At 37.2% G+C, this 54,297-nt stretch overlaps 4 protein-coding genes across 7 annotated transcripts in view; 3 read left to right on the forward strand and 1 right to left on the reverse strand.

Moving 5' to 3' along the window:
* Nucleotides 1-6,115, forward strand: part of LOC103718779 — an 8,137-nt gene extending 2,022 nt beyond the window's left edge. The window contains exons 2-6 of one of the 2 annotated variants that reach the window (XM_039114279.1): nucleotides 2,666-2,822; nucleotides 3,226-3,402; nucleotides 3,498-3,581; nucleotides 4,960-5,041; nucleotides 5,310-5,691. In XM_039114279.1, the coding sequence (XP_038970207.1) occupies nucleotides 2,666-2,822; nucleotides 3,226-3,402; nucleotides 3,498-3,581; nucleotides 4,960-5,041; nucleotides 5,310-5,332 (523 nt within the window). In that variant the 3' untranslated portion in view covers nucleotides 5,333-5,691. Of the gene's footprint in view, nucleotides 1-2,665; nucleotides 2,823-3,225; nucleotides 3,403-3,497; nucleotides 3,582-4,959; nucleotides 5,042-5,309 lie in introns of both variants that reach the window. The other variant, XM_008807747.4, reaches the window with a different exon arrangement.
* Nucleotides 6,116-6,257: 142 nt separating this feature from the next.
* Nucleotides 6,258-10,502, reverse strand: LOC103718799 (indole-3-acetate beta-glucosyltransferase-like). The gene is made up of 2 exons (XM_008807775.3): nucleotides 9,867-10,502; nucleotides 6,258-7,820 (listed from the first exon to the last, which is right to left on the reverse strand). The coding sequence occupies exons 1-2, from the start codon at nucleotides 10,485-10,487 to the stop codon at nucleotides 7,074-7,076; spliced, it is 1,368 nt and encodes a 455-aa protein (XP_008805997.2). The 5' UTR covers nucleotides 10,488-10,502; the 3' UTR covers nucleotides 6,258-7,073.
* A 17,822-nt stretch (nucleotides 10,503-28,324) lies between these two features.
* Nucleotides 28,325-40,268, forward strand: LOC103718778 (serine-rich adhesin for platelets). Its single transcript, XM_039114659.1, is given in 8 exon segments — nucleotides 28,325-33,226; nucleotides 33,376-33,556; nucleotides 33,683-33,865; nucleotides 33,938-36,017; nucleotides 36,020-36,469; nucleotides 38,176-38,291; nucleotides 38,493-38,563; nucleotides 39,763-40,268. Coding segments are annotated over 8 exon segments (3,297 nt in total). The 5' UTR covers nucleotides 28,325-33,118; the 3' UTR covers nucleotides 39,871-40,268.
* Nucleotides 40,269-47,329: 7,061 nt separating this feature from the next.
* Nucleotides 47,330-53,968, forward strand: LOC103718776. Of its 3 annotated transcripts, XM_008807737.4 has the most exons (9): nucleotides 47,330-47,489; nucleotides 47,684-47,866; nucleotides 48,334-48,557; nucleotides 48,659-48,720; nucleotides 49,660-49,884; nucleotides 50,884-51,007; nucleotides 52,554-52,885; nucleotides 53,008-53,149; nucleotides 53,424-53,968. In XM_008807737.4, exons 1-9 carry the CDS (start codon nucleotides 47,480-47,482, stop codon nucleotides 53,661-53,663), a joined length of 1,542 nt encoding a protein of 513 aa, XP_008805959.1. In that variant the 5' UTR covers nucleotides 47,330-47,479; the 3' UTR covers nucleotides 53,664-53,968. The 3 variants fall into 3 exon arrangements, with proteins under 3 accessions (XP_008805959.1, XP_026664955.1, XP_026664954.1); XM_026809154.2 differs by lacking the exon at nucleotides 47,330-47,489 and having other exon boundaries at nucleotides 47,511-47,866; nucleotides 53,029-53,149; XM_026809153.2 differs by lacking the exon at nucleotides 47,330-47,489 and having other exon boundaries at nucleotides 47,514-47,866.
* Nucleotides 53,969-54,297: the final 329 nt, after the last annotated feature.

Here is a 54,297-nt window from a genome sequence, read left to right on the forward strand (position 1 = left end):
TCTATATGTTGGTCGACCACTTTGCAAGAGCCTCCGTGGCCAGCCTAAGCATAAGCAACCCAAGGGCAACTAGGTTGCACAATATTGTGGAGTTGGCAAGGTATTAGGCATGGTTGTTAGGTGGATTAATAACTAATATCATTAATGTTTAACAATGCATCGACTCATTTGAAGTATTTAACATGTTTCTGTTAAGATCAATTATCATTGTTACATAACAGGAAACATATCATTGTTACACTAAAATAAGTCCTTAAATAAATGTTAAAAATTCTATAATTTAGCTACTTCCTTTGATTTGTTGACTTAATTTAATTTTATATTATATTTACTATTGTGAATTTTTAATTCATGTTTTTTAGTACAATAAGTTTAAGTGATTGGCTTGGTGCTAAGCTATTTCTAGAGAACCTGCATATCTCAACCTCCATAAAAAATGTTTAGTTGAAGATATCCATATTCTAAATGTAATTTTTTGTCTAACTGCAGGAAATGTGTTTTTATATAATCCAAGGATGTTGTCACGAACCATCAATCTGACTTCAACACAATTAGTGTTGGACAGAATGCATTGTTTACGTTAGCTTTTTGATTCCTTCTAAGAAGATGTCTATGCATATTCTTTCCAACACCTGATGCCTTTTGGTTAGTTTAACATTGAATTGACTTAAGAATTCTGTCTCCATAGTTATGAATCGTGCTTGATGTATAGTTATGTTGATGAGCTTTATGTTTGAACTGGTCATTCTCTGATGGAACCCATGTGTATTTCATTCGATGTTAACCAATGATCGATGGTTTAAGATGACTGAATCCCAGAGCTTTCAGTTTCGACACTCTTGGCCTTCAAGATTGATATCTCTAATGGTAATGTCCAGATCCTTCATGTTATATTCTGACCACCGTCATTGATTTAGTCTGGAAAGGGGATAAACCGTAGTTATACCTGGAATGTCTGCCAAACAGCCAAAACAAAGGGCTGGATTGTTGTACTTGATTGTTCTTGTCAGTGGTCTTTATCATGGGATAATGTGTTCCTTAGATATAGTGGAACAGAGCTATCCAGCTTCCAACTAACTTTTGAAATGACCAAAAGCTCCCTCCCTTAGCAAGAAGAGAAAAAGCAGTGGTGTACTTCTCTTTTTTAACCAAAATGTAACTAAACAACTTTACTGTGTTACTATGTAACTCATGGAATGCCGTACCGGCCCATACCGGCCGGTACGGGCCGGTACGTACCGGTCCGGCCGTGGACCGGTACCGGAACGGATAAAAAACCGGTATTTCCCGGTTTTTTATCCGTACCGGCCGGTACGGGTGCGTACCGGCCGGTTCGGGCCCGTACCGGCCGGTTCGGAGCCCGTACCGGCCTCGTACCGGTGCGAACCGGCCGGTTCGCACCGGTACGATTTTTTTTTTTTTAGAACCACAACGCCGCGCGCTGTGGTTTTTGAAACCACCGCGTACCGGCCGGTACGGGACCGGTACCAGCCGGTACGTACCGGACCGGACCGGTACCGTACCGGTCCGGCCGGCCACCGGTACGCCGACCGGTACCGGTACGGCGGACCTTGATGTAACTGTTAAAAGAATTATTCCCTTTAATCCTGAAATCAACTATTGTTTTGTGAATAAAAAAGTTTTCCTAGAAATACATATCCAATTTCTAATTTAGGCCTCTGAATTTGCCTAGAACTATTGTTCAATGTTTTTGCAGGTCATAAAAGTGCTTTCAATGCTGTCTGCCTTCATCATAATGGTTCACTTATCCATGAATTGCAGATTTCCACTTAAGACATCAACATGTATAAGACATCAACATGTACCTTTGTAGCAAGAATCTTCTATTTAAGGTGGCGTGTCTACCTTTGAATCTCCTTGAAAACTCATCCCTGCACTCGCATCATAAAGTGTTCTCTTATTAAAAATTTTAGGAGACCCACTTCCCCGTACCTGGACTTGAGACTGGGATGTCATAAAAAAATAATTCACCATTTTCAGTGTGATTGGTGCAGAATTCAGTAGGATTAAACTAAGAATCCCTGTTTTAAATCATGAGAATGCTAGATCACAGCTATATGAAAGGAGTAAAAATTGATCTTACGTAGATCAGAATGATTATGAACTCAATGCATATCTGTGTGGTCACTTAAACCATAAGTGTGCAGAACCATTACCGGCATAAGAAAAGTACGACCGAGATGGTGTTGCCATGAGAATTAGCTCTTGATGAGGTCACTTGATGGCGAAGATATGAATTAGTTGCATTGCTGGACTAAGTCATATGTGTCATGTGATATTCTTAAATCTTGGTATAAGGTTACATTAAGAGTTCTGCAACATAATGTTCCCTTATGTGTCATAAAATTTTCCTTGTTGCTACTTTCACAATGCTTTTTTTTTTGGTTGGGGGGGGGGGGGGGGGTAGGAATATGTTGTCAATTAGAATAAGCTGTGACTCTCTCTAGGACCATTTCGCATCAGAAAAGGCTTGACTAGTATGCAACTTCAAAATTTTTTTGGCAAAAATTGAGGATTTATATGGCACTTCATAGCACCTTCATTTCTATTTATTTGTTTTCTTATTTTTGAGTGAACTAGTGCATGTATTTGAAGTTCAGAATGCCCTAACTTTCTTTACACAATCTTTCTCTGGATCTACCAGTGGAGCTTTCAAGGGTGGGCATGATGTTGTTATTGAGAAAGATTTGGAGCATCTATTGCATCTTTTGGATGGTAAGGCGGGAGATGCAGTATGGCAAAATCAGATGGAACGCACCACACCAAACATGATATACCAAGCTTGGCGCCATGAACCTGAGGTAAAATATGAAGTTTTAATGCTTTGAACAATTACTGCAACAGAATGGTTTCAATAACTATATTGCTTCTGAGAACATACTGTGTCTCTAATATTTTTGTGTTTCCTAGGATTTGTTTCAAATGCATGCATGCATGTGTGCTTTTGTCTTTCCTGCATTATGTTGCTGATGTATCTTTTCCTTTACTATTTTGAAATGTTTTCTTCATTAGTCTATTTTATTTTCCTCGTTTGGACAGAATTTTTGGAGTTTATTGTTTCTTCCTCCACTCATTTAAAAAAATGCTATGAAGTTCCTTTGCTTCATTTCTTTCTCACATAGTTTTGTGCTTTTGACCACATCTTAACCACTGGTATAATTCATCAATAAATTCAAGATTCTGATGTTCTTTTTTGTTCATCAGGTGGGCCCCATAATTTATCGCAGCAGAACTGTATTTGAGGATGCAACTCCTGAATTGGTCAGAGATTTCTTCTGGGATGATGATTTTCGACTTAAATGGGATCCCATGCTCGTGTACTTTAAAACTTTGGAGGAATTCCCTGAGAGTGGAACAATGATTGTTCACTGGATAAAAAAGGTTTTCAACAAGCATCACTCATGCAAATGTTGATTCTCAAACTTATAATTGCTCATAATAAAAGTTTGACTTGATTGCTTATCTGTCACCTCCAGTTCCCATTCTTCTGCAGTGATCGAGAATACATAATTGGTCGACGCATATGGGAGTCTGAAAAGACTTATTATTGTTTGACAAAGGTATTGTATGACAAGTTTCTAGATTAGTTGTGGTCATATCTTCTGTTTAATGATTATTTTGCTATCAAACTAGACCATGCTCAATCCTCTTTGTATATTTATCCATTTTTTAATTTGTGTTGCTTGTATGCTACTATATCTATGTTTTCTTCTTTAAAAAGATTTTGTAAGGGATAGGGTTTTCTTGGTAGAAAATAATGGATCCGTATTTCATTTTCATCAATGTTCTAGCATTAAGGGCATCTCTTTCCATGTATCTGGGTAGAATAGCTGCACATCACAGATTACAAAATTCAAGACTCTCCAGCTCGGCTCTTTTTCCATTTTATTTAACTTTGTCTGTAAAGTAATATTTTTGTACTACATGGACTGAATTGTGCCAATCATGCACGCTTCATGTTTTGCACAACATTGGGCAAACATTGTTTGAAAAATGTCCAATATCTGCCAAATAAAATCACATTAAATCTTTCTCTACACTGCAATGAAGAAGGAAATACTAACAAGATGGAATGGCCAAATGGACCATCAGACCTTTCTGATTATTTGTCATCTTGGCCTTAGTTATAAGACTGTAGTATAGCATTAGGGGTATAAACAAGTTCAACAAGCTGGGCTCTGCTCAAGCTCGGCGCGACATTATAAACGGTCTGCTCGATAGCGGCTTAAGTCTAGTTGAGAAAGCCCAACTCAAGCTCGGTTAGTGTATACTCAAGTCAGCTTAAGCTCGAAAAGCAAATCGAGCAAAGCTTGAGCTGACTCAGCTCATTTAAGCTTCAGGAAAAAGTGGTAGGGTGAGAAGGTTCTACCTGACTAGGTGTTGCTTTCATGGTGGCAGTTGCTGTTAAAGCCTTTGGAGTGTGTGATGCTTTTCATGCTCAATGAGGTTGTGGATCTCCAGGCAACCGAATCAATGGTTGTTGTGAGGATGCAGCAGCAGAGAAAAGAGGAGGGAGATCTGGAGGAGACTTTAGATCAATAGTGAAGGAATTTAGATCAACAGTGAAGGAATTTAGTCCACTGAGGTTTTGTTCGGCGCATATGTTATATGACAGATGCATTTGTAGTTTTAGAAAGGTCTGCGAGAGCTGCCACTAACTTGTCTTACTGGCATCTGAAATCCAGCAGTTATAATCATCCTTACACCTTAATGTTGATGTGAATAGCAGCCCATCCATGCATACTTTTTACCATCTTTCGAACTTGGCATGGTAAATTTAGGATGAGGATGATTGTCGTTTATTGCATTCATCATCTTTAGTTTGAGATATATATTGTTGCTGTTATCTGGCAGTGTTTACACCATCTGGTATTTGTACGTTGTATCCTAATCGCCGGTGTTGTTTCTCTAATTAATTTATCACATTTTATTCTACAGAATGTTCCTTACCCAGCTTTACGCAAGAACGAAAAACCAAGGCGTGTGGAACTGTATTTCTCAAGTTGGCGCATCAGAGCAGGTACATATCATATATACTTTATCGAAGTATTTCAAGAATCCTGACCAACCTAAATTAATTTTGTGTTTCCTATTGAATCAAATATTTCCATGGGATGCTACTAGGACTATATTGTAGACCAACAAATAAGATTTAACTGAACTCTTCACCATTATCCCGTGCTAGTTATGTTTGAAATTTACTTCCCAAATAGTGAGCTATTATAGACTTTTGTTGGAAACCGTGACTTGAAATGAGTTATGCCAAAAGCCTTTTGTACTGATCACAGATTTCCAATCATCCAGCAGCTGAAATCTCATGTCATCATTTGGATGGATAATTCTGATCACCACGGGTTTCTTTCCATTTCATGTTTGGATTCTATAATCAACTATTTTATTGCAAGTATCACGGTGGATCTTATAATATTCTTAATATATCTTTTTTATTTTCATTCACATGGATGCAGTGGAGTCGCGAAGACAAGACGCGCAACTTTCTGCATGTGAAGTAACTCTTATTCATTACGAGGACATGGGCATTCCGAAGGATGTAGCTAAGGTTGGTGTTCGTCATGGAATGTGGGGAGCTGTTAAGAAACTTCAATCTGGTATGAGAGCGTATCAAGTAATGAGAAAAACAGATGTAACCCTGTCCAGGAGTGCACTAATGGCACGCGTCACCACGAAGATTCCAGTTGATGGAAGCATCGGACTCTTGGACTCAGAACCGTCCCATGAATCAGAAACAGGTAACAATGATGATGTTATTGAGGTACATCACGGAATTGACTGGAAATGGGTTGTTATTGGTGGAACGGTGGCCGTTGTCTGTGGGCTTCAGACCGGTCTTATTGGTAAGGCTCTGTTATTTGGAGCTGCAAGGAGGCTTGCAAGGAAGTGAGAGTGACCTTCCGTCCGGAATGTGTTTTGAGGGACCAATCTCTGATTCCTATTTAAATACGGGAATGTTATAAATGACGGTAAAGCTGCTTAAATATGATATTTTATATTCAGGATTATAGCTTTGTGTTGCACTGGTTTGTATGATATTCTCATCTTAATTTATGATAGTATATACCTAATAGTCTGCTAAGTCTGCTTGATATGCATACTGAAACTGACCCATGTCTGTGGTAGTGTCATGGCTGGTTATAAGCTTTAACTGAACCAGGAATAAGGTACGTAATTGAGGAAAAAGGTATGTAGTTTATGTTGGTGAGGTTTATCTTTAGGTCTTATCATTTTGAAGAGCTAAAAAGTTATTCTAGATTGAAGCAAAAATTTCAGTATATCTTAGAGAATATTAACAATCATTGGGAAAATGTAAATTACTGCAGGAAAGGTAATTTAGAAAATCTACCAATTGCGGCACGTCTCTATGAAGACTTCACATCTTTTACTTCTCATATGCATGCTTTAAAACACTTGTTTCAACTCAAAATATGACACCTATGAAGCTTTTGGTCCTGGAGGAATCACTTGCAGATATCAAATTGTAACCACGCCCTACCATGCAGAAAACATAGAAAATTAATTAGAGCAGCTCAAGCGAGTATCATGTTGGACTGCAATACCTGCTGCCAAGTTTCATCAAAACATTGATGGGGAGACATACCTTCATGCTTGGGGCTTACATGATGATATGTAAATAAATTATGCTGATAAATTCAGGTTTTCAGTTCATATGAATCTTCATGAGAGTGAGAAATGCAGCAAATTAAGTTCCAAAGTCTAACGGCAAGAGCTCATCCCTCTAAATAAAATAAAGGGCTGCTTTGCCTCCTTTTTCACCCAAAAAACAAAAAACAATTTGCAAGAGTATGCGTTGCATTTGATCCATCATCGGCTTTTAAAGCATTGTCTGACATATTCAATGACACTGGTTTAATTTGATAACAGCTCCTGATAAACTGTTCTTAATTAATTGCAACTAATCATTCGATAACATTGTTCTTCCACCAACGAGACCAAACTAGAGAAACAATTAATTAGGCGCATACTCCAAGGTGGTTTAGTTCTAACTCCAATTTAGACTCTTCTCCTCCCCCCAGTCAAAACTGCGAGGCACTACGATCCTTGGCCTTTGCATTCAGATACCCCACAAGCTCATTTAGGCTCTGATCAGAACTCCCACCCTCACGCAATGCCTTCTTGGCCAAATCCCTCAATCTCCTCGAATTCCTTCTAATCTCCTCACTCTTTTCCCCATGCATCACCTCCCTTATGCACCTCTCGACCTCATCCCTAAGAAAGATCCTCTTCTCCCCTGCTCTCACCCTCCTGCCAACCCTCCACATATCCTCCACGTACTTGGCATTCGTCGGCTGGTCGGTCCAAAGCGGCATCGCAACCACCGGCACCCCGAAGCTCAGCGTTTCCAGCGTCGAGTTCCAGCCGCAGTGCGTCGCAAAGCATCCCACGGCCTCATGGCCCAAGACAGCAAGCTGCGGGCTCCACTTCACGAGGAGTCCCTTCTCCGGTGGCTCTTCAATGAATTCGCGAGGGAGGTTCTTCCTGTCAGGGCCCTTCACCACCCACAGGAAGTACTCGTCGCTCGCCTTGAGGCCAGATGCCAATTCCTCCATCTGCTCGACTCCTAAGGATGCAAAGCTGCCGAAGGAGACGTAGACCACGGAGCCAGGTGGCTTCGCATCGAGCCACTTCATGCAGCTATCCTTCTCAGCTTCAAAGGTGCTCATGCCGTAGGTGTCGCTTCCGTCGTGCTTGTCCACGTCCATCAACGGCACGCATGGCCCGATGGTCCTCGCATGCATATATTTCTTCAAGCATCGTACCACCTTTCCAATTGAACCGGAAATAAAGCAAAAGATTATTGGAAAACGGAAGGAGCGTCCGAATTAAAACGCGGTTTATTTACTAAAGGACCATGTTAGTGTGCAGGAACAAGTCTTTCCTGACTGCAGTTGTTAAAGAAAAAAAAGGATTAAATTGCAGGATTTGTGAATGGTTCTATGGTTGTTGTTCAGTAATTTAATATGAAATGTACAACTCCATCAGTGATGGAGATTTTTTTCTTTGATTTATAGAGTATCGAATAATTCTTTAATTTAGAATACTAAATCAACTCCATACTTATTAATAATAAGCACATATAATGTTAAAGGTCACATTTATAAATTTGCAACCGATTTACATATGATCATCTCTAAAATAGCCAATGACTTGGATAATCTTGTGCTGCTTTGACATGCTATGCACTTGCCAGAACTTCTCTTGCAACATATTTTAAAGACGGCATCGGTCAAATATGTCAGGAACAACTATCTAGTACTGTTCCGTTCTCTAATTTTCAAAGCCATTACTGCTGGATCTCTAAAGCCGGCCAACATAGTGTAAAGTAAAAAGAAATTGTTAATTACTGCATTTCAACATGAACCTACTTAAACTAAATTTCTTTTCCAAGAAGTGAATGACCCTTTATGTTGTATCAGAAAGACAACATAGAAAACAAAAGGATAACATCCAAAGTTGCAAGAAATCTTGAAGATTCAGTAAAACCTCTAATTTAGCATAATCACATTAGCTTGTCAGGATATATTTTTCTTAATAAGAAAACATCAACTATCTATTTTACAATACTATAAATTCTGCAACCATGGAATAGTCAGTATGAATTGAAAAACCATTGACTACTATTGTTTCACTTGGAAAATGTTTGAGGCTTTCATTGCTTCAAGAAATAGCATCCTACGTACTACATGTGACTCCTAAAAGATGCCATCTTATAGGATTTTGCATTAACTATTTTATAGTTTAATTCAGACTCAATCTATAGATATAATGGTGACTGTATATGGCATGAAAAAGATCTGAATTGTGATATGAAATTGCCTCATTTTCATATACTTTGCTTATTTTTTATTCCTACATATTTATGTCTATATGCAGGCCAACTTTTTACCAATGTACTTCTTAGTAGATCAAGTGAAATATATGTTTAGTCTTACATCAATTATATATTGGATAGATCTTGTATATTTATACAGAATCAAGAAATCCAAATGATACGTTCTTCCAACAAGTTTTTTTAGATGAGGTTCTGGATTGTTAATATTTCATGAATCATCTAATAGATAAATTTAAAGACCTAGTGGTGCCACAGAGAAATGTTGCTCAAAAGGTGAATCAGATGATGTGCAGCTTTTTTTTCTTATTGCTCCATTGCTTGGCGGACTACAAGATGCCAAATCAAAAGGAACAATTGGAAAGTTGCACGCCAATTGAGTTGACTTATTAACTTCTGATTTTAGAACTACTTTTGTCCTCACTCTTTAAGCAGCATTTAACACCGGACACGACACCGTCGTACAGTTGGGATGCATGATATCACTCTCCAGTTGAAAATCCCTGCTGTATATATCGACCATTGTAGTTTAGTCTACCATAATTTTGAAACAAATGCATTCAAGATAACAGATGCATTTGCACAAGATGCATGCCCCAAGGTGGAAGAACGGGTATTTAATGGTTTTATAGATACATTTGCATTATATATAGGTCAGAATTACTTTTTTCGTTGAGCTAGATGAGGAGATCAGACCTCCTATTTAGGTCTTTGCAAACAATACTTCTTCATTTCCCTTTTTCTCTTCAGAAAACAATCAGATTTTAAGTATGACAGCTGATAGCTTAGATCTAGGTCGTGTGTGGTTTTTGTTAGAATACACTGAATCAAGGGTATGGGTCTAGTAAATTAAAACTCATGACAAGGAACCATGAGTCATCAACAGCTTCCAAAAATATAGCATGCGGTGCAGTGCATGTGTTCATACATATCAATGCAAGCGTGAGAAAAGAAGATAGCTATTTAAAACACATCTCACCTCGCTCTCCAACTCATCGAATGAATTGAATAGGACCCAGTCATCCTTCTCCGTCTTGAACTGATTCAGAGCGTATGCGGTGAGGGTCGGGTATGATCCATCCCTGAAAGCAAATGAAGGGAAATCCGATCTCTCCATCGGCGGCAAACCCTCGAAGGACTCAATAGCTTGCACCCTGGGGACATCAAGCTTCCCTTCACGGACATAGTAGTAAATAGCACTTACAGCGCATGACTGCGTCGAGAAAGCAATCACCGGCAGGCCGAACTTCTTGGCCACCGCGAGGCCCCACGGCACATAGCTGTCGTAAATCATGCAGGTGAAGGGAGTGTTAGACTTCTCATGGGCCAGGATCAGCTCCTCGAGGGTCTTGGAGCCGAACTCGTCGAGCTTTTGGAAGTAGTCTTCGAGGCTGACGGCGGACTGCATGCCGCCTTCGTCATGGCCGTCGGAGATGGGCTCGACGGAGACCGGGCCAGCGTCGACGTCGATGGTGTTGATGATGAAGCGGGTGACGACGATGGTGGTCCGGGGGCCCTTGACGGCCAGCCGCTTCGCAAACTGGAGCATGGGGTTGATGTGGCTCTGCATGGGATATGGGAGGACCAAGACATGGGCCATGGCGGTGTGTGCGGCTTTGGGATTCTTTCTCCTTTAGTGGGATGAAAGGGCGTTGGTGTTTATATAAAGAGAGAGGAAGGGTGGAGCGAATGCACTCTTGCTAGGGTTGGTGTGAGGACAGAATTGAAATAAATACGGCATAGCTGGCAGACAAAGGTTTATGGTAACCAAAGCCACTGGTGCCAGATTCTCGTTTCGAGATTCGATTCATATTAGTATAATATAGTTCGATACGAATTTTTTTTAGCGTACCTAATATCGGTATGCCATCCTTATCAAACATCTATATTAAATCAGTACACTACGCACTGCAAAAAAATTAAACATTACCGATGATTTTTATTTTCTATATCGATGCTTATAAGTGTTGTTGGTTTTATTAGCAATGCTTCATAAAACGTTACAAAAGTGTCAGCAATACGAGCGTATGGTACATTTCATACTGTCTGATTCAGATTGATATGGCATAATGTTGTCTTATTGTACGAAGAATTGTCTACCTGTTAATATGTGAAATGGACCGGTAGTCATTATTTTCTTTTTTTCCTAAGTTTATCATTTTATTTTCTGCAGCGAATTGAAGGGTAGAAATGGTGGAATGACACGGATCAGTAGTTGCTTTCTCTTGGTGTTCATGTCTGGATCCACTGTGTATGGGAGATCAGGGTAGTTGCTCTCCGTTTTCCTTCATGTTTGTATCAACTTTAATTAAATGATATTTTTATTGCCTTCCCTAAATACCCCGTCCGTGTTCATGATGATAAGTGATATAAATTTTTCTTTATATATATATAAACAGGAAGGGGTTAATTTTCTTCTTCTTTTTGCTTGCTTTCTGCTTATTCCATCATCTTCAGAATTGATCCCAACCAGCATCGAACCCCTAATCTCTTGCCGATTTTTTAAGCGGAGCAAATGCTGGGTGGTAGGATGGTTTATTGCTTAAAATGATAAATTTCAAGTTTGAATACTCATGCACAATTTAGAAATAAGATATTATCTTATGGAAAGTAACATAATTAAATAATCTCATTTTTCACTATTAAAAAATGAAGGTTGTTATAAAATTAGCAGCTAGCTTTTTTCTTTAATATTATCTTAGAGTGGATAACGATGGTTGTTGGGATGGATTATTTTACTTCCTAAAAATCCAGCGCAATGCTTTTCTAGGTAAATTGCCTGCTATTTTCTCATTTTAACAGTAAATAATAGTTTTAGAGAAAACTACATTATATGAGGAGACTTTCTTAAAATAATAGTTTTAAAAAATGACTTTCTTTTGCTTTTCCCCTCTCTCTCTCTCTCTTCGGGTCCATTCGGGCCGAGTTGGGTCCATTCGGTAAATCCAAACCCGATCCAGAAAATGATTCGGGCCCAATTTTAGGATCCAATCCGGACCCGTGGGTCCTAAAATTCGGATCGGGTCGGGTCGGGTCGGGTCACGGGTTGACCCAACCCATTTGCAGTTTAGAAATCATAGTATTGCCGAAACTCTGATCCCAGGAGATTTGTTAAGAATGCCCAATTTTCACTACAGGTCAGACAACAGCTGCTGGACCATATTTAGTAGTATAATGAAACCTATCTATGCATGCGTGAGTCCTAGATGGTCTTTAATTTCTTAGTTTCAATTACACATCTAAAGCATATACGACTCGTATCTTGAGGAGGCAGGATGTAGCTCAAGTCATGATATTTGGACACTCCTCACCTTCAGATAATTATATATCGAATAGGCTTTAGAAGGGGAAAATGGCTTGGAGATTCAAGATGTAGCTAAAAGATTATATTTAATTTTTTGTAAATTTCATATTACATTGTGGCCCTATCTAGATAGTCGTGTGGCATCGTTTCTCAGATAATTAGAGAATCTTGATCATGTAATCCAAAACCCTCATGATGCTAAAGATCATCTTTTGGTCCACTCAAACAATCGTCTGCATGCACTTGCATTGATGTGGCTGCTCCCGTGCAATTGGCCATGCACACAATAGTAGCACAAGACTTGTAAGGAAGTTATTGCTTAGGTGTTCCCTTCTGCATTTGTAGAAATCTACTTAGAAAATCCTGTTCATGAGTTCATCTTTTTAACATGTTTAAATGGAATATAATACCCCAATTTATTAGAGATTATGTGATGTAGGGTTTTTTCGATCAGGACAATTTCTATAAGACCCAGGCGAGCTAGGCCTGACCTGGATTAAAGTCAGCAGGCCCAGCCGGCTTTGCTCCATCAAAACAGGGGATCACAATTTCCTGACCGAAACGCTCGAACAACTGTTAGAGATAGTTGTAACCGCCGAACAACTGTAACCGCCGAACGACCGTAACCGCCCAATAGCTGTAACCTTCGAACGACTGGTTGATACAACCGTCCGAGCTTATCCTCTTCCTCTGGGGGTTAAAAAACCCCCACTCCACCTGAACCTCCACCCATCATTCTTCTCCTTCCTCTTTTCTCCCTCCTCCATCTTCCTCCCTTTCTTATCTCCCTCCCTTCCTTTCCTCTTCCCTTCTTCCTTCCTCTGTTGTGTCACTCATATACCTCTATTTTATTTTTCTCTCTAAGTAAATAAGATTAGTAGGGGCGAAGGTTGGCTTGGAGGTCGTACTAGCAAGCTTGATAATTTTGTAGAAAAATTTTAATATTTTAAATTGACTATTAATTTGCAATTAATGATTTTCTGAATTTTGAGAATTATGGGTTTGGTATATATATTTTGATTTAGAAGCTCTAAACCAATATTGATTTTATTTAATAAATAATGAAACTGGATTCCTATTTAATTTATTATTTTTATGTTGGATTTGAAAGTTAAATGTAATGTTGCCTTCGTTTTATCGTGGGTTGTACCCCTCGGTAGCACAGTTGTTTCGTGCTGTGGATCTGGGGCACGATAAATCAAGCTCTGAATCTGGGGCATGACAAAAATGGTATCAGAGCAATAGGTTTAATCATGGATAAAACTTAAAGTTTAGCAATGAATAGTTAGGTCTCATTTAGTTAGGTTCCATATAGTTGAATAAGAAAAAATAGATTTTCTTAACTATAGAAATCGATTAATGTTAGTATTTTGATAGGTGACAATGAGCAACAAAAAGAGAAGGTTAGGGTTAATACAAACCATTCTAGAGTTTTGGGCCTCAGAAGAGTTTGTTTAGATCAGAGTTGCGCAATAAAAGTTTGGTGGAGTAGAAAATACTAAGTATTTTTATTTATTAATGAGCGAAGGTATGTTAAGTTTTGAAGATGGAACTTTTTTAAAGAGAGAAGAGTGTAAGATCCAGGCTAGCTGGGCCTGACCTGAAACAAAGTCTGCAGGCCCAGCTGGGCTTTGCTCCATCAGAACAAGGGATTGCGGTCCCCTACCCAAGCAGCTCCACGACGGCCATTAGAGGCCGTTATAATCGCCGAACAGCCGTAACCTCCGAACAACCGGCTTGTGCAACCGTCTGAGCTTATCATCTTCCAATGGAGGTTATAAAAAACCCCACTCCACCCGAACCTCCACCCATCGTTCTTCTCCTTCCTCCTTCCTTCTCCCTCCTCCATCTTCCTCCCTTTCTCCTCTCCTCCCTTCCTTTCTCTCTTCCCTTCTTCCTTCTTTTGCTTGGGTTCACCGTGCCCTAGCTTGTGTCGCTGGAGGTTGGGATTGCAGCGCCTCACCAAAGCGAGGTAAGGTCTTCCATGTTGGGAATTGTATCCTAATAGTCAACCCTCAGCATATTGATGATTGAATTTTGTAAATAAATTGATAAATTAATAAAGTGTTATTTGGCATTATTCATCATTTTACATCTTCAAATGAACTCTTATATGATGAAGTCCTTAGGACTTATTAATGATAAAGGAGGATTTATCTTCAAGTCCTTAAATCAGTTCGCGACCAAATGAGATATGTTGTTACTAGGATGACAGTCTTATCGAGATTAGGTCATTGTGTGACATATACGTTGGTTGTCCTCCTAACCAAGGAGTGTAGAGACACTGGTATGCCACACAGGTAAAGTGTAGGAGTACATTTCACTGAACGTGACCAATTTCGGAACGCTCTACTGTCAAGAGATGTTCCGAGTGGATATGGGTATAAGTTTGGCCCTCTGACCTGAGACCGCAACCTGTGACTAGCAAGCAACTCATTGTACTTTGGTACTGGACTATCTGGATTTCTAATTCAGTGACGGAAGGTCACTGGGTGCAGTCAAGTACTTGCATAGTCAGTTGTGAGTCGAGATGGAATTGACCCCTCTTGGAAACAGGAGATAATGTCTTGTGATTAATTTAGCAAAACCTTGGCCAGGGTAACCCAGTGAGGAGTCACGAGATATCTAAAGTTAATCACATAATGGATATACTAATTATAGGGTTGACAGTGAGCTCTAAGTCATCCTGGCATTAGGAGTCAAAGGGATTGAATTATACAGTAACCATAGTTCAGGGTTCCAGAATATTTGCTTCGCATATATTCGGCCTATCCGAACGTCGGGTACCATTGCTAGATGGTCACATCGATTAGTGTAGGAAGTCGTTCCTATACTACCGGCTTAGGTTCGAACCCATGAGGTCACACGCATAGAAGATTCCTGATTGATCAAGAAGGCTGATGAATGATTAAGAATCATTCAGGAGTAATTTGGTCAATTCGATTGATAAATTATCTTATAAAATAATTAAAGTAATTATCGAAGGATTAATTAGTAATTAGTTTGCTAATGAACTCAATTGGATTGAATAATTAGACTAAGGATGAGCCAAATTGAATTAGATTCAATTCTGGGCTCAATCAGGATTTTTGACCTAATTGGATTAGGTCTGAATCAAGAGGACTTAGGTTGACCAAATTAAATTAGATTAAATTTGTGCTTAATTAGGGATTGACCTAATTGGATTAGGTTCAACCCATGGTAATTGGATCATTCTAATTGTTAGGATTTAATTAAATTAAATAGGTTTGATCTAAAACTGTTCGGATCTTGAAATCCACTTGTCACATATCCATGCATGGCGCCATAAATTAATTTTTAATATGATTAAAAATTAATTTAATTTATTTAATGGTGCCATGGGATACTTGGCAACATCATGGACCTCTTTCATCATCAGATGGGGTGACATGGAGAGATAAATTCATGAAAAGAATTGGATAAGATCAAATTTTCTCTCTTCATGGCATATGTCATCCTTATCTTTATCTTACTTCTAATTAAGGTTGAATTTCGAATTTAATCACCACAAAATCACCACGTGACTCTCTAATCTGATTGGAGGCATGGAAATTTCGAAATTGAAAGAGGAAAGTGGCAACATGGTGAATGGTTTAGATTAGATCAAGCTTCATCATGTAATGGCGCATGAACTTGAATTTTGAATTCAAAATTCAAAACCCCACAAAATCCTCCTCAAATATGGGATGGTTGGCATGAAGTTAGAGAGGATAGCAACATTAAAAGGACCTCCATCAGCTGGTGGTCGAATTAAAGAAAAAAAGAGAGAAAAAGAAGAAAACAAAGGGAAAAGAAAAGAGAGGAACCCTAGTTCATGCATGGAAAAATTCTGCATTCAATCTAGCCGACTTCTTCCTCCTCTAAGTCCATCAAGCCATTAGTGTTAGGGGTCCCTGATCATAAGAGTCTTTAGATCAGATCTAAGTCCTCTTCAATCCCTCTAAACCTTTCCTCCAAGTTCTTCCAAGAAGGCGGATCAAAAGTTGATAGCGTTGGGAAGATCAAATTTCAGCCTCAAGAAATTCTGCGCAAGCTAGCACTTCCGCAGAATTGGATCTCTTCAGGAACTTCGCGTGTACTTCTCATAGAGACCATTCATGTGCGTGACTGCGAAGTCAAGGATCATATCCACAACTTTCATCCATCATAAAAGGTATTAATCTAGCATTAATCATTTATTATGGTGTCAAGATGTAGGTCCGATTCTCCGAGGTTTTACCCTCTTTTGGGGCTCCTCACGGAGATATCTCCAGAATCCATTCGATGGATATTCGAAGATTAATCAGAATAGAGTGTTTACCTTTCAGATCTGATAGTTAATCATGCATGAAAGTTTTAGCATAATTGTTTAAACGATTTCGGCATAATCTTATGTATTCTTAAGGTACTGATTTCTAGATTTGATCTTGTAAGCATACATGAATTAAATTGTTTGATTCGGTTTTTCCGCTGCATTTTAAAACTTAAAAAGTACTACGTATGGCTTAATCCCCCTTATGAAGGGGTACGTAGGCAACCCGATCAGGTTCAGCCATGGTTTTCAAAAAAAAAAAAAAAAAATTCAGCATGCTTAACACCAAAGAACCTAGGATTCACTTTCATCCCATTCCCTTTCCGTCTCCTCTACTTCCTCTCCCTCCTTTCGGTCGACCGACAATGGCCGGAATCCAGCAAAGGGCCACCGGGACAAGGAAAAGAAGAAGAAGAAGAAGAAGAAGAAGAAGAAAAGGGAGAACACTTACCTAGTGGTCATTCCCACGGTCCTTGGCCTCGCCGCAGCCGGCCCTTAGCTGTGCCACTGCCGGGACGGAGGCCTCTTCCCTCCTCTGTTCCTACCCTGCTTCCTTTGGTGGCTGCTCCAACCTGCCGCGATCCTCGACCGCAACCGTCACCGGCTTTCGGCCGCAGCCGCAGCCGCCGCCAGGCCGGAGGCCCTTCCTCCCCTTCCCCTACTTCTCAGTGGCGTGGGTTTAGAAAAGAGGGAGAAAGAGATAAAAGGGCAATGAAGAAAAGAAGAGAATAAAAGAAGAAAAAGAGAAGAAGAAGAAGAAACGATAAAAAAATGAAATAAATAAATAAATAAAAATTAGGAGAGAGAAAGAGATCCCATCTTTGGTACAACCATTCTCTCTCTACTAGATTTATAGATCCACTACAAACTTACCCAGTCGAGATCTGAAGTCTGCTCAAATCTATTTCAGATTGCTTAAAGATTTTAAATAGAGAATAGCAACTAATTTATTTTAAAATAATTTTGATAGGTGCAGCAGAGTTGCTCAACTGAATCTAGAGATCTTTGGTCGAACAGAGTAAGTAAATCTTATACTCTTGACTAGTTTTTAAATTTCTATTTATTTTTTTGGTATTATAAAAATATAAAAATAGTGTTAAACGTTGATGATATCATGTCTTCTTAAAATTAAGGATCAAGCATACGATATTATGAAACTCATGATTTAGTGCGAATTAATGAATCCATAAGGACATTTAATATTTTATTCATGTATGATACAAAAAAATATAATTTGAGAAATAGGATTTAAGAAAGTTATCTTAATAACTATGGCGAAAAGGGTCTCAGATAACTATGTATAACCCCTAAAAGTGGGGTAAATCGACATTCAATTTTTACAACTCTGTCAATGGATAATAGTAGTTGGCATACGATCCTGCCAGTAGATAATAGTAGTTAGCATACAACTCTAACAACGGATAATAGTAGTTGGCATATGACCCTCCCAACGGGTAATATTAGTTGATGTTTATTGATTACGGCCCTGTCATAGATATAATAGTGATCTTAGCATTTAGTCTGAGAGTAGTAATTTGATCAATGATAAATGATTTATAATTTTATGCTATACACGAGGAACCATATTTTATAAATGATTTATGCATATATTATTGGTTTTATGACTTGTTTTTATATAATATACTATGAAACGATTTATTTTGTAATATTTGTTATTTTCTTTAAATGATGTATTGACAAAGAAAAACTTATGCTTGATCCGATAAGGTAGTAAAAGGTTTACTTACGGAGATGTGTGGCTCATATACCTCTATTTTATTTTTCTCCTTGGGCAAATAAGATCAGTAGGACGAAGGTTAGCTTGGAGGTTGTAATAACAAACTTGATAATTTTGTGAAAGAATCTTAGTATTTTAAATTAACTATTAATTTGTAGTTAATATTTTTTTGAATTTTGAGGATTATGGGTTTGAAATATATGTTGCGATTTAGAAGCTCTGAACTAATATTGATTTTATTTAATAAATAATCAAATTGGATTCCTATTTATTTTATTATTTTTGTGTTGGATCTGAAAGTTAAATATAATATTAGCTTCATATTATCATAGGTTGTACCCCTCGCTAGTATGGCTGTGTCATGCTATGGATCTGAGGCACGACAAATCATGCTCTAAATATGAGGCGTGACAATTTCCTTTTGTTTCTATTCATCCTTTCTTTACCTCTAGCTTGTGTTATAATTTATCAATAGAATCTAGTCTCCTAGTAAACTGAAGATTGTGTAACCTAAGATTTCTTAGGGTGCACTAGTTTCTTCTTTCTCTCCCTACTCTTTTTCCTCCTCCAGCACATATTGTAATAAATAAATATAATAATAGTATATAACCCATGCGATGCATGAGGTACATTTTTTTCTTTTTCTCTAACTGTTCTTGAAATATAATATGTAACAAATGATAATAAATAGGAGGCTTCAATAGCAACATAATAAGCAATAAACTTTAATATGATGGTGACACAAAATCTCCAACTCCTATCATTAGTACCAGTATTATTAATTTTAAAACTTCAGTCATTAATTCAGCATCATTAATTTTGAAACTTCTATCATGAATATCAACATCATTAATTTTAAAACTTTTGTCATTAATATCAGTATCTTTAATTTTGAAACTTCTGTCATTATTATCGGCATTATTAATTTTGAAACTTCCACATCATTAGTTTTAAAAATTTTGTCATTAATATTAGCATCATTAATTTCAAAACTTCTATTATTAATATCAGCATCATTAATTTTGAAACTTCTGTCATTAATATCCACATGATTAATTTTGAAATTTCTATCATTAATATTGGCATCATTAATTGGCCTGCACCACATGGGGGTATCATTCTTTTCTCTTTTTTTAATTATTTTTGAAATACAATATTACAATGTAACAAATTATAATAAATAGAAAACTTCAATAACCAAATATTTATTACGCATTAAGAAATTAACTATAATAATGGCCGACCATATTGATATTGATATCATTAATGTAAATTACACATTAAGCAATTAAATGTAATGATGCTAACCTTATTGATTTTGATGTCCTCATGGTCGATAGAGAGCTCCATGCAAGCTAAGCCTCAATTTTGTAAATAGTCATGTAATAGATAATAGATAATAGATAAGGTATATAAGCATTCAAAAAGGCCCTATATTGTTAAATCACCCCATGAGTTCCTTGCAATGGCATGTTTTGGCCTAGCATGTCGTGACTTCATCATCCATTATGAATTGAATCCATCCATATGAACCACTAGAATACCCACATCCATGTTAACATGAGAAATTGTTTTAATTGAAAAAATTCGAGCCCCATAAATTACTTATATTTCTAAAATATCCCTAATAATACTTATAATCTTTATTTCTTATGTTAATAATTTCAAGTTTGTCACCAATATAAATTTTAACTACTCTTGTGGTGGCAAAAATAAAAACAACTAATACAAATGCTCTATTGATGGAGAAGGATTGTCATGCTCCGAATCCGGATCATGACATGGCCATTCTATTGCAAACTTAAGTGTTGCCGAGATATGTAGCCCAAGAAGGGAGGTGTATTGGGTTATAAAATTTTTTTAACTAAATGCAGCAGATAAATGATAATTTCAATTTGAAAGATACAAATGCTGAACAAATGAATGAATGAGGGCAGAATTTAAAAGATAAGTATAAAAAGACAAGCACATACAAACACAAAAAATTTATAGTGGTTTGGTGTAACTCACACCTACATCCACTCCCCATGACTCTTGAAAATTTTACTATAACCTCCTTCATTACAGCGTGGTTGTTTTTCGAGTTCACAACCCAACTTGTTATTTTTTTTTGGAGGATCACAACGAACCTAGTCGGTTTTCACAGGATCACCAACCAAAATCTTTATCTATTTGTTTTTGGAGATCACAAATAACCCAATCAATTTTTAATGGATCACCAACCAAAATCTTTACCCGTTTGTTTTTCGGGATCACAGACAATCCAGTCAGTTTTCACCAGATCACCAACCAAAACATTTACCCTTGTTGAATTCTCAAATTCAACAACTTTCAATTCAAGTTTGGAAGAACCTTTATCAGTTTTAGAATAAATGAAACTATTACAGTAGAGTTAAAGCTAAGTAATAAATGCGGTAACAAAGTAAACAAAGCTTAAAAATAAATGAAACAATAAACATGCATGTGAAGCTTTGAAGATGGTTATTGGCTGCAGCTGAATATCTTGATTGTACAGCAGCAACTCTTGTTGAATATCCCCAACGGATTTTTTCATAAAATGGTTTTTCTCTTTGAAAGCTTTCTTGTGAGGATTTGATTTTTGGAAGCTTGAATTTTGAATTTTGAATTTTCTCTCTTGTTCCTCTCTTGTCTTTCTTTAGCGCTCCTTTAAATTTATAGGCTTCATGCTATTTGGGAAGCACCAACTAGCCGTTAGACCAAAAAACTAGCCGTTGAGACCTAAGGAGATCCCGTCGAAAGTAGCCGTTGGAATAGTCAGGATAACAGGGGTTGTCCCTCCAAATTCAGGGATTGTCCCATGTACTGATGGGGATGACTCACTAAGCACAAGGGTCGGCTCATTCTTTTAGTTCATACAAAATTTCTGTGCTGGCCTCAAAGGGTCGACTCTTCAATATCGGGGGTCGACTCATATAGATAATGGGTCGACTCTTTAAGCACAAAGGTCGGCTCATTCCTTCAGTTCATATAAAATTTTTACGCTGGCCTCAAAGGGTCGACTTTTCAATATCGGGGGTCGACCCATGTAGATGATGGGTCGATTCTTTAAGTACAAGGGTTGGCTCATCTAATTTGTCTCAGGCAGTGATTCTTCTCTGTCTTCTTTGAACTGCATAGGGGTCGACTCATTTTCTACATGAGTCAACTCGTTCAGATAATGGGTTGACTCTTTAAACATAAAGGTCGGCTCATCTAACTTGTCTCAGGTGGCGATTCTTCTCTGTCTTTCTTGAACTACACAGGGGTTGACTCATTCAGATAATGGGTCGACTCTTTAAACATAAGGGTCAGCTCATCTAACTTGTCTCAAGCAATGATTCTTCTCTGTCTTTCTTGAACTACACAGGGGTCGACTCATTTACTACATCAGTCGACTCATTCAGATAACAGACAGAACTTCAGAGACCTTTGATTTTTCTTAATTCTTTGGAGGTTGTAAGTGCTCTTTTCTTCTTGAAATTTAAACCTTCACACTTAAGACAAAAACATTAGAGTACACATTTAATCAATTTTTTGTGACCATCAAAATTCATCCTTTAGCGTTAACAATCTCTCCCTTTTTGTTGATGACAAAACTATTAAGTCTAAAAGAATTTTGCAATAATATTCAGAGCATTTTTTGCAATAAAGTTCAGAGCAAAACAAAAAGACATTCAAAAAATTCAGAACATGTGCATTATTGAATCTAAAAAACTTCAATATGTAAATTTAATATGAGAAAATCTCCTCCTTTATATTATGATCAAATAAATTATGCTTCTCCCCCTTTTTATTATAAGAGTTTAAGTTAAGCAGGGGTCTTAGTTTCTTTTCTTTTCAGTTCTCTCCCTATCTTTTGTCATTTGATTCCAATGATTTTGATCAATTTTCTCCAATAAAATTCTTGATACCACTATTTCTCCAAGACAATTCTTTTTCTTCTCTCCCTTTTCGAAATTCTCTTACTTCTCCCCCTTTTTGAAATTTTTTTACTTCTCCCATTTTTGGTCATCAACAAAAGGGTGAGGTGCTAGAAAATGTTCTACTTTCAGATCATTAAGTATTAAGAGTTAAAGGGAATAACTGAATAGAATGTTCAGATTTGTCATCACAGAATTAGAGTATCAGTGCAAGTATTAGTGCAGCAATTAGAGCGAGTATCAGTGCCAAGATTTCAGAGCATTATTATTTTAGAATTGGTAATGCATCAAAGTATTTTGATTTGTAAATGTATCAGAGCTTTGGAGACAAACAAAACATACAAGCTTGAACATAAAGATTGCAGTGAAGATATAGTTCTGTGAAAATAAACAGTCATTTCATTGATAACCAAGCAATTTACAAAAGATGTTTACATATTAAGTGAAGGTAATTGTGAAAAATGAAAGACAAAAGGACGTGAAAAACATTTGAACAGAGGTTTCAAGTTTTGATAGGAGAAGGTATCAGCCTAGATGAAAAGATCTAGGCTAAGAAAATGGTCCAAGCTGATTGGCCTCCTTGTTCCCCAAGAACTTTTTGATTTTGGAATCCGGAGCAGAGAGGCATGCAGTCAACTGCGAGTTTTTCTTCTTTTATCTACTGCAGTGACTCGAGGAATTCATTTTCTTGTTGCCTAAAATTTTCTTCAATAACTCTAAGTATTCTTTGTTGGATGGCAGCAAGTGATCTTAAACTCTCCATCTCAGTTTTTACTTCTTTTACCATCTCAATCAGGTCAAAAACTAAATTCCAACAAACTCCTGAATGAAAAAGTTCTTGCAGTATATGATCTCCAATAAACTTTAACTGGTCTCTTTCAAGCCTGAGAGACTTTACAGGTGGCCTTTCTTTTTGTGAACTAGTGCTAGGTGTCTTCTAAGAAGATCCTGCACTAGCTTGCTCAGCTTCAACTGGCCTTTCTACCTCTTCTCTAGCTTCTCCTTGCCTTTCTTCTCCTTTATGAATCCACTGGTTATTTACTTTAATGAATCCCATTCTTTTCAATGATTTTTCACTGTAGATATCAGTGTGCTTGAGTTCCATTTTAGTTTCTCCTTGAAGACTGATATCATAGCGAATAAAGATAAGGGTTAGGACCATACCATTAGGGAGTGATGCTCCCTTTCTCCGTCCAAGATTAGCCATATGTCTTATCATCATGGAAGGAAGGTTCAATGAGTAGCCTTGAAGTAGGTGGTGCATCACTAGAATATTCCTTTCAGACACATGATCAAATCAGCATGTTTTTGGAAATAGCATCCGATTGATGATATGATGAAGGAGTCTCATTTCAGCATTCAGTTGATTTGCCTTTATTTCTTCTGGTTTACCAACAACATTAGAATCAACCTAACTCCTTCATTTCTATCTTCCACATGTCGATGTCCTCTCCATCAATGGGAGCCCTAATTATATTCCCTAAGATTTCATCCGTGATGAGAATGGGAATATCCTTGACCTTGGATGAGATCTGTCCATTCCCATACCAAACATTGCAGTAGAATTCTCTCACAAGGTCTGTGTAGGTAGGCAGGTCTCGAGAGCACACATATTTCCAACCCATCTCTTTCAGATTTACCCCAATGTGAAACTCTTTTCTTTTCAGAAATTAAAAGTCTACCTTTCTTCCGGTCGACACTGTTCGGGTTGAAAGTGGAATGAATCTTGGAATGGGGGAAGAAGGTGACGAAACAGGTGAGGATGGAACGGATTGTTGCTGAGATGGTGGAGGATTTGTGGGTTCATTGTTCTGTCTATTCGTGCCTTGGATCTTCTTTCTGGATGCACGATGGGTTCCTTTCTCTTTGGTCCAGATGCCACTTGCTTTCTAGGAGCCATGAGGGATCGGCCGGGACCACACGAGAGTTTTAGAATTTTGTTTTTAGGAGAGGAGGAAGGCGGAATATTTTTGAAAGAGAACTTTCGAAACGACTGAAACGTTTTGAGGAAACATTTTTGAAAGAGAGTATCATTTTGGGAGAAAACAATTCCAGAGCAGCATGGGTCGATTCATTTGTTTCATGGGTCGACTCAAGTAGAGTAGGGGTCGACTCCTGACTGAGTGAGCTGTCCCTTCTAATTGAGAAAGAGTCGAGTTAGATTTCTTTATGATTCAAAACTCTCCCCTTCACTCCATGAGTCGACTCCTCATTATCATGAATCGTCTCTTCATAAATCAAAGAATAAATTTGTAAATAAAATCTTCAATTTAAAACCACTGAAAATGATTTAAAGACGAGAATAAAAAGAATCAATCATACCAAATATGCATTCAAACAATATTTACACTTAGATTTAATTAAAAAGGGTCGCAAATACATAATTCTCCTCTTATTTCATTAAATCTTTCTTTACTATGGCTTTAACATTTGTGACTTCGATAAATGTCTATATTGGAGAATATTTGATAGGTCTATTATTATCCTATATTTATATGTAGATGATATTTTAATTTTTAGTAGTGACCATGTCACAATTGTAGAAGTAAAGAAATACTTAAGTGACAATTTTGAGATGAAAGATCTAGGGTTAGCTAAAGTAATCTTAGGAATCGGAATTATAAGGACACAAAATGAGATTGTTTAGAGTCAATCTCACTATGTTGAAAAGGTGTGAAAGAAATATAGGTATGAAAATTGCAAGCCAGTTAGCACCCCATATGATCCTAGCATAAAATTAAAGAAAAATGGTGGGGATAGTGTTTCCCAATTAAAGTATTTTCAATTAATTGGAAATCTTATGTATTTATCTAACTGTATAAGACTAGATATCTTCTATGCTATAGGAAGACTGAGTGGATACACCAGTAACCCCAATAAAACACATTGGGATGCAATAGAAAGGCTTCTTAAATATTTGAAGGGTACTAACAACTATGGAATATATTATTCTAGTTTTTCCACTGTACTAAAAGGGTATAGTGATGCTAACTGGATCTCTGATTTTGAAGATACTAAAGCCACTAGTTGATTTATTTTTACATTAGATGGTGGTGTTGATACTTAGAAATCTTTCAAGCAGACCTTGATTACTAGATCCATCATAGAAGCTGAGATAGTAGCCTTAGAATTAGCTGGTGGAAAAGCAGATTGGCTTAGGGATATGTTATCAGATATTTCCATGATGGATAAGCCTATTCCTACTATTCTAATTAACTGTGATAATCAGATGACTATAGCAAAAGTAAAAAGTAAAAATCACAACTCAAAGTCATCTAGGCACATTAAGCTTCGATATAAATTTTTAAGGAAGCTCACCTTTACTGGAATTATAACTTTAAGTTATATTAAATCAGTAGAGAACTCGGCAGATCATCTGACCAAGAGCTTGTCGAGAGGACAAGTTCAATATGCTTCAAGGGGGATAGGTTTAAGGCCCATTTTTGAGTTACCTTCAGCGGCAACCCAACCTATCTGACTGAAGATCCCAAGATGTAGGTTCAATGAAATAAACAAGCTGACTGAGTAACTGGTAGGAGCACCAAATTTAAAGTAAACTTTGTTCACTATCCATCTCTATGGAGTAGGTGCTCAACTGCACTAGATAGGAGGATGGCGTAATGCTTTAATGATATCAAAGCTATTATAGTAGGGTATAGAGATGCAGTATACCCTTGAAGATATCACCGATGTGAGTGTGACTGTGGGGCTGCAGTCAAATAGAGAATTAAAGCTTGTTCTCTAAGAGACACTTACAAAAAAAGATACATGCGCACGGTCGTAATACACTACTCTGATAGAACTCACATGCAGGGTCAACTCTTAGTTGTTCGGTATTTTCAAAATTTATACATAAAATCTAAGTTCAAGACTCTATTCACTTCAGACCGGTGTAGATGGCGAAATACCAACTAGATGAAGGTTCAAGTCCGGAAGACACCTTTCATCGAAAACTAAGTGTACTGATTGCTCGTACATTGAATTTTCAAAAAAAAAATTCATTTTCAAAATTATCTTCAAAAAAAATTGAAACTTCAAAAATGGTGGGGAATGTAAGAGGTTTCTTTTTAAAATTTGAAACGCCTCTCTCTCATCAGAATGGTTTGAAACCGTCCCTCCATTTAAACTCATTAATGTAGAGTTGCCCGTGGGAGAACTCAACGGACAGCTCAATTAAAATGTAAACATTGGAGGGGTGAACCAGATAGAAGGCTACACCGAGGGAGAAAAAAAAAAAGAAGAAGAAAAAGAAGAGTTCTCTCATTTTTCTCATTTTTCATTTTAAAGTTTTGTTTCTTCATTCTATGAGTACGAGTATACATAAAAGTCTCTGTCGAGTTCAAGAAAATTTGTAGTACTGTGCATGTCTATAAATTCAACGGTCCGTTATATCTTGCAGAGGAATCGCCAGAATCTGGTGCACGTAAGGAAGCGAATCTCTTTTAAAGACAGTAATGCCATGCCTCGGACCAATCTACAGGAATTATTTATTTTATTTTGGATCGAAAGAAAATAAAAACAAAGAGGAACGCATCAGAACCGGTTGTTTGAGTGAAATTAAATTATTTGTAGATTATTTGAGTTCTTTTGAGGTGATATTTTCCATCATAAAATACTTTGTTTTGGAAGTTTAAATTTTCTAATTTTACCAATGCTTGTGCATAAATTATTTTGATCAAATTATGTTATAGTTTTTTACAGGTTCCAAGCCTTGCACATATAGGACTAATGCTGGTGAACATGTGGTAGTTGCTATGCCCTCCACTTCTAACTTTGGATTGGGGGCATGACAGTGTTGTTTGATAATACCCAAAAAACTGCATGACATCTCAAGAGTAGAACTTCAAGAAAAATTTACTTACCCAAGTGAGTTAAAATCCTGATAATCATAGCCACTTTATTCCCAGAAACTAGGATATTGTGTGCAGGCAGGTAGTACTTCAACTCTAACATAGTTAGACCCTTCAACCGCATATGAATGAAGCCAAGAAATGGAAAATCATTATTAAACACAAGTATTAATTAGTATCTTTTCCCAAATATATATAGCCATGTTCAGTTGTCCTGCCCTCTACACCATGACTTATTAAAGTATCCTTAAAGTTATAAAAAATAAGGATATTTTTTGTCCAATGAAAAATGGATAGATTGATAACCTATCATAACAGAAAGTAGGTTATCAATTCCTATATATATATATATATATATATATATATATGAGAGAGAGAAAGTATTAATTAGGAGGTTGAGAGAGTGAGTTAATGTGGAATTGTAAAAAGACATAAAATACCCTTAAGAGTTATAAAAAGTAAGGATACTTTTTGTCCCAAAAAAATGGGTAGATTGATAACCTACCATAATAGAGAGTAGGTTATCAATCCCCATATTTATATTCTACATGCTATGGATTTTTTTTCCAAAATTGTCAGCAGCATAACTATTAACTATTATCTTTTTTTTTACAAATGACGTGCCAGTTTCCAACTTATGGCTCATGCTTGACAAGCATAGTGGATGCATGCTGCTCATGTATAAAAATAAATAAAGATTTTACTGTGGATTAGCAGAGTTTACTGTGGATTAGCAGAGTTACTGTGGATTAGACAAATTCTTCAGTAGAGAATTTTATGATAATCATTATTGTATTTAAAAAAATTCAGATATCACAAATAACAAAAAGTATTTCTGTTATGATGGAAAATAACGGAGTCTGGACAAAAAATCCAACTCAGGGACGGCAACGAGAGAAGGCGGCGTTACCGGAGTCTTGGAGGAAAAAATCCAACTCAGGGACCGCAGCGAGAGAAAGCTTGAGGCCCCTGGCCTTCCACCTGGCAGCATTCTGACCTCCAAAAATAGAATGGTACAAAGTGGTCCGACAGATGACCCTCTCCTTATCTCTCCATTCTTTTTAAAACTCCTTCTTCGATCTTTTCCTCGCTTGTCTCCATTTTTTTTTTTAATAATCCCAGTCACTCCTCTCTCAGATTTCTTCCTCTTTACTTTTGTCAATATCGCGGATTTTTTCTTTCTGTTCATAGAAGGCCCTCCAAAAGTTGGTGGAACCGCAAACCCTGTACCAGAGCCTGAAAGAAAAATAAGAAAGAGGGCCCTGGAGTCCAGCACTCAGAATAGAGTAAGTATATAAGGGTTCCATTCATCTTCTCGATACTTTAGGCTTTGTGTTACCAACTAATATTTGTTTTCTTTTTTGGATATTTTTCTGCCTGTATTGAGTTTATTTATTTTTCTCATGGCTTGCTGGATTTGTGGCTTATCATTGCACTCTTACTCCTGTGTTATATTTGCTTTAACCAAAAGAATTGGTGGTGGTTCTTTGCTTTATTATTCCTTTATCTCATATTGATGCTCTGTATGAAAAGTTTGGAAGCTTTGTGTCTTTAATTTCTATTTTTTCCAAGATGCTTCGTAGTGTCCTGTTTCTTATATGCGGTGTTTGTTCTGTCGTATCGATTTGCGGGGTCTTGATGACTGGTTTTTTGCACCTGTTCTGAGATTTTTTTTTGTGTGTTTGAAAAAAAACCCCGAAAGGATCGATAATTATAGTGATGACCGCAGCCAATAAGTCTTGTTCAGACTATCTGAATCGGCTTTGTGAATGTTTCTTGGTGATTGATTTCATCATTCAATGAAGAACAAGCCGTCGTCCTTAAAGTCTTATCAGATCTTTTCCTGTTTTTTCAGAATACCTCATCGGATCTTTGTTGCACTTTGCCATGCAATTTACTCATTACTCCATCAGTTAAGTTAAATCTCAATTGATGGAAATTTTCTGTGTACTTTAGCCTAGTTTACTCGTGCATAATCCGGATAGATATAGTTCAGTGGATCCTCGTCTTTGTGATATGGCTATAAGAAAAGAGGCGAGCTAACACTGGTTGGGAATATTACTGAGCGTTAGAGCATATGGAATGGCAGAGAGAACGAAATTGGATGACTGGCAACTCACACTTGAACAGCACGGGCCCTTTCTGTGGATTTTGACACTTTTTTTATTTTCAGCTATTCGATGATCATTTAGATATGCCATGCTTTATCCTTTTATTCTTCTATATAATGGAATTAAAATAGCTAACATCTTGACAACGAGGTGCCTCTTAGTCATCAATTTCACATGCAATCTCCTGTTCACTTCCATTTATAATCTCCAATTAAATTGCTACCTACTTACTTTATGTTAGTTCTATTAATCTATAAATTTTTGATTCTTTAAAGCATTCCCTGATAGAAGATTTTTCGATTCCTGCCCTCTGGCTCTGCAGTTTGCTACGTGAAAATGAACATTCTCTGTGAAGATGTCAGAACATAATTCGGGCATGTATGTTGAGAAATTCTAACTATAAATTCTAGATCCTAATGTGTTGGATTTTGATTCGGTTTCAGGAAAATGTGTCTAATTATGTTCTGTTCTTATGCTGAATAATATGGATGTCTTAATTCTAGAGTTCATTGATTGATAAATTATAGGTTATTTTTTCTCGTAATTGTATATTGGGTACCCTTTGATATTTTGCTCCTAATTTTTATTTCTGTGTTATCTGAGGAACCCGAGTTAATAGAACCATACAAACTCCATTGTGCCAGGTAACTTTCCTCAAAAAATATAGCAAAACACTCCTATAATTTTTTTAACAATATAACTTTTACCACTGCCATTTCTTTCTTTGTTTATTTTTCTCCTTTTTTTTCTCTTCTGGTATGACTGACATGCTTTCCTACAACATAGATTAATGTTAAAAAGATTGGAATTCCGTATAAAGTATAAACCGTCTTTTATTTTTGTTCAAAGCTCAACTTGACTAGTGTGACTCTTTGTTGTGAGTCTTGTGACTATCATGAATGCAGTCACAACCAAGATTCCTTATCCACCATGCCATGTATGTTGCCTACTTCATGCTTTATCTAAATCCATGCAGGATTAATGTGCTTGGTTTGAGTATTTTGCTTTCTTCATGTCAGCCATACAGTTTGCCTGAACCGAGCACAAGCATCTATGGTGTATCATGATCCCCATTGATAGTGTACTCCAATGGATTTATAAGCTACAGGATCAATTCTTTTGATGCTTTGAGGTGAAGGATTCTGTCCACCTTTCTTGTTTTCTTGGGCTTGCTTCCCTGATGGTTGCCGAATGTTTCAAGAATAACATCGCTTCCATGATCTCTCTAATGCATTCTTAGTGATCTGCACACTGCAGGACTTATTTGGAGCTTCATTAGAATGCCATTCATTGATTGTCTAAGTTCTTCTTCGACTTACTTTTCCTTTTTTCTCTAAACAATTGTCTAAGTTCTTCGATTGGTTCATGCTGTGGATCTTCACATTCTTTGATATCTTCTGTAGGTTCTAATACCCCTTCCCCAGGGTTTGTGCTGTGAGTTCTATGGTTTTGCTATCATATGGTGACAAAGAGTGCACAAACTAACATACCTACATCTTATCTTGGCCTTATATTCCAATGCACTCCACATTATTCTCACAAACTCCTGTACTTTGGTGAGATTTTACTGTTCTTAACAATAAGCAAATGACCGTACTTATTTTTTGGGTTACTGCTATTTAGAAAAAATATCCTTCAAAATCCTACTAGTGTCATCATACCATTGGTACTTCAATTTGCATTATTTTAACATGGCTTGATGCAGCACACTTTTCACATAATTAACTTATCTTAGTTCATTGGTTGGTTCTTCACGTGCATCTTCTTTGCGTGAATTACTAATCAATTTCTTCAGAGCTCTATCACTTGTGTTTTATATATTCCATCTACTTCAACCTCCACTTACAATGCCCAATCTGATACAATTGATGTAGCTGATATCACAGACTGCTATCTAACTTCAGAATTTTGTCCTTGTTGGGGCTTTCTTTACCACAAATAGTCAGCATGGTCACTTCAAGTACTATGATTCCACATTATGGCGATAAGCAACTTTATAACACTTGTCCCCTCATTCAAAAGATTACATATTATGCTATTTTTGTTTTACATTTCCATTATATATACTTCTTATTGCTACTTTACAAAGATTTGTACATTTGTGAGATTTTGTGCTCTTGTTAAGTAACTCTCAATGCTCTTTGTTGATCCACCACGAAAACCAGGATGCATCTGTGAAGGCATTTATATATATGTGATGTACATATGCATGTCAGACTCTGATTCATCCTTATCTATGTGACTCATGCAGAGTGGTCTTTGTATTTGTGTACTTTTGCATAAAAGATATTATTTGATCTATGAGCCATTTGTTCTAAGCCATCCAGTTCTTTTGTTGGTTTAGGAGTCTGCTGACTTGCAATGGGTAATATTTCTAGCTTTCTGCTCAGCCTAGAAGCAACATTTATAGAGAACTGTCTTGTGAAGAAGAATGTAGTCTATAATGCATTAATATAACCATAGATTTATATATATAAATATATAATCGGGGAATGGTGTATTTGTACATGCCAACATCAGTATTCGTTTCCTAGTCTGACCCCTAGTTTGCATTTGGAGGTACTTGGTCTATCAGTCTTCCTCTTCCATATTCTTTGAAACCAACATTCTGTTGTTGGTTTTTGTTCAAAGACATGATATAGGACTCATTGCTTGTGGTACTGCAGAGATGGAATCGCTGCATGTTTTGATTTCAGGCTGGGTTGGCTGTACTTTTTCTGTTACAAAGTCATGCTACTCATGAAAATTTCGCATCATTGAGGTCGCATTAGTTGTTTATTACTGAGAAATAATTAGAAACAATTAGCATTATTTTGTCAGCATTTTATTAAAATATGGTCTAAGCATTCTTGAGACCTTTGTATAATGATGAAGAACAATAAATTTTCTCAAACACAAGATTTTAGCGCACATGACTGCAGTAGGTTTTCAGGCTTCTGCAGAACATTATTGTATTACTAAAAGCAAACTCCCAAGTAGTGTGTGAGCTCTTTTTAGGAGGTCATCCATCTCCATACCATGTGCACCACATTTAGCACATTCTAGTAAAGGTAAAATAAAAGAAGAGAAAGAGGGTCTATGCCTCCAATAGAACCAGAAAGATCTAATTCATTATGTTGGGCTTCCCTTTCTCTTATAGAGTTGTAATTACCTGTATGACACCTGATGATATTAGTCTGTCCAAAGACATACACGAACGTGCACGCATAAAGCTTTATACCATAAGGACAATCATACAGTGCTGATTATCAAATAAGCAACCCATCCCTCCAAGTTGGGGCACATAGATCAAGCTTACCCAACTTTAGGCAAGTAGGTCAAAGGTCTTTACAACATAGAGCATCTATAAAAATGTCAGCAGGTTGATTTTCTAATCTAATATGACTAGCTCCCTAGTTGTGTATCCTTGCAAACCACTATCAGAGGATGGCAGCTTATCTCATTATGATCAGTTCTCAAATGATGAACAGAAACTAATTTAATGCATCATAGCTATGCTAGCATTCGACAACACCACTTGATCTGCCCTTTTTATTGTATTTGTTTTTACCATATTTGTGTTGATTGAAGTTGCTTAAACCATATAAGCTGCAGAGACTATGGGATGACGACTGAAATATACTTCGAAAACTACTCTGCATGCTTCCAACTGTAAACTGAATTCTTGTAATGCATCTAGATATTTGTTTTCCTGCACGCATTTTGGTAAAGTTGGTCTTCTTTGCATTTGAGTAGATTATACATTTCTAGATAGCGTTCACATTTTTGTGCTTGTTCCCTCCATGTAAGGACACTGGCTAGTGCATCTGCTCAAGTTCCTGCTTTGCTTTATAGGTGTATTTGTTCTTTTTTTTCAATTTTCTTCTTATATTAGCATAGTTTACATATATAGAGGCATGGAATAAACTGTCCTGGATTTGATTTATATTTTTGGAAAAAAAAATCCTGCTAAAGTATTTGCTGTGAGCAGATCTTGAAAATTTCTTTGAGGAATCAATGGCAGATATACATGTCTTGGACTCTGCCGAAAGGTGTAATGAAAGCATAATAAATAAAGATTCAGGTGCAGGTGCAGGTGCAAATGCAGCTTCAAGGGCAGATATGGTATTCATTTCCACCACTCCTCTCTCAGAACTCGTGTGGTCTCCACACGAGGGACTGAGTCTTAAATATGCTGGTTCCAGTTTAGCTGAAAAGAAAGCCTCTCTTTGTGGAATACAGAATCATTCAATATAATAATTTCATCACCGCAGCATACTAATGGTGGGGAGAGTGGCAATGTTGGAGATATTGCTGTGGGGAACATGAAAAATATGCAGATTGAATTAAATTCTGATAATAGGAATTCTAAAAGAGTAAACCTGCCGAGCTCTCCTAGGAGAACTGTCGACATGCAACCTGCCTTTCTGACAAGGCTATGCGAACAAGATTCAAGTAAGTGTGAACAAAAACAACTATGTGTCCATTAAACTTCAATTATAAGGATTCTGTAATGTGTGTTTCAGATTCATCACGAAAGCCATCTTCACAAGCCCATTCTAATTGCAAATATAATTCTAGTTGCAGGATCTCATGGAGACCTGAACAAAATGGAAGGAGCAATTTTAGATGATAAGTATGAGCATGATGAGTCAGATAAGAAGGAAACTGGCATATGCCTGCCCAGAAACAGCAAGGGTTTTGGCATCATCGATCCTGAGACAGTTGCAGCTGATACTACTGATGATAAGATTTTTATTGCAGGTATTTCCACTGCAAATTCACATTTTTGCTCTATCAGCTCACATCTGAAATATGTACCTTGTCATTGTGTAGGTCCATATAATAATGACCTGAGTACCAATTCTATATCATGTAGCCTAAAAGAGCTGAAGCCTGATCAAGCACAGATTGAAGTTGAGTGTGCATCCCATATTGGAACCTCAAATGACCATCACAAAGAAATGATTAGAATAAAGAAGCACCAGGCATCAGGCTTGGTCGAAGCATCTGCTCATGAAGATTCTATGTTAGCAAAAAATGGAAGCAATGTGAAATCAGCCTCAAGCTCAGGTTCTGCAGAGTGCGGGGATGCTGGCTTGGAATTAGGTGATGCAGAAGACAATACTGAAAGGATCACTGAGCAGTCTACTGGCTTCCATATTCTTGGTAAACCATGTTCAGGTGATGTGCTATCTGTAGACATTAATATTATGAGCAAGGTTGGTACGGCTGCGGTGTCGCAATCTCAGGATGTTGGCAATAATGAAACTTGGCAAGCAAATACAAACACAAAAGATGAGCCTGCTTTATTTGAGTCTCAATCAGCATGCAATGCAAATCCTAGAAGTCTGAAAAAGGGTAAAGAAAAAGTTCGCTATGTTGAAGACAGTGGGAGAGTTTCAATAGAGAGAGGGGACAGCAATGAAAGTGTTGAAAGCAGTACTAGCAGAAGTTTAGCATCAACACAGAAACGAGCACGGAGTTGCAACTCAAAGATGTCCCTAGGAAGCAAAAGATCCAAAAAAGAAAGCAATGAGAGCTCTTGCTCAGGATCTTTTCTCAGAAAAGAAAACTCTTTTATGAATTGGATTTCAACCATAACTAATGGTTTTTCCAGACATGGTCAAATAGCACCTTCCTTGGCAATTGTTCCAAAATCGTCTAACACTAGGAAAGAAAGCTTGGGTCCTTTTCCCTTGACAGATGATAAAAGCGACAGCATTGCCTGCAGAACAACGGGTTTTAACTCCATTTTTCAATCTCTCTACTGTCCAAACGTCACCGCACATAGTGGGCCAAATTATCATAATAATCAAAGAGAAGCTGATGCCTTGAAAAAACTAGAAGTTATGAGAGAGCAACTGGATTATGGTAATCATGTGGACGGGGATAGTCTGGAATTGAATATAAACATAAACACTACTGTAACAAGTCAGGAGACACATGATGTTTCAAAAGAACTTCATGTTACTGGTAAACCTTTTGCCATTGGCAGCCCTCATTCAGTCTGCGATAGGGAGGGTGGCAAATTAGATACTATTGTATCTTTTTCAGGTGAGAGGCTTGACCAGGGTACTTATCAAGTGGAGTTTCCATCAAACACAATCATTTTATCTTCCACTAGCTCTACTGTTAATCAGAAAGTAAAACAGGCTTGCACTGTGAACAACATTGGATCTTCAAGCTCTTCAGCAAAGAGCGGTTCTGGATCTCCTAAAGACAAGGGAACTGGAGTACCTGGTTCAATTCCAAATAGCTCTTTAAATCAGTTATTCGACAACAGAAGTGGTTTTTGTCAGAACTTATGGATAACTCGGCTGTTGCCAAAAGCTTCGTCACCAATATTAAATCCAGTACCTTGCAATCTGGGTGCAGGAGCAACTCAGAATCTCAATAATGAAAATAGTATGTTAAGCTCTCCTTCTCAAGGTAAAGTTGCTCCTGGGAAGGAGCATAAAAATTCAGAGAACTGTAGCCTCTCTTACCTAGAAACAAGAAGGGGTGCTAGAAATGGAGGAATGAAGCCATATCCAACGTGTTCTACAGATTCATATGATTTAAAGGAGCCAGGGGATCACAAGCTCACATCTAAGCTAAGTCCAATACAACCTTCACAAAGATTTAGAAACTCAGAATCAATAGCATCTCTCTTTGCAAAGAGATTGGGTGCCCTTAGACATATCGTGCCTCCAAAAATTTCAGATGGCACATCAAGTGCAGCCATAATCTGCTTCTTTTGTGGAAAGACTGGTCACAGCTTAAGAGAATGTTCTGAGCTAGTTGAATCTGATCTCGAGGATCTTCTGAAATATATGAATTCACAAGATGGCACAGATATGCCATTCGGTTTATGCATTCGATGTTTTCAGCTCGACCACTGGGCCATTGCATGTCCGCGTGCATCCTCAAAAGGAAAAATAGCAGTGATAATTCTTTCATTGTTAATAATGAGAACTCTGGCAAGGTTGATGGAAGTCATGGACAACATAGTTCTGCGAATTATGATGGAAGAGGTGTTTTATGGTCTGAAGACAAACAGGAGCATCAGCAGCATGTCAGCATATATGAAATTCCTCCAATAAGAGAGTCAAGAGTGAAGACCAAGCTTGCAGTACATGGAAGCAGCAGTGTTGATGAAGTTGCAGGCCCTAATACAAGTGGTTTATATTCAAAACCAGTCAACGAGGATCTGGCAGAAAGGAGAATTAAATTGAAGGGCAGGGCTTTGAATTCAGAAGATGATGAGTTAAAGGAAAATTGTATAATACCATTCTGTAATTTTATGGCTACTGAAGTACGTGATGAGCCAACTGAAATTTTTGAGACAATAAGGAGGCTTCGTTTATCTCGCATTGATGTCATCAGGTAGAAGAAAACCTGGAATTTAATGATGATGATGTTGATATCCTAATAGCGGTTTCTGCAGCACTTCTTGCTAGCAATCACCAATCATGTTGCTCAAAATATAGTTTCCTGCACTAATTTCCTTGAAGCATATGTTCTTCTAGGATGCATCAAAATCATGAATGTTTTGACTTTTCATAATGTATGCTTGCTGATGTAAAACATTACCCTGCAGCATATTGATAATGAAATCAATATAAATATTTATCAGGGTGAGCATGACCATGAAGTCCACTTTAAGGACTTGATGGCTATGTCCGTGTGATAGTTGCTATGATTTTACACATATAGAGTTATTAGTTCTATGTATTTACTTTTCAGTAACATTTTTTTTGGTAACAGTACATGTTTTAGTATTTGCATTGCCACGTTGTAGGACATTGTCATGAAGTTTGTCTTTCTTAGTTATGCACAGAGGCAACCCATTGTACAAGAGAGCTATTTTTATTCTAGACATATATGAAAAATATGATCTAGAATGTGGATGTTCGTAAGTCCAAATAGTTTATGAAGACTGGAAGTTTGTCTAAGTGACAAATTTCTTGTCCTTGCTACAATTATAAGGGAGTTGTGTAGTGAGATACTGATGATCTGGAAATACATAACAATGGTCCTACTTCTCTACTCTTTGATTTTTATGACATGATCATACACTGAAGATACATTCTTCAGAAAATCTGGAATTAGATAGAAATTTTGAAGTCGGAGTATGATTTAAAGACAAAATACTTGATCAAGTGAGCAATCACAATGTCTGCAAATTGTATTCTATCAGGTGACACAAGTTACCAGTTTTCAATAATGTTTTTGCTAATCTCAGCCACATGCATTAATAAAATTATTTGGAAAGAAATTGGTTAAAAGGTCTTTTGCTTTATATAGTAGTTACTAATTATTATGTATTAGTGCAGACTGGTGGCTTGTTCTCTTGCCAATAAAATGAATTGTTTTTTATTTGTTTTTCCTGACTGAATCTTGTTCTTCTTTTACACTAAAGAGACAGGCATTGCTGAAATGCATATTTTCTTGAGTTAATGGTTCAATAATTACTATGATTGCTAATATAAATTTACCTTGTTTGGCTTTTCTTTTCCCTAGGAAATGCCTGTCTCAATTATATCTTCAGCTTCAGAAACTAAGTTGCAGATAGGTTTTTAGTTTTGGTAATGGACCCTGTAGCTTGCTGGTATGGGCTGGGTTCAACCCTGTATCAATGCATGGTACATGTTGGAGGTGAGACAGCAGCTATACGGCTGTACCATGTGTCAGCACAGTACCGTATTGAGCCCTCATACTGTGCCGGTATCTTATTGGGGTGGTATAGTATGCCAAATGGCAGGCAGTACTAGTGAGTACGGAAAACCTTGTTATAGTTTGAGCTTTAAGACCCTGGTGCATTGCAGATATATAATCCAAAGAACTTTTTACTGGTCCATGTAATTACTAAATCATGAAATAGATGGAATTGGATAACTTTCCTAAGTCATATTTATCAATGTTAGGAAATAATTATGATGCCTAAATTCTGTAATATTTTCTTAGGTCCCTGTTGTTTGGTTCCTTTAAAGGGGTCAGGTAGGATAGGTTCATGGAGATTTAATTGTTCTTATTTCAAATATCCTATTTTTGTAATTACTAATCATTATTGTAATCTATGAATTTTATAGGTTGCTGAAATCACCAGTTGCCCAATTTAGCGTAGAAGGTTTTTTCGTGCGCCTGCGGCTCGGAAAGTGGGAGGAAGGACTGGGGGGAACAGGGTATCATGTGGCTCGCATTAATGGTGACATTCTACCCTTCCCGCTCCTTGTTTGTGAAATAGTAGATTATCTCTTACGATCTTTATCAAAAATTGCTTATCTTTTTTATTTCTGAAAGAAAGGTAATAGTTGATGTTAGACATAAAATCAGTGCCATCTAAGATTGACTTGCAGATTTATTTTTCATTCAGAACTTTTACAATGGTATTTCTTTGATTTCACAGGTACAAGTTTTGGAAACTGCCTTTCTGTAAGCATAGGGAGTTCCACATGCCTTGTGAAATATCATACTGTGGTCTGATGATGATTTTCTTGAGGTAACATTTACAGCTTAGGATTCTATCTATTACTATGTCTATTGACTATTGTCAAGTGCTATGCTCCAACGTCCAACCCACTTCATGGACACAACAGCCTTTTTTAAACATGATGTAGCAGAATTTGCAGCCTTTCAGTTTTTATGCTATGGTCCTGTTGTTAAGAAACTTATAATTGTTTCACATTTCCTCCTTTTGCTCAAGTGGTCAGGTTGATCCTGAAATTATCATTATCTTGTTGGTGGAATAAGTTAGCTGTCTGTTTGAAATTCACCCTCATTCTTCTTGTTTCATCATAGACCAGACCTTTCCGAGTATCTTGACACGAGTGTCTTAAAATTATATTTGTCAAGACTCACATGCTGGTCAGCGAGCCTTGCCTTCGACATGCCTTTCTCAGCACCATCAGTAGAGATTCATATATGATTGTGCGAACTTAAAGCTTTTGCAGGAGATTTTTGATATCAACTTGGTAATGTTCAATTGATAGAAAGCAGAAGCTAAGAAATAATTATGGGGTTGATGACTGCATCTTTAGGGGCCTATTTGGATGCTGCCGTACCATATCCATATTATTGGTTGATAGTCATTTAAACAAATTTTAGTTATATATCTTTTTCCTATCGAGTGCATGATGGAAGCAACCTCGAAGTACAGAAGTGAAGGAAGCTAGAATTGCATGCAGGTTATCCAATGGTGTTAGCATTAGGCTTAGCAGGCTAAGCAGCAGCCAAGCAGAGATCTTAGGTGCTGTTCCTGATCGACCTGCTCTTTATAAATGGTACATTGTTTGGTGTTTAATGCCTCAGTGCTTTGTTCCTTGTATCTGTTGGGACCTGATAGTGGAGCCTTTGTTATAGACCTCCTCTCTCCCTTGAGTACTTATTTAATTTTCTAGATGAAATTTGTCCTGGGAACACCATGGTTTACTCTTCTTTTGTCTACTCTTTAAATCATCCTGATTTATCTTTATGCCAAACTATATTTCATTTCTCCAAATATGTCTTATATTTGCATTTTAAGCCATTTAATTCATTATCCCATTAATTTGTTTTTTTTATTGAAAAATTTGAAATTTGAAGAAGGCTCCAAAATCTTCTGTGTTTCAGGTCAGATTAATCAGTGATTCTAATGCTCATCCATAATTATTGATTTTGCTGGTGCTTGGTGATTGCAGGATGAACTAAAGGACTGGTTGTCTGCTATCATGAAAGGAGATGGTGAACTGCCCTCAAGAGAAGAGTTGAACAAGAAACTTAGTGAGAGGGCGGAGCTTGGATTCTAGAAACAAATGATCAACCAATGATATGCCTCTAAGATATCCTGTTGCCTTCAAGAAAAAACTTGAATCTGATCCAGATTGCTTAAGATTACTTAGAATTGAGGTCACACCTCAACCGAGCTATATTAATCATCTCAATTAGTTGGATAATTATAAAAGTAGCTGCCAAAAGAGAGATTGTTGTGCCAGTCTTAAAGAGGTGCTGCATAAAATAGTTGGTGGATATGATTACAAGGTATGGCATGAATAGATATTAACTGTATTGGTGTGTTACATGAAGAATAGCTGGTAAATTTCAAGTGTGGTATTATTTATGTTGTAAAAAAAAAAAACTAGTTCTGATACTTGTGCAGAGATACTCTATTGTCTTTGAATCCTTTCCATCACTTCTCTTGATCCAAGAACATCAATGTGTGTTTCAAATATTAGTTAATCGGAAGTTGGAATGGTGAGAATGGGTTAAGAAGCTTTGGTTAATCGTCATTTCACTCACATATCCACATCAATATATTGGATTCCTGGTGTTAAAATATTTACAGAAGAGGAGGAAAATAAAAGAAAATGAGAGAAATATGATTTTATTTCTCTATTCCGTCATATTAGGTACATCTCGGAGGTTATATATATTCATGCACATATTCCATATAAGAAAAATAATATGAATTAATATAGTTTATGCTAATAAAGAAAAATAATACTTGTTAATATTAGTTGTTATGTGATCCTAAAATCATTCTAACAAGATTATGCTGACAAAGAAAAATAATAGTGATCGATAAAAGATCGCGCTAACAAAAAAAATAATACTGACGATACAGGATCACGCTAATAAAAAAAAAATAATATAGGCTGATACGTGATCTCTAAAATTATGCTAACATTCCTTTTCAAACTCAAAATAGTACTATAGGTGCCAACTTGAGTTTGAAAACTAGATCACGAATGTACCTAGAAACTAACCTACTAGATCAAGAGCTGAAGTAGCAGCTTAGAAACTAACGTGATACACTAAGAACTGACATAGCAGCACAGAGGATGATATGGTGATAGATCAAGAGTTGATGTGGCAGTATATAACCTGATGTGGCAGAATAGAGCCTGATGTGGCAGACCATGAGCTGTTATAGCAGCTTAGAAGTTAATATAACAGATTAGGAGTTGATATAACAACTCAAAAACCGATATGACAGGCTGATGTTCCAAAACCAATGTGACAATACAGAATTTGATATTGTAGAATAGAAGCTGGCATAGCAGCTTAAAAACTGATGCGACAGACTAAGAAGCTTACGTAGCAAACTGATATGTTTGATAATGTTGACGTAGCTAACTGACACAGCAAACTAATGTGTCTACTGACACAGGTGACTAACATAGCAGATTGGTGTGCCTGACTAACGTGACATACTAACATATCTGTCAATGTGGCTGATTGACTTATCTGATAATATGACTGCGAGAAGACACATAAAAGATGATAGTTGCAGCGAGAACAGAGCTTAAAGAGAAGACAACCGAAGGTCGACAATCCTCGTAGACAAAGGCACCATGGAAGAGAAGCAATTGGCTGATTGACTTGTCTGATGATGTGGCAACAAGAAGATATATAAAAGATAACAGTTGCAGCGAGGATAGAGCTCAAAAAGAAGGTAACTAAAGGTCAACGATCCTCGTAGATGGAGGCACCATGGAAGAAGAGCAAATAACTTTGAACTGGATGGTGAAGGAGCCGAAGGCAGCAAATAAAATTGGAGGTAGAGAGAATGGGACTAAGCAATAGTAAGGAAAGACGACCAAAGATTTAAAGCTGAGGAGACAGGCGATGGTGAGAAGCAGCGGATCCATAGAAAACAAAAGATCTTTGGATATTAATCTACCATAAATAGAGAATATGCAGATCTGCTAATGAGAACAATATTGATTCATTAGGAAATAGAGGATCTGCGGAGAAACAGAGTATCTATAGATTGACCAAAAAATAAAAAATTTTTGAGTATTAATTCATCCAAAAATAGAAATTGATAGATTGGCAATAGTGGTCTTCAAAGATTCTAAATACGGCAACTGTGGCTATAACAAAGGCGGAAGAGAGAGTGGCAGCAATTAGGTGATTTGTGGTTCTAATACCATGTTAAAATATTTGCAGAAGAAGAGAAAAACAAGAGAAAAAGCGAAAAAAATGATTTTATTTCTTTGTTCTGTCACATTCGGTACATCTCAGGAGTTATATATACTCGTATATAAACTCAATACAAGAAAAATAATATAGACTGATATAAAATTATGTTAATTAAAAAAACAATACTCGCTGATATAAGGTGCTATGTAATTCCTAAAATTACTCTAATAAGATCGTGCTAACAAAGAAAAATAATACTAATGATACATGATCACACTAACAAAAAAAAAATAATATGGATTAATACAAGTTATTATGCGATTTCTAAAATTATGCTCACACCTGGACCTATTAGCTGTCAACCTCAACATGAGCCTCTTAAATCCTATTCATGTTGTTTTGATTTGGATGTGGCACGAAGAACTCAGTGCGGCAAATTTGATTTTCGGATTATTCGGTCAATGGCAAGGCCTGTTTGGTCTGTCTGATCTGTTACGCGGTGGACAATATGGCATCAGCTATTTTGACCGAAAATTTTCCTTTCCAAATTAATGCTTAGATACAATTGTTTCATCCGATAATTTTAGAATCTCGTGATGTAGAATTCATAAAGTTATGAACATTAAAAAGAAACACCTGTAATATATATATATATATATATATATATATATATATATATATATATATATATATATATATATATATATATATATATATATATATATATGGATGAATCGAAAAAGATTGTATAAAAAAAAAAAACTTTTTGAGTTTGGCTACCAATCACCCATCCGATACCACCGAGGTGGTAGCACGGTTGGAACGGGGCCAAGATTCCACCGGAGTGGCCTAAATTCGAAATGCGCGGGTGTCGATTAAATGCAAAGATCGGATGCCTCCCGTCTGGTTTGCCCAGTAGAGACGTCATCTGGTCTGCCGGTACTGGAGTAACGTACTCACACGTGAAAGAAGGTGCCACGTTGGTGAGGCTCCCCACGGGTCGGAGAGGGTATGAGTGTATTGTCTATCCACATTGGACATTTTCTGGTGAAAGAAAAGCCCAGTGGGGACTGCTATACTGGTGGAGTTTATTCCGCGCCAATCACCCATCCGATCACCAAATATTGGGCTAATGCGGAAGTTGGGAATTGGTATGGTACACAGGCAGGTCAATCGTATCAGTCGGTCTCTATTTATCACTGGTTACCATTTTGGATCGGTGATCCGGAAGGCGACCTCTTGCGTTTACTTTTTCTTTGAGTTTATTCTCTGCAGATCAAGTTGGTCTACTTGATAAGTAAAGACCCATGATTGGTTTACCATGCGTATCCCATGATTAAAGTGCAGCACTAAAACAGTTGAGTTCAATGATTGCCAATTAATATATTTGGCTTCCCAAAATTATCCCATGTTTAAAGTGTGGCAGTAAACTACAAAGTTCGTTGATTACTAATTAATCACGCAAATGTGGTGGAAGACAGCTGGGCGAGTGGAAAGAAAAGAGGTCGCTCAAGTTTGATGCCAACTGGAACCTATAATTAATTTATAACCAGACTCGTAACTAATTTCTAGCAAATGTATGTAGATTTCTAACTTTTGATAGGAGATTTGAGAAAGTGTTTCTATATTCAAAACCTTATTTTGATATAACAACTCAGAACCTTACTCAAAAAGATTAGTCGGAAGGTATTATTTAATTTGTTGGGACTATATAAGTACCCAAGATCTATCCAATAAATAACCGATGTTACTTTCTTCGTTTAAATCCTGATGTCCTCATCAGGCTAAGATTCAAATTCATTTAAATCTAATCACAAGCATCACAATCGGTCTGTGGTCAGTCTCAATAAATCTGTGTTGCAGTGTCTCCTATTTCATATAGATTATGGGTCGGATCCGCTCTAATACTATTTATAAAAAATACAGAACCTCATCAAAAAAAAGCTAATCGAAAAGTATTATTTAGATTTCTCACATTTTGAAGTGTGCATTTAAAACTCTGTTAAAAATACAGATCTCAAAGAATATGTAATAATGGCATTAATTTTATATATATATAAGAAAAATTTAAGAAGGCTCTAGCAAGGATAGATATCTTAGTTTCTATAGGAGGTTGTAAAAAAAATTGTTAGTAAATATATGAAAAAGTTTAGAATAACATCAAAAATAATCCTTGATCAATGAGGATTTATAAAGTCAACCACCAAGAATCGAGAAGAGTCTGGATGGTTAAAATCTATCCCTTGCTATCACTTCTAACTAGTTTGAGACGGTTTAGCGGCCCGTGTGAGGTCAATGTAGTGACCTGAAGGTTTCTTGTCCTGAAAAAACCTTCGGCGAGGGAGGCAGATGCCTCCAAGGCCAAGACAGCAAAGCAGAATTAACTCGTTGCTTGTAGCAACCGCCATCGAATTTGGACGGTGATGGAGGCCCGCATGCTTATGACGTGTCCTTCCGTGTACCGCACTCTCTGCTCGTCAGCCGATGTCATGTGGTTGCACGATCCCCAACAGCCCTTCAAACCCTTTTACGGTGGACGTGCTCTCACTATTTTTTTTTTTTTAAAATACAGCGGCAATTCACACAGCTTGAGTACATCCGCTGGAGTCAAAAAGAAATAGTCGACGCAAATGTGATACAAAGCAACCCAGCTGTACTATTTACGTTTCGTTCAACATAGATAGCTTGAAAAGCTGCAAGCCCTCCCATAATCTTATTTATATCTGCAAAAGTAGGTGTCTGCTCAGACGCATGCCTATCAATATTTTTTTGAATCCAATCGATCACCAAAGCTGCATTACCTTCAAGATGGATACAATCCGCCTCGAGAGCCAATCTGGCAAAAATAATGCTCTCTTATGCAGCTATCAACTCCGCATCACTTATGGACTCATTGAAGATGTACTGTCCTCCGGCTGCAATAAGCTTGCACTTATATTTCTGATCACAAAGCTCACTCTATCTCTGCCATCAGTGATATTGTCATCAAAATTAATCTTGAGAAGAGAGCTCTCAAAAAATCATAATGGACACAAGCTAAATAGACGCTCCAAATATCTCTGGCCGTCTCCAGCACCGATGCAGCAATAGTATCCATAGTCTCTCTTGCATGGAGTAAAGCCGTCTTAGGAACTTTTGTCACGTGCCGTTGAAGTAGAAAAGTAATTGAGAGTACGGCAACTCTCCTAGCCTTCTCCATCACGTGCCCGGCGTCTTGGGGTTTTTCATATTTTTTTGCCACCCAGGCGCTCGCCGTGAGGCTACGAGCTTGCTTGAGCATTTCATACCCACGTAAACAATTTTCTTTTAATAAATCTTGTCTTGCGTCCCATGGTTAATGGAAGCGTTTGCAGCTATTGCAGGAACTCTCCTTGAACTACTAAACACGTGGCTCTCCTTTTTTGCCTTTTTGAAAAAAAATCATATAAAAATTGGAGCAATTTTAGGTCTTGCATTTAAAATAACAATATTTCTTTTGTCAATACCTTGTGCATGTTCCAGGAGCATAAATTGGGTGCGGAGATTTCCAATGAAAACGACAAATGAAGGCACAAATGAGATTATCTAAGGATTTTTATGAGGGTAAACGATCTGCATTCCCATTATCCCAACAAGTCATTCCTTTTATTTATTTGTCAAGTTTTTTTTTTTTTTTTGCTGAAGCAAATGATTCATATAGTTCTAGTATGGACACATCCAAAAACATCAAAAAAATAGTAAATCACGAAATGTTACAGGTAACTCTCTCTTTCCAACCCATAGGGCACCTCCAGAGTAATTGGCCATATATAAGGTCATGCAGTCCGCGGCTCCATTAGCCTCTTTGCAAAGTGCTTGACTTGGAATGCCACACAGCCATTAATCATGGTCCGGATGTTTCGAAACAGAGGGTGGCACCCACCCACGCTGTTAGTGTCTTTCTAGATTTAGTCAATTACCATAGCCGAATCATCTTCATGCATAACTATTCTACCCCGCATGGCCCAGACCAGTCCATGCCGCCCTAAGCTCAGCTTCCGAGACCGTCCAACAACCACATGATGTTCCAGCCTTCTTCCAAGGCAAGCGATGGATTATATGCACATGAGTTATGATATTACCTTGTCCCATGGCAAAAGGGAATTCTACTTGATATGGTTAACATTTTAACTATATATATACATCTGGCTGCATAATTTTTATCTTGTTAGTGTGATTATACACATACGAAGTTAACATTAGAATTAATATGGGCAAATTCATCAATAATTTTCAAGCAAGCCAAATCTATTATTATCTATTGCTACATTTTATGCCACCGTAAAAAAGGATGATTGCTAAACCTGTAGGGACATTCTGGCCGGCTAAATTTATAACGAGATAAGCATACATTTTATAACGAGATGAGCATACATGTCACATCCTTGAAATCAACCATCACTCACTAAGACAAGATTTAAAGTAAGGGCAATGCTCTGGGCACATATTAATTAGTCGGAAAAGAAAAGGCTAGCAATCCAGCAAATGATGTGGCTCACTCAAATTGTGAACTAGGTAACCGATTTTCTTTTTTATCCCATACTCTTCTGGAACAATCTGAAGCGTCTTCCTGTTTGGTGCTGCTCTGGAACACCCAATAACAATCTCATGCATGCTTCCAGTGTACCGCATGCTGAAAAAAGCATCAACAAAAACAAAATACGATGATTCAAGTAAATTACCTTGAAATACAAATCAAAGAACCACGTATACCAATTTTTTAATTTTTATTCTTATTTATCTATATTAGGAGTAAAGTAGATCCGGATCTATTTTCGTATCGAAATCTATCTGAATAAGAATAAAAATTTAAGTAGTCGACTAATATAGATAAATAGATATGAATATAGATAAATAACTAATCGAGTTGTATTCGATTTCATTTATAATTTTATTTAATTTTAAAAAAATTAATGACCATATTAACATACTATTAATTTGATTAATCATCAACTTAATAATATTTTTAATTTTATGGTTATAAAATTTAGTTATCTGATTTATATTTTAATATTCAATTTATATTTATATCTATTTAAAATAAATATTCAGCCATAATTTTTTTTTTTTTTTTTGCTAAACAAGAGAAAGAAGGGGTGAGAAGAACCTCACCCAGATAGCAACTTTCACTGGGCCTCTATTTTGCTGGAGAATGTTCGATACGAGCAAGAGAAGTTTTTACTGGGGCCCCTTTCCGTTGGCAGACAACTTTTTATTCACACCCTCCCCACTTATAAAAAGCCCTACCAACGTGACCAGATGGCGACTCTATGATGCCCGTACGTTTCGAATATGAGTCATTTGGGTAGAATACTGTAGTACCACCTCGGTGGTGCCGCATCATTTTTCGTTTCTATATAAAGGAAGGCAGGCTTAGCCTTGGCGGTTCTATCATCTCACCTAAGCTCGGTATCTCGATCTTTCTTTTTGTCCCGCACCTTCAACACCAACAGGTGTACATTTCGATCTAAAATCATGCACAAAGGTAAGCACTCTCTCTCCTCTTTTTCTCATTTTGGTTGGAGGAATTTGCCCCTCACAACCCCCACCCCTTCTCTCTCTCATCTTCTTCAGATCTTATGTCCTCTCCCTTCCTCTCTCTTTTACGGGCTTCCTCTTCAAATTCTTCTTCTTCCCTTGCTGAAGAATCTCTTATCCAATCTCTATCGCTCTTTTTAGATGCAGTCATTAAATTTATCCTCCTCCACATTGTCGCGGTCTCCTCGGCCGCTGCAATTGCCGCCGCGGTGGGCTACCGCCGCAAGAAACGGCGATCGGCGAGAGACAGTCGGCTGATGCCGAGGCTTGTTTTGACGGACTCCGGCCGGATCGAGGAGCTCGAGGGTTTCTCCCACTACGTCGGTAATTATTACACTACCAGATCTCTGCCCATTAAGTCTCATCTTCTTTTTTTTTCCCCAAGTTTTTTTGGAACACAATTCGGCAATGGGCCTTTTTAAGGGTTGATTGGTAGAAAAAGCTCCGTTCCATGGACTTCATCCATATAATTTTCCCCAAACATTTTTTTCTTCTTCCCTTTCCTCTCCCCCCTCTTCTCTTGGATGGGGTAGTTGGCGTCTTTTTTCTCTCTTTTTTAATTTAATCTTCCATGATGACGAGTGGTCCCACTCCTTAGTTTAGAAATCATAATTGGGAACTGTTCTTGCACCAGCATTGAGTTCCAAAAAAGTACATTTACTTCTATGTTTTTGCATGACAGTCGTACACTAATGGCGATATTTGCTTCAGATTTTAAATGCTGTGTTTTGAGGAGAAAACAACAATTTTTTTTTTCCAGTTCTAATGGTGATCTGATGATGTTTTGGCAGCCAGGCAGCTGGGTTTCAGGGACGTAAATGAATGTCCCCAGATGTGCAAATTAGCGTATAATTACCTGAGGAAAACCAAAGGTTGTGAAGACAACATATTTGCCTTCTTTGCCAGCGACCCAAATCCTGAAGCTGGGTATGTGAAGTTCATAGAGGAAATGGACAAGTGTATACTAGGCTATTTTGCATTTCACTGGGATCATGCCACTCTTATGATTACTAAGGTAAGACCAGATCAATCAACAAAAAGTTACCCCTTTTTTAATTTTGTTTCATCTATATTTTGATGTATTATTATCTGCTGGCTATTTAATTATTTCTATAGGTTTTGGCTGCTGATGGTGAACCCAAAAGAAAGCTCAAAGACTTGGTCATGGAGGCTACAAGGTGGGCACTGCTATGTTCCCTGTATATCAATAGATGATATAAACACAGGGAAACAATTGAGAATCAGTAAAGTTACCAACCAATTGTGACCTTAGAAATCATTATTTGTCTAATAGTAAGTACTGGGAGCTATATCCTAGGTCGGTACTGACTCTTCTAGTTTTCTAATTATTTCTTGCACTATATTAATCTAAATATGGATGCTTGAAGAGTTCACCCCAAAGACTCAAGAATATATCATCCAAGACTTGAAGTCATCTAAATAGCAAGATATGACTCTTAGGACAGTGCCACAATTTATATTATTCTTCCTACTAAAGCTGACAAAGGGATGATGAATTCCAATTCTTAGTCATATGGATATAAATTAATAGAAAGGCTTTGAAGACGGCAAAGAAAGATTCCATTAAATTAAAAGTTTTATCGTTATGCTCAGCTGGCACATTTGACTTTCATTACATATATTATTGCAGCTGATAAATAATTTAGTGCTAAAAGATGCCTAATATGTAACTGATAAATTTTGTACTCTTATGATTACTTGCACTAGCCAATAATGGGTCATGGCTTTTAAACTTTTGAGAATGCGGTGGTTGGAGATTTAATATTTGAATTTACAACTTCAATGGACAAAGTTTAAGAAACTTAATTAAATTTTGCTAAAAAGTAATAGAAATAGATTTGAATTTGTTTTGAATTCTTTGAACATTATAATTTGTCTATACTGCAATCATAAAACTTGGAACATGCTGCTGACACCACTTGCTGTGATTCTAATAAGTAATTGGGCATACCCAATAGATGTGGATCATGAATGTTGCAAATTTTTCATTAATGATGTGCCTAGTTTACTACCGATCAATAAGCAAATTCAAGAAATTGGCTCAATGACATGAAACATGAGTCGGTTTAGCATTGGTTTTGTTCATTGGGACATAGGAAACAGAGGTTTGAGAGGGTGACAAGAGACCTAAAGGTGGCAAGGGTGTTCTCTACATTGGTGGAGGAGATGAAAGCCATCGGGATCGCACCGCACGATGATTCCCGGTGCACGGACGTGATGGTCCCTGCAGCCCACTGCGACCGGAGCCCCGTTCTACTTCTGATGGGCGGCGGCATGGGAGCTGGCAAGAGCACTGTGCTTAATGACATACTTGCTCAGGAGTAAGTCCCTATTTGTTCCTTCCTCACTTTCCTCTAGTCTTGTTACTGTTAGATTAATTGTTGAATGATAAGTTGTCGATTTTGTCATTATCATGATTGCAATGCACTGAAATGGGCTGGAGCTGATTGTAGGTAAGTCGCCAGTTCTTCCTGCTCTCCTTTTTGACATCCTTTTTGCTTTTAGAGGACGTTCAGCCGTGTCTTGCGCTAGTTTCACTAATTGTCGCTTCCGAAAGGATTCCAACCGGCTCCCATTCAAGAAAGCTATGCAAGGAAATCAAGGGAAAGGGATGGTTGTGCTCACAATTAGAGTGGAAACTTATGTCGTGTGCCAACAATAAGCAAAGCTTTTGCATTTCTTAAAAGGAAGCAAGTGCGGCCAAGCTAGCTTCCATCATGCGACGAATTTGAGCTCCGATTTAACTTTTTGGACACGTTTGGTTCATGAAAAAAAAAAAATTTCGGACATATAATGCTTGAAAAAATAGTTTTCGTATAATTGATTAACTATAAAAAAAGTAGTACATTTTAGAATAGCTAATATTTAGTTGAGTATTTATTTCGTATAATTGATTAACTATAAAAAAAGTAGTACATTTTAGAATAGCTAATATTTAGTTGAGTATTTATTTTTCTGAGAAAGTTACGTAGAATATCTGTTATCTAATATTTGCTTGGGCATCTATTTTTTTGAGAAAATTACATAGAATATATGTTATGAAGCATCTTATCTCATGGCGGCATATTTTATATATATATATATATATTAATTCTCAGCCGGTGAAATTGGACTTTTCTATATTATACGTGTATTTTTTTCCATAAAATATAAAAATTTTATTTTTATGAAAAACTATTTTTTTAGATAACTTTAATCAAATATAAGAATTTTTTTTCTCGCAAACCGATCGAACCATGTACAAATAAATCCTTATAATCAATAAGATTCTTAATTTTTTTTGAGTAATTAAGGCAGTTGTACGTTTATTTTGGTTGCAGTGTGTTTTGGTCGAAGGCGAACGCGGTGAGGGTGGAAGCGGACGCGTTCAAAGAGACAGATGTCATCTACCGAGCCATCAGCTCCCGAGGACACCACAACGACATGCTCCAAACGGCCGAGCTGGTATACATTAAGACTTGCTTCGTCCTCCTCCACTTGCGTCTCCTCGGAGACATCCGATAAAACTTATTCCTTCACTCGCTATTCCCTTACGCAAATCCTACTCCCGGACCCCTATTCTAGATATCAAAGCCATTTCAAGTGGATCCCTGAGGATAAGACGGTAACGTTCTCCCTCGTCGGTATTCCCCTACTTCTGTAAATGGTGCGTGGTAGGACAAGTTTGATGAAAGCTTTTCCGCAAGAATGAAAAATAGTTAATTAAGGACCTAAGCTAGGAATAAAAAAATCCAGATACTGTGGTTAAATCTTAGAATATTATGCTAATATCCTCGATAGATATTGATGAATAAGCTTTCTTTGACATTTTTTTCTAAAAAATGTCGTGTAATATAATTAATGTAATATAGCATATAATATAATATACTGGTATTATATTGTCATTTTGGAGCTCAAATTCAAACCTAAGTAGTGGCTAAAAGCTGCTATAAATTCTCAGAAAAGCATATCATACCTCATAGTTATCAATTATGAATTACCCATTTTTTAATGGCAAAGTATATGTAAATTTATATAATGCAAAAGAAAAGATTGACTTTGTCTCTCATTTACTCTCTCCCTCTCTCTACTATTCCTCATGGGGTGGAGAAAGGGATAATTGCGAGAGATCTCCATTCAGCCTAAAATATTTTGATTTTAATTTTATAGATATAAGGCTTGTGATTAAATATAAAAATAATTATTATACTAAAAAAATAAAGATAACAAATTCAAATTGGACTTTGCCCAATTCTTCTCTCTCTCTCTCTCTCACACTCACACACAAAAAAAAAATTGCTGAACCATAAAATGTATGATCATGTCGTAAACTATGGGATATAATTTGGGTCATTTGGTCCAATTGTCAAGAACTTTACTGGTTTAATAGCCTGACACCTTCAATAATCATTAATTTTCAATCCTTTTTAATATTAAAAAATTAGTTAAATTATCTTACATCCAAAATCTTTCGCAAAATCGTGCATCTGTTTGTTTTTATTCCCTTGTGTGGGCATACACATTGGTGATTGCAGATAGCCATATTAGATCAAAATCAAAAACAATAAATTCTGTTAACATTTAGGGCTATAATCCTTTTACAGCATATTAGGCGATTCGAGTACAAGTTTTCTGCCTTTGTTTTTCTGAAATATGGCTTGGAAAATGGCAGGGCAGCAGACTGAGTAGATTCAAAATAATTTGAATTTGTTTAGCCCATGAAAACAAAACCTTTTAGCACCATGGGTCTGAATTCTGAAGCCTTCTTAAAATAAGCACTGAGTAAACATCCAGCAGCCATGAACCCTAACCATTACATTCCAATATACGAAACTACATTGTGGGGTGCTACGTCGGATATTCCTTTTATTTTTAACATATTTTATTTTTTAATTCACACAAATGTATTTTTTCTAGATTAGTATGAATAAATTCTGATATTATCGAAAAAGGAAAAAAATAAGCATTACATTCCAAACAAAAACCAGGCTGATATGAAAGGCTGCAACAGGTGCACCAATCTTCGACGGACGCTGCCTCCTCCCTCCTTGTGACCGCACTCAACGAGGGCCGGGATGTGATCATGGATGGCACGCTCTCATGGGAGCCATTTGTCGAGCAAACGATTGCCATGGCTAGAGCCGTCCACCGCCAGCGCTACCGAATGGGGGTCGGCTACAAGGTCGCCGAAGATGGGGCCATCACTGAGAATTACTGGGAACCAGTCGATGATGACGACGGCAATAACCATGACAGCAGTCAGCCCAGCAAGATGAAGCCTTACCGGATCGAGCTGATCGGAGTTGTTTGTGATGCCTATCTTGCAGTAGTGAGAGGTATCAGGTAAAATTCTTACTACAAAAAGAAGCCAGCCCAAGCTCAGCCCATAACCCTATAGCATCATTGTTAGATCCACTCATTCTCTTGTGGTTGCTTGGCCAACCTTGGTTGTGGAATAATGATAGGAGAGCGATAATGACAAACAGAGCCGTGAGGGTGAAGTCCCAATTGAAGTCCCACCAGAGATTTGCAGACGCCTTCCAAAGATACTGCGAGCTTGTAGACAACGCCAAGCTCTACAGCACCAACACTTTGGGGACCCCCAAGGTCTGCTCTCCTCTTCCATGATTTTCCTTGTGTCAAACCAGCAACTGTGAATGATCCTGGAAGTTGGCCTCTAGACTCCAAAAACTCCAACTATTAGCTCGAGCATGCATCTGAAGACTGAAATGGAAGCAAGATAAGATCTAAATTGCTCGAAAGATAGTTAGCTAGCTTACAAGGATTTGAACTCGCAACCTCTAGTAATTACAATGTGATACCATGTTATGCCTATCGGTCTTGAGATGTCGATTTAAGTTTCATTGTGTTGTTGTTGCAGCTAATAGCGAGGAAAGATGTGGACACAGACTTGCTGGTGAACCATCGAGAATTCGGGTGCGTGGAGAAGGTGAGCAAATTGAATGCGGAAGCTACCTCGATCTACGAGCTCTATCCTTGTGGGGACACTACCTGCGGATCTCGCTCCATTTGGGATGACATAGTGATGTCGCCATCGAGGGAACTGATCCAGCGAGAACTAAAAGCAGCAGTTCAGATGATCGAGAACCACACCTCGTGACCTGGTCGCCGTGAAGACCCTCACCAGGTCCTGGTTGGTGTCATGTTGTCTCATTTGCCGAGTGTATTTATGTCCTTTATTTACGGATTTACTTAATGGTTCTTTAAGTTTATCCACCTTTTCACAAGTCCTAAGGCATTCCAAAGTCATTGTTGAACGTTAAGGGGGCGTTTGGTAACCCCAACAGGATCACCACGGTGATCTAAGATCTCCGGTGATCCGAATGCTAGGATGATTTGATCCCCAGTGATCTAAGATCAATGTGTTTAGTAGGCCATGGTCCAGTGATTAAAAATTTTCGAATATTCATAAGTAACTTGTTTGGTATGGTACGGGGATCCAAGATCACCGACCACATAATATTATAAATATCTCTGATATATCTTAGATGGATTTTTTATGTGTTTTTAATTCTCATGATCAAAAATGTAAGTCAATATGCTAATTCCTATAATAGCTCCATAATTTTGTCACATATTCTACTTTTAGTAGCCCTTATCATATATTTATTAATCATATAAAATATATTATAATAAATTATTAATATATTTATCAATATATTAATTATTAATATATTCTATAAAAATATATTTATTACTCCTATAAATTATTAATATTGTAAAAATATGTTATT

This window comes from Phoenix dactylifera, chromosome 16 (genome assembly GCF_009389715.1).
Source record: "Phoenix dactylifera cultivar Barhee BC4 chromosome 16, palm_55x_up_171113_PBpolish2nd_filt_p, whole genome shotgun sequence".
Lineage (NCBI taxonomy): Eukaryota > Viridiplantae > Streptophyta > Magnoliopsida > Arecales > Arecaceae > Phoenix > Phoenix dactylifera.

Excerpts from the sequence above, each read along its gene's own strand:
- LOC103718799 (XM_008807775.3), bottom strand. The coding sequence starts at position 10,487 with ATGGCCCATGTCTTGGTCCTCCCATATCCCATGCAGAGCCACATCAAC. Across the intron at positions 7,821-9,866 it reads TCGATGAGTTGGAGAGCGAG|GTGGTACGATGCTTGAAGAA; the intron begins GTGAGATGTGTT and ends TCAATTGGAAAG.
- LOC103718776 (XM_026809153.2), top strand. The coding sequence starts at position 47,584 with ATGTCCTCTCCCTTCCTCTCTCTTTTACGGGCTTCCTCTTCAAATTCT. Across the intron at positions 47,867-48,333 it reads GGGTTTCTCCCACTACGTCG|CCAGGCAGCTGGGTTTCAGG; the intron begins GTAATTATTACA and ends ATGTTTTGGCAG. Across the intron at positions 49,885-50,883 it reads AATGACATACTTGCTCAGGA|TGTGTTTTGGTCGAAGGCGA; the intron begins GTAAGTCCCTAT and ends TTTTGGTTGCAG.